Here is a 55,262-nt window from a genome sequence, read left to right on the forward strand (position 1 = left end):
AGAAACTTTCCTGGTTCTTCAGCGCGACATGGATGTAAGACAGTTTATCCCGATGTTAGTAATGCTTAGGTTGAGGAGCGGGGGGGCGCGGGGGCTCAAACTCACGACACCTGTAGGTACTGTCGATTTTGTGTTTTCGTTCCGCTTACCATGCATGTGTTTGTTCACATGTTTATTTTTTTTTTCAATGATTGACGAAAGATATTTTATAGTCCCATGCATCTGTTATTTTCCTGATTTGGAAGAACGCGTCACAGTTGACCTTTATTGCTTGAATAAATATATAAATTATTATAATAAATGAAGCATTCAACAATACATAATGAACATGTTTTACGATGTGTGAATAAACGTTTCGTGTTTTGTTCCGCAGTTTATTTCCATAATCCGTAATGATAACTATAATATTTTATTTAGTATTAATGCGATAACGAGCAGATTTAACAATGTAAGATGAACAAATATTTATACTAATTTTCATCAGGCTAGGCAGTATCTAACATTGATTGTATTTTATGCGGATTTTTCTTTGTAAAAGAGGATTTAAGCTTTAATACTTTCGGGACAAAAACAGCACTGTAATCAAAGCAAACTGTCCTCAAAATCTGTAAAACTAATTACACACTTCTCGCTCGTTATCAAAGATACAGGAATGTTCAAGCCGCTTTCTTGATCCATTAAACTTTAAAGACACGACTCTCCGCTTTAAATATAAACCTTTAACATATAGTTTACATGTACAATGATACTATTTTAATATATTGTTGCTTCATTTAAAGTTTGAAAAAAAAACGTTTATCTTTTGTTTTAATTTGAATGGTATTTACTGACTAGATACGTGTCTGTCTGTCCGTGTCCGTCTCATAGATCTATTTATTCAAGATTCTCAATATTCGTTACAGTTAATGTTTCAACATCTTTATTCTTTAATTATATTTTATGTTGTTGTTGATTAAGGTGTCGCTGATTTTTAAATTACTAGTCCAAAACCTACTGGACATGGTTCGCGTTCTACTTTGGTCCTCCGCTGAGTTGGCTTGCGGAATGTCGGTGGTTCTATCCGGACCCCGCCCGTGCCTGAAATAAAGATATGAGTGGCCCCTGCGGTCTTTCTTTACCATTAGATCGGGAAAGTCGCTGTGTCGGTGTGGCTTAAAACCCAACCAAGAAAAACATTTTAACTTATATGAGCCGCTCCATGAGAATACCAACATAGTGCGTTTGCAACCAGCATGGATTCAGACCAGCCTGGTCACGATCCATGCTGTTCGCTTTCAAAGCCTATTGGCCTATTGCAATTAGAGAAACAGTTAACGAACAGCATGGATCCTGGCCAGACTATGCGGATGCGCAGGCTGGTCTGGATCCATGCTGGTCGCAAACGCACTATGTTGGTTTTCTCATGGCGCGGCTCAATTATCTTTTGTTTTGTTTCATGTTCGGGTACCTACTTGCTCAAATATTTTCTACATTAATATTTCCGTCGACAAGTCAACAAAACAGCGTCGCTTTCCTCGAGTCGCTTAACAACTGCAAAATACACCGGTACGGGAATCTTACAGCGCGATAAACAGTGAAAACCTGAAACGAAATAGTAATAAAAACTGCCAATGTTATTTTTGACAACATGTCCATTAAGCAAAACTAGGAACAAAACCGAAAAAGATTATCAAAGTCAAAGCAAATAAACCAAATAAAACTAGATATATATTTTATACATCTTTTCCACGAGATACCACTCGCGGGATTTATAACGGTTGTGAAAATCACAGATTGTAGTATCGAACTTTTTTCCGTTTGAGAGACGTACGTGTTTGCGTTTTATAATAAAAAACAAGGATATTAAGTAAACATCTAAGCGGAAAAAAATACGTTAGTTGTGCAATACAGTGATAGTTAATTGTACAAAATTCTTTGCAGAGATTTGACGTATCGCAAAAATTTTGATTTATGGTTTACGATAATATAGAATGAAAGGACAGTAGAACTTGAAGACAGTAGGAGTGAGTGACATACAGGATTTGACGGCAGACTTGTGATACAGGAGATCAGCGGGGGATCAGTATGGCTCAGGTAGGTCAGATTGGTTTTACATTAAAGTAATCATTTTATCATTTATGATAACATATACATAATGTTTGAAATTGTTACACGCATTTGAAACGAGTTAACGTGTTTCTCTGAATACTAACTGTACTGGAAAAAATGAATACATGCAATTTTCTCAAAGCTTTTGTCAGTATAATTAAAGGATATTCGGGATATTCTATATAATTTCATACGAGTTTCTCGTACACATTTTCATATATACATAATAGATAAAAAACATGAGCATTTTTTCTTGAAATAACCCCACTGTTCTGTTCTGTTCTGTTATCATCTGAAGTAGCTCACCACTGCTACTTGTTGCAGGAGCCTTTCATCATCAACTACCGTGTTTAAATGACCTATACAACATGCAAAACATAAAACATGCAAATACTTAACACGATAAGGTTGTCAACATTTTTACAGGGCACGTTAACAATTGCATAACTTTTAATCATGGGTGAATTTGATTAAAATCAAATAAAAGCCCATAGTAAACATATTTATCATTTTGTTACTCACTTGCAATCTTCATTTTTCATGTATTCGATAAGATTGTCGTATTTATTTAGTATTTCACACATTATGTATACTTCTGAAATTATAATGCTAGATTCGAGTACATATTGAATTGTAACAGGGCAAATAATATTATATAAGGGAAGTGTTATAATTATAAGTGAAATATATCAGACAACTACTACTACCTAATGAATGCTATTTTCCTCTGTATAGTGACTGTAAAGTGCCTTTGTCTGTATCTGAACTTGTCCGACAAGTGGTGTTCTTTAATCAATTTTATACACGAGAAACCTGTGTAATGAATTAGCTATGAAGTATGTAGAGTATATTGCTTTTTTATATATATATAACCAGAAAAAGGGTTATTATTACACGAGTGCTTAAATGATTAAAGAGCAAAGTTCTGAATCGTTCCAAAAGATAAACGAACGTCCATATGGTACAGTTTGAACTTTTGAATAGTTTGTGTATGTCGTCATGAATGTTAAAATTTGCGAAACATTGTTATGAAAACAATGGTCAAAGACAAAATGGCAAGTTATAAAGTAATTTTTGGGATTTCATATGTCATTTTCTTCAAAAGAGAAACAAAACTCAAGTTACAAGAACATTAACATCTGCCAACACAAATAACAAACCTTTTTACACGTGACGAATGATCATTTGCAGTATAAATATTTTGAAATATTTAAGAAGGAGGTATAACTGAATTTAATTAAATGTTCTATTGTCGCAGACTTATAATAATGTTTGGTGTCCTGTCAGTCAAAACAACACATTATTTTTGATGATGATTGATGATGATGACGTAGTTTATTTCAACAAGGCTTAGCAATTATGGAAATACAGTGTACGAGATTGACGAGTCATTACTTATTTATGTTTAGTCTGAATAAATTATTTCATTTCCACATATTTGTGACCGTTTGTCAGTATTGTATGAGGTAAAAAGAAAAGCCTCCGTTGGTGATTCCGTTCAAATTCTGAGTCGTAGTCAAATTTGGCAAATACATATATTCATATCGTCATGTGGAGAAAGATTGAACCTTATTTAAAAATGACCAATCTCAAAACGATTCAAGTATATCTTCCCTTTAAAAAATGCTAAAATATATAAGGAGAAAATCTTCTTAAATTCACAACAATTCATTCTTCAATATCAGTAAGTACTCTAAGTACATTTAAAGAAACTTCTAACACCCCTCGATACCTCTGTCAATACCATTTATATTGAGAAAAATACATTCATGAAATTTCTCGCATGTTTGGAAAAATACACTTTGACAAAAATATATGAAAATTTCAACAAAATCGATTGATGCCATATAATTTTATCATTTCAACCAAATTTCAATAAAAAAAAAGTCACAATAATACACATAAATGCCTACAATATGAAAACGAGCAAATTTTGGTAAGATTTAACAGAAACAAAACGATTTATTTATCCTGTCAAATCTTGAGAATGTATTTAAGTTTGGTTTGATAATTGACCATTTACCACTGAAAAGTTAATATCCACATCTATGTGACCTTATAAGTTGTATCATGTACTTTTTTATAAAAACCCTACATTTATATGTATTTCTGTGACTTTAAAAAAAAACATGTACAGTAGAGGTCATAAAATGAATGAAATGATGCCTATGCATGGTCTGAACTATTGAAATTTTACTCTGTTATTGACAAATTATTTGTCTAAAGTATGTAGGAAATTTGATAAATGTACTATTAAAATTATGAAAGATTTCGCCAAAAATATCGAGGGTTGCTTTATAATAGATGATGGGTGAAAAGTCAATGCCGAGATGGATGTATTAAAAAAAGGGTCACATCATAAAAAGTACTACTCAACAGAGCAGCCTCTGTATACAGCAGATCTGTTCTGGTATATCTGGGGCGTACTGCCCCTCAGAGGTTACACTGTACAAAATACATTTGAGCCGCACCATGAGAAAACCAACATAGTGCATTATCGACCAGCATGGATACATGCTGTTCGCTTTCAAACCCTATTGCAATTAGAGAAACCGTTAGCGAACAGTATGGATCCTGACCAGACTGCGGGGATGCGCAGGCTGGTCTGGATCCATGCTGGTCGCAAATGCATTATGTTGGTTTTCTCAAGCTGCGGCTCAATTTTGTAGACAGACAATCAATTTAATTTTCGACAATGCCAGACTGAAAAATAAAAATGACAGTTATCATAAGGCTATCCATGTAATGCCTTTTATCTATAGAAAGCAAAGACGCCATTAAATCACTCCTTTGATTTGAATTTGATGTTTAAACCTATCTTAAGTCGTCCAGATTTCAAATGAAAATCCCTTTATTTTCCGTGTATATTTGACAATGTTGTAAAACTGCATTATAAGGATTTCTTGACTTTAAAAACTACTCGAAAAGTAAGAACAAAGTCATAAATTGTCCCAACCTAAACGTTTTCAAGGGTGCCCAGTCTTAAAAAAGGAGACCTCCCCTATACCTAATCCCTCAATACATAGAAAGCTACTTTTATCTTATGTTTTTAGAACTTATTTCTGACTCGTGCGTACTTGAACACCAAGTAAATTAAAATCCAGTTATTATAGTAAGTCACAAGTGAGTTAGCACTTTCTCTACCAGTCACGCCTCCGTATTGACAAATAATCCATTCTCAAGTTAAAACGAAGCTTGAAATGCATACATGTTAAAGTATTGTAACAATACAGGCAGACTGGAATCTTGTCTCTGATCAAAATTTAAGCAAATGTCTGGGTTTTAACAGCAACACGCGTAAGTTTAAAGTATATAAAAGTCAAATTGAAAAAGTCACGTTAGATGACACTGGATTCGGACAATGCCAAAATTTCTGTCTCTACTGCACCACAGAGAAAAAGTTTCACAACAGCAATCTTTAAGTGCCGTGTGGCGGCTGTAAAAAGTCTCCCTGTACTTGGATTCAGTGTTGTTATATTTTCTGGTCCTTTGGGATCATGAAGCCCATTCAACATGTGTGTAATAGAGTTCCACGTCTGTGCAAGAGGCGTGAGAGGTGTTGCACATTTCATTACCTCTCATTAACAGTCTCAATCAAACCGAGTCTGTTGTTGTTCTTCTTGGTTGCATTCTTTGCTTCCAAAGGATCTTTTTACAGCTTTTATTATTCTAGATGACGAATTCCATTACATTTTCAAATGTCTACAAAACGTTGTAAATTGAATTTTAAGAAATAGGCAAACAGATCATTTTAACATATCTTTAACTAAACATTTAAAATCAAGAACTCCTGTGTCACCGATTTTCCTCAAAGTTTGAATTTAAATACATATGAACATAAAAGAAAGTCTCAGTCCCTACGTTTATTTTGGATAACTATTTTACCTAATAGAATCATACTTGTACTTTGTAATTTTATTATTCAGACGGATTGGGTTGTCTATGGAAGCCCCTTGTGGCATAAAGATACAGTTCAGGAACAGATCAAAGACTTACCGGGGACAAAGGAACGTATAACTCTAGAAAACAAGTTTGTGAACGATGCTATACGGACCACAGTTTACTATTACCCCAGGAAGAAACCTATTATACCAGTATACAGTGCCAGACATGACAAATGTGCCCAGGCTTACTTCCAGTCACCAATGGTCAAACAATTACTCAAGAAAGAAAGAATGTCAGATGATGTAAGTACACATGCACTAAATATTGTTATTTGTAATTGTTAAAAACGGCTCATGGATGCTTTGCAAATAGAAGATATTTTTTTTTTTTTTTGGTTGGGTTTAACGTCGCACCGACACATTTTAGGTCATTTGGCGACTTTCCAGCTTTAATGGTGGAGGAAGACCCCAGGTGCCCCTCCGTGCATTATTTCATCACGAGCGGGCACCTGGGTAGAACCACCGACCTTCCGTAAGCCAGCTGGATGGCTTCCTCACAATAGAAGATATAGTTTAGCAGTCGTTGATTAACCAGCTGACGTATAAACTTATCCGAATTGTAAGTCCCATATGTTATTGCAGAATTACAATCATCTATAATACCAACATGTACAGTTATATCTATTCGCAAAAGATATTGAAAACTGTAGATTACCAGTTATGTACGAAATGTAATGCTATATATTAATTGTACCTGCAGACTTACGCTTACACATATAGTAAAATGCAGTATTTTTAGAATTGTCTTCGTCGTTTGATCTTTTTTCTTTACATCATAAGACCTGTAACTCTCAGAAATTATTCGTTTTGAGATGTACCATAAATTCAAATAATATTTGTAAAACATTGACAGATGACTTTAGAAACCGTTATCTATTTGCAATCAAAAGTCAAAATTGGACTATCAGAACTAATAAATCATCATTTGTTTGACCAAATAAAAATCCATTTATGATTTATGTTAAGTAGCTAGATTTATCTCTGAAGAGGTTCCGTGTAGTGAAATATAATAACACGAAATGGTAGAATAAATACTTGTAGGGTATGAAATTTGTGCATATCAGCTTGCAATTAAGATTTTATATACTGAATATTGAATGTTATAAACAACATAGCCGTGGAAATATCACCTTGCCGTCATAGTGTGTGAAGATTACTTCACTGAATTTTCATGCGGAAAAAAGTTGTTCTTAATTGACTTTATCAATTTATATCAATATTAAACACATGAAATCACATTTTGGTAAAAGGGTTGGATGTTTTAATTGTATATACAGATCAGTATTGTTATAGGTAGATCCCTCTTCCACTACCATGCGACGTTATTTGGAAAAGTAGATCTCAAAATAGTAACCATAGTAACTGTGTTTGAAATTTTATAAAAAAATTATCAAAGACCTACAACGAAATAGTAGATAAAAGTAAAATTAATAGAAATACTAGCGTGTATCTCATTACGTGTGAGTGTGCAGTGCATCCGCCTTAGAGTATCACAACAACACAGGCCTTGCAAAGGTTTTTTTTACATTTGAGATTATGAGTATGGAAATATTTTCTCTCCAGCTGTGTCAGGGTCAGAGATTAAGATGTATCTTGTTTTGTTTATTTATTTGGTAGCGTTTGTTTGGGCGATCATAGAAATATAGAAATATGTTTGATCAAAGTGACACGACCTTTAACGACATATCTATGTTTAAAACTGAGAAGTGTCTTGTATAAGTTACTTACAGACCCAAACTAGGGTTGGAGAGTAAGCTGAGAGTAAACTATCTGTCAAGTTGAACAGTAGTGATTTGCCTTTAATAAAACTATTCCAGTACATATTGGTGACGGAAATATTATTGAGGAATGTACGGAATAACGGTTGCACTTTTATAATATTTGTAAGACGGTCACCTTGTTTCAGACAATAAGCAATATAGGTGTCTTCGACCGAAACACTTTCACATTTTTTGTCGAAGGACATTGGATCTAAGTCTCAGCCAATGACTATATTGTTCCCTTACCATCTGGCCAAAAGGCACCCAACTCAATGTATTTGGGTAAGAACGCAGTGAGTACAGCATACTAGTAGTAACTGTTGTCTTCTTATAGATCATAACTCAAAACTCTTACTTCTCAAGATATTTGGCTTATTTACGTCCAAAGGTTTTTGTTAAGTGGTTCGAATGTCTCAGACATCAGAATGAACTACAAAAATGTAAATGTTACCACAAAGGTATGTTGGTGGATTCTGCCAAAGACATCTGTTTGTTCCTTAGTTTTTCGCCCGCGAAAACACGACGTTTTCGTCCGCCTGAAGATTTTGTGTATCGTAGTTTCGCACGCGAAAACACGAAAAGACAACGGTTTATATTGGCACAAGGCATAATGATGTCGTCATTTCGTTCGACCGCGCCTTAATTCGTCGTGTTTTTTTCATGCTTTAGCAGGCGTAATTACGAAAAAATAAATGTCGAATTGACGATGAATACGTCGACAAAAAGACGACAAAACAAATAAGACGACGTTTGCAGTTATCCATTAAACGAAAAGCAAAATTGCGTTGTAAATGCAACCGCGAAACACTCGCCCTTGGTGATACGTATATTTAAGAAATGCAAGAAATGCATATGTGCCATTGCAATCTCTGTCATTGCATTAACTTTTTCTCATCACATTCTCGTTAATTCCGGCATTCGCAACACAGCTGTATTTTTTTTAATCGTGACTCACATATGAATCTCAATAATCCAGTAATGTTTGCACGAGGCTTTGTTTACGAGATAAAGTGTTTATATTCCATACAGTTTCTTCACAAAGATGAGCGACTCTGATCACTTACGTGCTATATGTTTGTTCAAGGATTTGACTGACATCTTCTAATATACTAGAAACGTTTAATGATTACATGAACGCATAGTTCTAGATCGAAAGAGATTATTTACTGGATATGTAATGCTGACAGAAATTGATTTCGTTTGAAAATTAAGACTTTTGTAAACTATTTTGTAATTTTTGACAGTTGATATTATATCACTGACAAGTCAGTCAAGTTACAGATCACGAATTCCGATTCGAAAACGTATAGTCAACCTGATTTTCTTCTGGATGTACAATTCGTTAATCTATAGGGATTTCTGTCTTAAATGTAATATGATATTGTCTTTGCAACATATGCTTTACTTAGCTATAGGAACACTAAATATCTAAATACATTATTATCATTTTCGGTAAGTACACATGAACTTGAGCCACCAAGAATTGAGCTTTAGCGATCTTTTCGCAGTCCTTTCGTCATATCGAAGAAATTGCAAAACCGCCCTGTTCCATCTTTGCTATTAGTGTATGTGTATTTTTATGGCGATTACATGCAGGATATATTTCGCAAATACCGGCGGAGGTTTTGTTTTAGTTTTGGCTTTTTCTTTTACGGTTGCAACAGCGCGTTTTTTAAAAGATCCGCCATAAATGTTTTCCTCCATTATGCAGCAGAGGCATTTTTATTTTAAAATAATATGTTTTCATTTATAGAGATTATCTGTATAGGTATAAAAAGAAAACGACCTGACAATACTTTGTTGATTTCACTTAACAGATATTTCACGCCGAAAGAATTTATTGACTTTTGATTAAATATTGAAACACAGTTATCAATATTTGTGAAAACTGAGAGATTTCTATTCCCATAATTTACAATTTACAAAATCGCTGTGTTTCTCACTTCATGGAGTGCCCCCGTATCTTTGACGATAATTTACAATTTATGATCTGCAAACATATAAACTAGCTATCATATCGCGAAAACAAACAATAAATGACTTTTAACAGTTTTGGAACTTGAACAATTCAAAACTGTTTGAACCGTATCTGAGTGGCATAGCGCATCTGTCAAAAAGAAAGATCAGCGGGCAAAGGGAAATAACTGATTGCACTTATTACGGAGATAGTGTTTGGGATTAACACTCAGTTTATCCGCTTTAATTTAAGCCGATCACATCGATCACCGGATCATTTTTAAACAGTCTATCTTTTAATCTTTTCAACATTTGAATATGTTTGTAAGAGATACTTAAAAGTGATGTCTAAATGAACAGAAACAATTTGTAAGTGGTAAAAAAATGGCGGACTACATGATGGAGATTGAGATAAGTAAAGCTGGCAGCAACAAAGACAGACAGAGCGGGAATACTTTACGAACAAGTAGTTTCCAAGAGCGCATCGATCAAAATGGTTCCTCCACCCCCGCAGAAAGAGAAATTGAAAACATTCTTCGTACGCATACAAGGGGTAGCCCTAGACGAAGGCGCAATTATTCGCCAGTGAAATCTTATTCGCCGACACGTGAGCGATCAACGTCACAGTCTCCACGACGTGAACGTTCTTTTCTCCGTTCGACGTCACCGGACAAACTACCTTTTCGGAAACCAACGATATGGTCGCAATGGGAACAGTCGAAAAATGATGGACAAGACTACCTTCAGGAATATAATGTGAAACAAATGACTAGTTTATACGGGAAAGACTTACGTGGAAAGGTTGACGCCGCGTCTGATTGGTACAGAGTGAACGGCCTTGACCGTAGTAAAACTCAGACAGAAGCGTTAAACTGGCTGTCACAGGTTCGTTTAATATATACCCTGTCATTTAGATAATGCGCTAAATCAAACATAAGAACTATGGTGGCATATTTCTGCCACGAAATAGCTAGGTAGCAATCCAGATACTTCAAACAATTATCTTGATAAGGCGAAGATTTTCTTCAAAGTTTATCTCAATAGTCGAAAATTTCTGGAAATATTATTATGATAGTTTACTTTTATATCTCTGTTTCTGTTGTGTAAGTGCCCATAGCTGCCACTTATTAACTAGATAGCTATTTTGATACTTTCAGAAATTATCTTGATATTTCGTTCTTTTCTGAAAAGTTTATCTCAATAACCTTTAGTTTCCTGGAAACAAGATGCATATCTTGAAAAAAATAATTTATTGCGAAAATATTTTGAGAAAAAGGCACATTTTTTTTTTTTTTTTTTTTGAAAAGTTAAGATATTATTGCGATAGCTACAAAGCATCCGGCGGCAGTTCAAAGCATTCACGCGAAATTTAGGCTAAAACATTTTCAGGATATAAATGAAAATATCTGGAATGTTTACAATATTATTGTGCCCCCCCCCCCCCCCCCCCCGAAAATGCACACAATTCCTGAAATGTTTACAATATTATTGTGATAGCTACCTAGCTATCTCATGGCACCATAAATTTGTTATTTTCTTAGTCCGAACTAGTGTGAATATTTTTATAATCCAGAAACAAAAATGATTGGTTTATTATAACCCAACAATCGAAGTTTGGGGGTGGGGGTGGGGGTATATAAGAACAGAACAGAACAGAACATATTCTTTATTAACTTGTACAACATGTACATTGTTAGATATTATACATTACAAAACACAGATTTAATAAGTCACGATATTCAAAAGTTACAAAACAAATATAATAAAACACATGCTAGTATACACTAATTATTAGAGGATGAGCTGATTACGACAACAATTTCCGTTGAAAAAGTGAAATTCTTCGCTTTAAAGACAATTTGATAAATTTACATAATCTGAGGAGTTTATTTTTATTAGTGTACGTTAGTAATTCAATATGTTTATACATATTTGGTCTGTTATAAAAATAAGATTCAATATATTTTCCTCTTAAATAAGCTAAACATGAACATTTACAGAAAAAGTGAAATTCATCATCTATATCATTTAAATTACAAAAAAATACAAAACCGTTCATTTCGTCGTATTCTGTTAACTCCATATAAGAGTGAGCTTGTCGGTCTGTCGGTCCGTTAGTTTTCATGGTTTCCGGACAATAACTCATGAAAGGCTTGACTGGTTTAAATAAATTTTGGTACACAGATGTAACATCAAAAATAGAGGTCAAGTTCGACTTTGCCTACAAACCACCATTCTTGACGTTGTTATGGACCCTTTCCCGCTCAAAATTTGCCAAACTTACGGTTTCCGGCCCCAATTTCACGAAAAAACTTAAGTAAGTACTTAGTTAAGTCTGTTATTTTAAAATCTTGCTATTGCTTAAGCTATTGTTATTTAATGTTGATTTTTTCTTTACTAATGTATTTATAGCTAAATTAAACTTTGGTTAGTAGTATTTGTCTGCAGTACTTTTTTAAGTCACGCAAATACGAAATTTCTATTTAAGCACGAGATAACGAACTTAAGTATTTGCTTAAGTACATTTCTTCCATTTATACTTCATTTTCTATAAAATTCAGAATTCTTGTGTTTTGATCTATGAAATAGTCATGTACGGGTCTGATATAGATGAAAAAGTCAACATTGAAGACGCATAAAGGGCAAAAACAAGCAATTTAAATAACAGACTTAGCTAAGCAATTACTTAATTTTTTTCGTGAAATTGGGGCCAGGACTCATGAAAGGGTTGACAGATTTAAATAAGTTTTGATACACAGGTGTAACATCATCAAATATAGGACAAGTTCGACTTTAATATTGGCTACAAACCACAAATTTTTGACATAACTTAAATTGCACTTTTTGTGGCCATTCCATACTTCTGTTACAAGGCCGTATTGTGGGGGTATTATTCGTTACTCTTGTGACAGTTCTATTTAGGATTGAAAAATGTGTTATTTGTTTTTCCCAAGTTGGAACATTCTTTACACATACTGACGTAGAATCGACACACAAATATTGTTTCTATGACGAGATTATAAGAATCTTTCACTGGTTGAAGGTGCAGATGGAAATATTTAGCTCGAGGGTAACTGTTTAGGAGGTAACGCTGCTCTGCTGAGTTGCCTCAAAGCAGTTATCTGAGAGCCAGACATTTCCATCTGCACCTTCAACCAGTGAAAAACAAATTTTCTTGCAAGTCGTATTCTTCAATTAATAGAAGAAATAAAGTAAAATGAATGTTTTTCTTTTAAGCACTTTTATCAAAGTAGCACATGACTTTAGGCATTCATTCATAAATTACAATAATGACTTTTTCCAGCACTGACAGAAACATGTAAAACTCCTATCCGACAAGCAAGATAAAGAATCACGTGCATCGTTTCTAATAATCAGTCTTCGTAAACTTGCTTTCTTAACACAATGGAATTAATACAAACTTTTGATTCATCTGCCATTAAGAACGAATTTGAATAATTTTAGTAATGTATTATTCTCTTCAAGGGAGTGTAATACTTTGTCTCAGAATATTTCTACCATGTAATCATTTCAATACACGAAGACGTTTAAATCTTTACTTATTACATTTCGATCCGATTATTGCGTTTTGTTTGAAAGGAAAACTACTTAACAACGCGCTCAGATTTCTGTTATATATCAGAATACAGACTATTGTTAATGCGTATTTTACCATGGTTGTTTACTCACTTAAACATTGATCCTGTTGAATAAGGGACCCTGTAACCCCGTGAAATAGTCGGAATGTCCATACGTATGAAGTATTCGATACTGACTTGTTCTTAAACGTCACCGTCACGATTTGTGATTTACCTGAAGAAAAAATGCATTTGCTTAAATGTGTCATGTCTTAGGGAAAGTTTGTCCAACAGATTCAAAATCACGCCTGGATTCATTTAAATTTAATACTTTTGTCTATGAAAGTTGACCAAAAGTAACTTCTATAAATGAAGCTGACATACGTGTAATGATTAAGGACTTCTTTCTACTACATAATATTTCCAACTGCTAAATCTAATCGACCTATGCGTGTATGGGTGGATAGATGGGGTTATTTACCTCTCCTTCACAGACTCATGTTTTTCTGATCGCTTTCAGTGCTTTCAACGGATATTTTAACTATCACAACAACAGTATTTAAGTACCAGGTGGCGAACTCTTAATTGGACTGTTGGGATTATTGAGCCCATTCAATGATCCGCTTAAACCGGCGTTCCAGTGGGGGGGGGGGGGGGGGGGGGGGGCGACTGTGTTGGTTTTTCATTATACCAAATAAGCCGTGTCTGTTATTATTTTACAAGTACATGTGTAAGATCATACTATGAGATGTAGCGTGTCTCTATCGCAATTGATATGAACAACTTTATCATGACGTGACAGAATTTCTATATTTTATTTTTATAACTTCCGTTATCATTAAGCTATATTAAAATTTTAATTACAATTCTATATGTAAGACACCAGATACCCAGATGCCTACTAGAGGATTTTGCTTGTATTTGAACAATAAAAAAACATGAATATTCGTTCGATAATTTATATTTTATTATAACAAATCCGGAACAGTAATAAATCGGTCTGAAATGCTTAGTATAGGACGCCAATGTTGTATTTATAGATTCTTCTACTCGCCATGAAGATCAATTTGAAGCCATTGTAGGATATTCACATATAGTAAATATCTGTATTAGTCTCTCCCCATATATTCATACTATTGTAGTTCATTGAGACTTAAAACTTTGGACTTCGGTTGTTAGAGTTTTCAGATTTATGTTTAAGATGCGCAGTGTTGACGGAACACCACATTTTCAGCCAATGCTCTGGAAACAGCTTTTTTTTCATTTTGAATGTAGAATTTTCTTGCCTCGATATGAGACACCAGCCCTAGCCGAAAATCCAACTGCAAAGCGCTTCACGAGTTCCAATTTTGACGGTAGTTTATCTTTGGATCATACTAGCGATGGGGTTTGTATCCGCTGTATTTTATTTTAAGAACATCCAAAACTATTTTCATTTTACTGTAGCCCAGTTTTATGATATCTGTTTTGTATTCACGAGTCCAAATAAATGTTATATCCAAGGTCATATACCACCTTTTTATACTCGTATCTTCAACAGCTCTACCACAATACCGTCTAAATCATCACATATTTTCGCCATATTTTTGATTTTGTTTTTAAACCATAAGATGTTAAAACGAAGAAAACATTGCAATGTACCAATTGCGAAAATTTCGTGCACACCTCTCGGACATTTTTTCATACTTTTCGATTATAAGCTGAAAATCAAGTCTACGTCAATGTTTTGTTCGGATTGCATGTAACTAATTAATTTTTCTGTTAGATTTTTTTCAATCGCGTATGTTTCTTCGGAAGATACCAAAACCACATTATCGTACAAAATGTAAAGAGTTTTATTTCCTGAAAACGCTATTTTTCTCGTTTATATTGTATTGTCATTCTGTGGAACAATATGTTTTGTTGTTGTTGTTGTTTTTGTCTTGTCTTGCCCTATCATTTATGTTGTGTACATGTTAATATGTCACACATTAATCTCCGATGATCGTTTGGAATATGTTAATTGTGACTCTCATCTTAGAGGGGAAATCAAAACTGTATCAATTTAGAAGTAACCACCAGTAGGTTATGTTACTGGACAAAATGTCCGAACCTCAAACTAATTCCAGCATGAAGTTTTATTGCTGATTTATGATCTTTAGTTAAGTATACACTACAGGAAAAAAGTCCTCAAAAGAAATCTAAGCCAAACACTGAAAATTAGGTGACATTTAAGGGCAGCTTCCTTTAGATTTTAATTTAAAAAAGTATTGCAAATTTATCTACAATCAAATCAATTAAACAAATTATTAGTATCATTTCTTTATTCACATGCATGCATTACATAATAAAGCAGTTCAAGAAGCATAAATAATTGTCGTAACTGTTTATGAATTTCGAGCAAATTTTGATATTATCAAGTACCCCACCCATCTGCAGTAACATTGTGAATACATTTTTGTTTCAAGAATCCTCTATGAATGTTCTTTTTTTCTTGTGTCTGACTTTGAGATACACATGTTTAGTATTTAAACCTTTTAACTCCAATGCCGATGAGTATGTTTTAGAAATATGTATGTATAAATTTGGTTAGAAATTATGTACTGAATTTTGACACCTATGTTAAGAATTTTGACACCAAAGCTTTCAAGATGACAAAGATGGTTAAAATACTAAAGGTAGGCTACCAGTAAGTGCTAGAGATCTAAAAATGTCTTTTTACTGATATTCAAAGAACACGATTATGCTATAGTTTACCAGTAGAAGAACAATACAGCATATGGTTTTTTATCGGCCACAATAAGTATTAGATGTAGGCGTTACTTCAGAACTCCAGATGCAATATCTTTGATTTTTAGGACGTTTTTCTATGTTTCATTTCCTTACATACTACTTATTCCACACCAAAATGTTTATGTTGGAATTAGTTCAACACTAGAAGTTAAAATGACCAGCCTACAGTACAAATGCTTCGTATAAATGTTAAATTATAAATTGACTGTATGATTGTGTGTATGTGTGAATGTATATCAGTTGAAGGCCATACTGGAAATAAGTTGTAAAATATCTGTATTTGTACACTTAGTATGTCACCTTCAGAAAATAAAGTTATTATTATTATTATTATTATTATTATTATTATTGTATTTATAATGATAATGAGTTATTGCCCATATATCAATAAAAATTCACATCCCCAGACTTTGGTGATGTAACAATCAAAAAACGTGTTATTGTGCCAAATGTTTATCAACTTTATCGACTTATTAACATGACATTATGTGAATTTAGTCTGCATTAACCTTGGAATGTTTTGTCTCTATGTATGTCCAAAGACGTACCAGTATCATGTACACCCATTCTGCCTTGAGGGTCAGACACGTTAAACCTTTGATTGTTTCCTACAATGATATATATAAGTATACATGTATATGGCTTTTTTCGTGTGTTTTTTTTTTCCGTCTGTTTCAAATAATGAAATAAGAATATGAGACATTTGGAACATAAATAATACATTATGCAGAAACATTCTCAAAGATTTGGATTAGCTATTTAACCTTTGGTCAAAGAACAATTGCCCCAGCAATATACATGTTTTGCGTTAATACAGATTAAAAGAATAAATCTCGTTGGGGGATTACCTATATCTTAAAATTATTCGCATGTATTATTCTTTTCATTAAAGTGAAATTAATTGTTTGTTTCCAAAACTCTTGTGTATTAGACAAAGTGGAACTCTTAAAATTTTCAGCATATCCGGTTGCTAAACTCTGTTAGACGCGAGAAAGCTGATGTAAAAAGTATCTGTAATTCGGACATTGGTGTTATTGATGTCGATTAATAATTTTGTTTGAAATAATGTGCTTTGTTTTTGACTGATATTGGAGTTGTTGAAGGATATTTTGTTTCTACGTGACGTCATCACACATTGATCGGTTGTTGATCACATAAACAATGGAGGTAAGAATATTACTGTTTCTGTCCCCAATACTTCTTTCATTGTACTAAACCTAGGATGAATTATGTCGATTTTTCTCTATCAAATTTTATAGACATGTTTTGTTTTAATCAATATACAGAAATCTAGTGAAATATCTCTGTTTCCTCTGCTTAGCTTTTCCGAAAGAAAAATTTGTCAAGAGAACAACCAAATCTTATTTAGTCATGTTTTTAGTAGTCAATTGTAAAATTAATCTAAGACCGAAATTGTAGATTTTGACATATTTGTCCTATCTCTTACAGGAAGCCGTGCAGGAAGCCGTGCAGTCGGCGAGTATGCCTGTATCGTCTACTCCACGAGGGACGCAGACGGCCAGGTCCATGTCAAATACACCATCACAGTACGGCCATAACAAGTTCGTCGGTAGTCCGTACAAAAACACAGTAAGCCTTATCACGAGGTTTACCCACGACAAATTTTGAAACCATTTTATTACGACGAGTAATCACACTACGTCGTATTTTTAAACCTGATTTTCATTGCTTATAACTGGAACGAAAATAATATTAATTCATTAAAATTGTAGATCCCGTTGCATCTTTGTTTACATTTCATATCCCAAAATAAAATATTGACATTTTGTTCAAAGTTAGAGAAGTAATACATACCCACGTGACATAAGGGATGATTTAGTAAATGATGTAATATACCAAAGTTGTTTTACCGGCGAATTGAGAAAGAAGTATCAGAAGTTTGATCCAAAATCAGAAAAATAACATGAAAGGAAATAAGAGAGAAATTCTTGTTTAACAAAAAACATAGCTGACAAGAGATGTAAGCCAGTGATTTTAGTTTTTTGATAAGTTTAAGAAGACTTCAACCAGTATTTAGAATTGTGTGTGAAACATGACTCGAAATGCCTAGTAGTTTCATAGAAAGGAGGTGGTACCTACATAGTTACGTGTAAGATACAGAGTAGATGTCGAGAAGTGAATGCGAAAGAGGTCAAAGTGCTTCTTTATTTATGTGCATTTTGATCTCTTTCGCATTCACTCCTCGACATCTACCCTGTATCTTACACGTAACTATGTAGGTACCATCTCCTTTCCATGAAACTAATAAGTATTTCGAGTCGTGTTTCACACAAAAGACTGAACGGAAGGTTAATGATCAAAGAAGTTAAATAATATCTTATTAAGGGTCGAGTATTTATTATTTAAAACACTCTATTCAGATTATACGGAAAAGATGCTAAAAGGAAATCAAAATATTACAATTTTACAATATTTTGATTTGGTTCTTGTCCTTGCCTCCAAGTCCGCTAATATATGACACGACACACTCAGTTATGGAGAAACATGTATTACTTGTTTTTATTATTTTTGTTGTTGTTTTTTATTATTATTATTTACGGAGTATATATTGTAAATAGATACGATATTGTTTTCAATAATTAGTAAAACATTGATGATTGTAGTGATAGTGAGAAGGATGGCGATAATGTTTTTACTTTGAAATTAGCAAGGTTTGCTATGCAAATATGGAAAACTGACTACATTTTGTTTAGAGCCCTTGGTAAGGTTGGGACTATTTCATCCCGTAATGCTTTGACATTCTTAAAACAAATATGAAGGAGTTAAAACCATCTCCAGGTCATTTACGCCTGCTTTCTCCTCGAAAGTTTATTTTTCAACGTTTCTGTCTTTTATGTCACTACCAAACGCACCCTCTCATCCCATTATATCCAAAAAGTTACCGTCTTTTGTCGGCATGCCCTACAGATACTACGCTTTGTGGTAGGAAAGAAACATTCAAGATCTGCGCAAAGCTTGTTTTGAACTTCTAAAGAAACAAAAGACTCGAGAGACGTTCTAAAGTGAATGCTGAGACATTCCCATTAAGTCATATGAAGTACAAGACTACAAATGGTTGCACAGTTGGGGTAACTGGTTCACTGTATCTGGGGACAGCGTATCATTTAACACATTACATACATTCCTATTTCAGGAAATGAAGACAAGAGAGATGTTGAAGGAAGAGAAAAATATAAACAAATTATCACACCGACACAGGATTCAGCGAACTCCTAGTCTACAGGACATCAGATCCAGAGAGAGTAAATTCACAAACGACGCAATTGTTACCGGTGAGTATTTCATTATTTTGTAACTGTTGGTGGTAAATGATTCTGGAATTTGTCAAACCACTACAAAATAAAACTAACGTAAAGCTGGCGAAGTGAAACGAATATATTACCCACGGTATAATTAAGATTTTTGGCCCGTAATAACAATCGGCAAATTACGTTTTCTCCGGAAGCGATTTCGGAATTCTCCGGTTTTCACGAAAAGTAACGTACATTTCGCCGAAAGGATGCCAGATGACCTAACGAGAATACGTAATAACACGGAAATTGCCGAGTGTCATTACGGGTCCATAATGTTAAGACATAACAAAATTATGTATTACTATTACTGCATGTTCTTGTAATATAGATACAGTTGAAACTCGTTACTTCGACTTCCCAGGGATCGAGCGTTTTAGTTCGAGATAACCGAAAATCGGCTTGAAATAATATTGTGTTTACTTGTTTCCGTGATCGCCGGAATTTCGAAATAAGCGAGTTCGAGATATCGAGTTTTACTGTAATCTAGTCAAATTTGTAACTGAGGAGTATTTGCATTAAGGGTATATATGGTTGTAAATAATTAAACATCATTTACATGACAGGAAACAAAAATAATAATGAGATAAGTGAGCTGTGTATGTAATCCAAGTGAAAAAGTCGGATTAATTTAAGGACCAGCTTTTGTAACCGTCTTCGAGTGGGAAACTGCAATAGATTATGGTTTGCATATAGGCATTTGTTTGCTTTTCACATCACAGTTACTGTTAGGTGACGGGTTGCCTCGGCAATAAAATTTTTCCTACATCTTGACCAATACACCATATTCGTACAAATGCCCAATTCACATTTGACCCGGGCGCCGTGCGATAAATTAGTCTACGATTTTCCTTGCGGTTTTTGGGGCATCTTAGGTGGCTACGGGCTACAGCGAATGTGTTCACATTATATACGAGCATCGTGCCATTTTTGTACAGGCTCTCATGGGACGCTGCGCGGAGATTATATGGAAATCAAGCAGTTTCAGTGCAGCTGCCGTGCAGTCTCCGCAAACTTCTCACGGAAATCGTACGACGCCCGTACGGATCCGTGCAGAGTCAACGCGGAGAAGATACGGTGACATTTCTCTGAAGAGGCGAATAATAAAAACATGCTCGAGATGGCCAATTTATAAATGTTTTGTCCATATCAAGGCCGCCGCACGGCAATGGTGCGGCCGCTGTAGGGTTGGCCGCACGATGATTGCTCAATGTCCGTGCGATTTCACGGGTACTGCACGGGCAACGGAGCGGCAACTTTGCGGCAGCTGTGCGAGGGCCGTACGAAGGTCCCACGAGTGTACAATCTCCGTACGATTTCTTTTGGGCAAATCGTGCGTTGGCTGCACAATCAGCACGCGGCCACCTAACGATGCCCGTGCGGGGAGTGTGCAATGCTACCTGCGACATGTCTACGGACTACGGGCTTACGATTTTTTCAAATTTGTATAACCTTTCGCTAAACAAAATCGTAGAGGCTGCGGCGCCCGTGAATCCGTACGAAAGTCACACTGCCGCCTCCTGCCTCCGCACGGAGGCCGCACGGAAAGGAGGATACGGGCAGTCTACGGGCTCCGCAGGTGCATCGCAGGCCAAATGTAAACTAGGCATAAACGACCGTTTATATAAAACTTTATAATTAAGGCAGTTTCATTCGGGTAACCTTTACAAACGTTTTTCAGTTATAAATGGAAAAATTAGTGAAAACAACAAATTATCATGTGTTTCTATAACATAATCTGAAAGTATCTAAGTTTTAAAGCCTTCTTAAGAAATGCGGCAATATTTTCCAGATATCTTTTTTTTCTCTTTTTTCTTTGTTGTCTTAGGATCAGGAGGTCAGTCCGTTTAAGCTAACCTGTTGGAAACGGTTACGTAGAATGTCAAATTTTATTTATTTCACATAAGGTTAGATAACTTTGAGCCATGTATGAGTTATATCTGGAATTTTCAAATTATGCAGAAAGAAGACGTACGAGGTTCAAGGATATCATCCCACAGTACGACGCCTCCTCAGATCGCCATTGTAAAGCCTACTTCAAGAGAAAAGATGTTCAACAATTACTTAATGTAACACGTTCCAGAGAGTAAGTATCAAATTTGCAATGGTGTCGCATTAAAATCCCCCTTGCTGGACACATAACAGAGAGTAAAGTATCAAATTGGCAATAATGTCGCATTAAATCCATCTTTGTTGAGCACGTAACAGAGAGTATAGTATCAAATTGGCAATGATATTGCATTAAATTTTATCCTTGTTGGGTACGTAACAGAGAGTAAAGTGTCAAATTGGCAATGGTGTCGCATTAAAATCTATGTTTGCTGGGTACGTAACAGAGAGTAAAGTATCAAATTGGCAATGGTATCGTATTAAAATTATCCTTGCTGGGCACGAAACAGAGAGTAAAGTGTAAATTGGCAATGGTATCGCATTAAAATCATCCTGGGCACATAGAAGTTTCTTGTACTTTGAGCACGCATTTGTTTATCGGCCCACGTGTCTCTTCCATCTGTGATAGCTTTATGACCTTATTTAAACTTTCATTCGTTTGTAACCTTTCAAGTACAGGGTGGCTAACCCACCTGACTTTTCGCTATCGTACAAATAGGGAGAATTGCTCGATTCATGTAACATTTCTGTTTGTAATTTCCATGTTACCTGGTGGATATTAATTAATTAAAAGGCGTCGAAGACAGAAAAACGAGTACTTTCCTCTGCACAAAATGTCTACCACACTTAATCAGTCTTTTCTCCAAACACTCCGACCTTATTCTAGTGTCTACGTTACCTACACATTTGGGCGAAGCGTTTTAGAAAAGTATCAAGAATTTCAAGCAGACGCTTCGTGGTGGTGAAACCACCCATTTTTCTGTCTTCGACACTTTGTAATTTATTAAAATCTGTCAAGCAATAAGGAAATTATAAGCAAAAAAGTTATTTAAATCGAGAGGTTTTACCCGTGTGTACGATACCGAAAAATCACGTGGGTTGGCCACCCTGAAGTAGATACAAGCTAAACTAAGAAACGAAACTAGGCTAGTATCACCATTTTTGATATTGAATACGCAATGTCATTTTAAAGATAGGGTCCTACGTATGTATATCATCTGGAGACATCACTAAATATCTGTATAATATATTACATTAAAACAATATAGAGCACACTTTTAAACTTGCAAAATAGTAATATAGTAATGAGAACGTCCTTGAGAAAGTCTCACAAAGGTTTGACTACTTGCATTTGTTTCATCTGCTTCATCATTATATATTTGATTTGGGGTTTGTGCGTAAGCTAGTATCACATATGATTTCCTTTTTTAAAGAGAGATCTTGAAATAGCTGTCACACCTTGAAAGATTTTAGTTGTATATAGATACAATAGTTTCACTTTGAGGCGTCGGTATTCAATAAGCTTTAATGATGCATATAGAAACAATAATCTAGCATAATGGCTAAATTGCGAAGACCTTTAGTGTTATTTCTAGCGAAGGAAAATAACTCATGCCAGTTCATTTTTGCCAGGGTATTTGTATTAGCTCCCTTTATCATCATATGCGTTCCGACTTTTTTCAGAGAAAATAAAATGGAAAACTATTGGAATAGAAAAATGACAATAGCCAAACGCTACAGCCTTTTTGGCTGGAAAGAAAATGGTAACATGTCGTCAGTTTTCATTGTGATTGTGGTGCATGTTTAGATAGATGTTTTAGTTACTGTTAGAAGCTAGTCACTCTGTCGTTTATATCAAGACATATTAATATCTTAAAAAAACTGATGAGCTGTTTGATTCACTAACTCCATAAAAAGTTCTCAACAAAGTATTCCTTATTATGGAAGAACGAAAAATATGTGTTCCTTGAAAATAAGGTCGAATTATTTTTTGTGAGGAAGCTGTCAAGTTTGTTTGTGTGTTTGTGGAAATCGACTGATCTACCAAGGTTCCATCCCAGTTTGAAATTAAGGGTCACATTAGCGCCCGGGGTCTTCCTCCACACATAGATACGTGAAGTTTATTGGCTGATCCCTAGAAAAAACCTTCCACATTTATTTTAGCATACAATGAGCACATGTAGCAACTATCACTATACGCTATCATTGTTAATTGCTGTGATGATATATTGTGGTTGTCAGATACAGATTTTGCCAGCTATTCCCATGGTTTGATTATAATCTTAATATATGGAAAAGTTTTTTGAGGGATCAGACAACAACTGTGTCGATTTGTTTTCAAAAAAAATGTGTGTCCTGAAATGTGCAATTAAAACCATGCCGTTGGTGCTACATTCACAACCTGTGAAAATATAGAAAACAAAGTAAAATCCCTATCACTACCCTAGTAGCTCTTTAGAATATCAATTTTAACATCGAATAGTTTTTAAAAGAAATTTATGAGAAACCCTGTTTATAGCGTTACACTTTCTAGTTTTATGTACAGAATATAGATACATATTACACGGATTTCAAGGTTTTCATTAACAGTAGTTACAAGATATAGATGGGCTGCATGCTTATAGATAGATGACTGCTTACATAGTTTGATTGCTGTCATGTCATTTTTTAGTGATAATAATTATGAGCCAGATGCATACAATGAGAAAATAAACATACTGGTGTCGTACCAGCATGATTCCAGTATTGTATCATTGTGCATTTCGCGAATTTGTGCAGCGTCCTTGCTGTTTTCGCTTTTAAAGCTATTGGATATTGAGATATCGTGTGTTAGTTCATACATGAGCCATGATATTAGTGGACGGATAGCCAGTGGTCTGGATGCCTCAATGCTGAGTCGCACCCCCACTATCGGATTTTCATGCACGCTTTATGTTCCCCCCAGACTAAGTTATGGTTCATGCCAGGCTCTTTTATACAAACTGGCATCGTATAAAAACTTTATCACTACTGGGCAATTACCGTACAATTCTGTATTCTGTATTTTGATTCTTTGTGGGAATTTGTTATATTGTTTGGCAATCGTCGTTCTTCCTTGCAGATGAATATGCGTATTCTGTTAATTGTAAAAGCCATTGAGTGTTATCATGAATGTCGTATATGTTGTTAATATAATATAATAATAATTATCGTTGCATGTTTGGGCTATGACTAGAGTTGTGAACGTTAGGGCAAGAGTGTCCCTAAAATGCCAACTTCGAAATATAACAACAACAACGAGTTTTATAATAAGCCTTGAATAACAGAACAAGGAAACAAGTTACAAATATACAATAACAAAAACAGTATATAAAATTCAAATAACAATTTTTACAATATGAACAAGAAAATCTTGAATTACAATAAGAAACAAAATTACAAAGAAACAGATATATGTTTCGTAACGGCAGACACACATTGTACACTTCTTGGTTTCCAGTTTGACTACGTATCTTGGTGCCAGAAACTTTCAGCCCTAGCTTATCTTTTTTATCATTTGATTGTAAGGACAATAGTGTCGATCATTTTACTTTTTTACTCTATAAGCATATCTTCATTTACACTGAATTATGAATAGCCAACTTTTAGTAAATGTAAACATTGGATATAACTGCTGTTAGAATGTACTGATGTTTCAATAAACTTATTTCCCTTGCTTCACATGTAAAACGTTGAAATACGACATTTAAAATCGGAGGTAACTGCAATTAGAATGTACTGATGTTTCAATAAACTTATTTCCCTTGCTTCACATGTAAAACGTTGAAATACGACATTTAAAATCGGAGATAACTGCTTTTAGAATGTACTGATGTTTCAATAAACTTATTTCCCTTGCTTCACATGTAAAACGTTGAAATACGACATTTAAAATCGGAGATAACTGCTTTTAGAATGTACTGATGTTTGAATGAACTTATTTCCCTTGCTTCACATGTAAAGCGTTGAAATACGACATTTAAAATCGGAGATAACTGCTTTTAGAATGTACTGATGTTTGAATGAACTTATTTCCCTTGCTTCACATGTAAAGCATTGAAATACTACATTTAAAATCGGAGGTAACTGCTTTTAGAATGTACTGATGTTTCAATGAAATTATTTCCCTTGCTACACAAAAGTAAAATCTGATCAAAACACTTTATTACTGTAATGTTTTAAATGTATTGCTTACTGTAGTGGTACCCATATTACGAATTGTTTTATAATGAACTAGTGAATCAAAATGATTACTTTAGAATTAGATGCTGTTTTCATCATTCATACAAAAGCAATTCTAAGTTAATGTTAACTATCTAAGTAATAAGAAGCTATTCTTTTTAGATATAACCATATTCTAGAATAAACAGATAATGTTAAAGTTCAGTTCAGATGCGACATTGAAAGGCTGCGAATGACGTATACAATGGAAAGCTTTGCGTTGAAGCTGATAACGGGTGATCACGTTAAAAAATGTAATATTAAGAAAGATACATGCTTTTGGTTGTTAAACCTAAACATTGTTGTTGTTATACTTAGACATATAATACAACTGTCCAAATGTAGAATATGCATAATTACACTGTAAGAAATAGAACTACTTCCTGTGTTGCAAAATAAAGGGAGGCGATAAAAAAATCCAGTACATTGTCTATTACTGAAAAGAAGAAATAACCAGAAGAATATATATATTCTTTGTTTATAAAAGCATGTGACAGCCGCATTACAAAGACACGCTTACTGTAAGCTCCTCATTCACTCTCGATATGTTCTGCTGTCCTGGGCTCTGGTCTTCACGAAATATTCAGGTGGTCATGACAAAGAAAATCGCATTGATAGATTGATAAACGTACATCTTCCATAATCTTTAAATTACTGTAAATTTTCTCCCCGTGAAATATACAACTATATCCATAATTTTCTACTTAAGTGTGACAGAAAATCAATTGTGAAACGGTGGAGGACTTAATCAATGGAAGTTTTATGTTGGAAAAAACTTCCATTAAAAGCTTATGTCAACAGACACTTGGTATTTTTGGTGTTCTTATCTAATTGTCAATACCTCCTACCGAGGGATCTCCATTCTTCAAACTGTCATTAGTTGTGTAAGAGCCTTAACACAGTGACATATTCACAGTTCTCAATTTATTATTTAGGCAGGTCTATATGGCTAACTTTGGCAGTCCTATTTAAACCTTTTTCTGACAAAGAAAATATTTCAGCGTTAATGTATTTACTTACATCCAGATGAATCTTAAACCGAATCTATGGGAAGACCCTACCATGACTCGGTTTGTTCGAGTCTGTATACGAGATACAACACCCCTCATACCGCCCCCTAGCACTGGCTTCTCAGAATGAAACAGCACTGTCTTTATGGTTGCCACGCGACACTTTAAGCTTTGACCGAAAGAAATGAAATTTTAACGTGTCTTCAGTTATCGCAGATTTTCATGTTTGTTCAAAAACAGATCTGTATAGCAAATCTTAGGTAAAAAACACACAACTTGTTAAGCTTTTCGCTATAATAAAGAAATCATCCAGTCATATAAATACATGGATTATGTTAAGTCCATTAATCTACAAGTAAACATATTGTTTGAAATTGCAATTACCGCCAAGTACATTCTATTGACAGACATATAAACGGTAGTCTTCCATTAAAGTTCTGTGCAAATATTGATGACCTGATAACACCAGATAAATTCATTGTATACATACTCAAATCGAAATGTCACAATACATTAAAAAGGGCATACATACGAAAACTATTACGTACAGGATATAATTACATTTCATGTTGAAAAACAGTTATATAACATTTATAGCATTTTGTGTATAAGTTTAGAACCAGCTCCTATACTATGATTTTTTTAAAGCCAGTCTATATCTTACGTCCAATATCATAAATCTCTAAAATAGACTTGCATTTATCACTATTAAAATTTTTAAAAAATATGATTTTTTTGACAAATTCTTTAATATCAGTCTAGTGGCTAAGCCTAGTATAAGATGCCCATGGATTATTTTTAAATGAATAACAGGACATACAAAAATATGTTAAATACAGGTTATTGAAATAAAATACAGAGAAAAAAGTCAGCATGACTGATGCATTAGTTTCACATTATTGGTACATATTCAGTAATTGCAAGTCGGGTTCAGAAATAGTTCAAATCATTAAAAATTATTTTTCGAACTAGGTCAAAAGATAGTACATTCTTTTTGGAGTTTACAGTAACATAAGAGAGCACTTAGATAGTCAATGTATTGATGTTGTTTGCATGTATAACCTTGTTGCTCTTTCAGTGCATAGTTTCCTCTCCATCTAGCTGACACTGTAGATCAATCTGATATCGATTAAGTAATTCAGTTGCTCGAAACTTGACCATTTATACACTTATTTATGCTCGCTGAGACCTTTATACTTGCTACATTTTCACATGGGGTGTTTTTAAATGTTGATATTTTTATCATGACTGCCCTGCCAAGAGATCGTTTGCTAGCGTAATTATAAGGTTGATAAACGTACTTTGCCTAGAGGATAATATGAATTTAAGAACATTTTTATTACAGTTGTCAAAAACTTGCAATGGTAATTACATGTTCAGTCGAAAGTGATTAGAAATGCTAATTTGTGAAATTATTATTACATCCCTTTTGCCTATCCTGGTTAAAGTGGAATTCTGCGCGTTTTTCAAGTAAAAATCCAGATGAAATAGATGTGTGTGTAAAAAGGGTGGAGGAAATAATAGCTTTTAACCCAATAACCCAAACTCTTCCTCTTACCAGTACGAAATAATAACTTTCCAAATATGACTTTTCTTATTTTGACTGGGGCAGTCTTTTTAAGAAAAGTCAAACTGCGTGCAGGAGTTGCTTCCCTTCAACTTCAGAAATCTCTACATATTGGTAAGGGAGATCACTGAGTAGAAGATTGAAGAAAAGCACTATTATTTTATTAATCCGATTTCTTTATTTCTAAAGCATCAACTTCAAATACTTATGCGGCATTATCGTTAATTTAACACATTTAAATGCACAGAAACCGAAACTTGCTTTTATAAAACTTTCACCAAAACATACTATGTGCAGTAAGATGCGCATAATGCCACTTTAAGCAACTGAGACAAATTTGAAGTTTTAGATTTTGCATCTTGATTCAGACGGATGAAATATCCTGGTATCTATCAAATGGTAACGTAGAACTAGAAATTATATGGAATTAAAAGGAAATAGTCCAGTTTATATATAAATAATTTCATGGGGAAATTTAGATTTAGCGCGTAACTGTACATTTGTTGTATGGCCGTGGTCTGTATGCCACATGCATATAAACGTTTATGTCAGTGCGTACTAACTTCATTTGTTTTGTTTGTTTGTTTTTTTTTCATTAAATACGTACCAAGATTCTAGTGTTTATTTTCTAAATTCGATAAACTTTCAAAAATGTGTAAGTTGGGAATTTAAACTGCTTGGACTTTTTAACGCGACCAGTTGCATACTTTCGAGCGTTTTGTAATGGTCTGTTCTTTAAAATAAATAACAACACTTAAGCTGTTAATTAGATTCGATATGTTTTCAATCTGTTTAACCCACGTGATTTAGTTGGCGAATTAAGGCATTTAAGACTTAAGATAAAGTTGCCAAATGACCCTGAGCTCTTTTAATTATCAACAATCGTACATGTAAGGTTTAAACATATAACTTATCCGCTTTTAAAGTTTTAAATCATAAATTCCATACATTGGTTTTGTAATTCAATGTGTAAATCCGACTTATTATTAATACCGAAAGGCATTAATCTCCCAGTGCCATTTATGAACTACCATTTATCGGGTAGTTGGTGCTATGTTTTGTATTTAGCCACGACTGGGTTTTTTGTTCTACATAGCAACAGGCCAGGGCATTCGTTTTGTCGATTGTTAGCTAATGATTGCCTGTTATAATCAAACCGAATCAATCGAAGTGTTACAAATTTTGATAACTGGAACAAACATTGACTTTTAATGCTGTGAAAAGGAATAACTATTAAGTGTTTATTGTGGGAATGGCCCTAGACTGTTAGTGACAATCGTTTAAGAACTCTAGTGATTATTGAATAAGTGACAGGATAGTTAATAAGACAATTCTGACTTTTGTAGAACTACCCCGGCCGGAAGTGTGACCCCAGGAGTGACCCCATCTATAAGAACACCGAGACAGACACCAGGAGCAACCCCATTTTGAAGAAGATGACAGACGACAGATCAAAATCCGCTAAACGTCACAATAAACTATACCGTACCCCACCCACTCCTCCGCCAGGCGAGCTTATGAAGGAGGAACGCGGGTTTGTTTTAGACTGCCAAGCAGTCAGCAGTATATCTTCTGACTTTTCTAAGGCTAATCCTAAACTAGGGCCAGTTATTCCTCCTTATAACGCGCAAAAGGATGACCACGTGTCAAATTATTTTAAATTCCAAGGGGTTAATAAAACGCTCGGGAAGACGGGACAGGTTTGTTTATTTTATATATTTCTACTAGAATAATATTCACTTATTTTCTTTATCATTTCGAAACCACGTCAGTAATTCAATATTTGGTGTGATGCTGGCCAGATCTTTTGTACTTCAAGTGAAGAATACGCGATTATGACGATGTTTGTTCTTATCAAATGACAATTAATATGTATCTTTTACCGTATTTATACTAGTAAAATTTACTGCAGAATACGTGAATTATTTGGATCAGGGACATTCGTCTTATAGGATACTGTTTTTGATGTGTTGCTGTATTGGGGTTTGTTATCTGTGTCTCGGGTTTAGTATCAAACATTTCAGTATACCTTTTTTATATAGGACCAATTATCAAACAATTATTTAAATATACAAGGGAAACTGTTGTATTTATTTTGTAATATGTATAAATATGATTGTGTTTCTGTCGTCCTTGTATTGTTTTAGATACATGAAAATATTTACTTTTAAATGTGTGTGCGAAATGGACATTTTCATTATTTTTTACATGTGTTTTATGATATTTTCACCTCTTGTTACGTTTGTCAGGAGAAATTGCTTCTTCAAGACTGTCTTTTGTTGATTCCAGTGCAACGATTTTAGATTTTAATTGATATATTGTACATAGTGATTTATCATTTTTCTTTAAAAATAGTGAACATGCATACGTTTACTGGGAAAATGCGAAATGGCACAAATCGCCATCATATATTAACGATACAAGACTTTAACAATGAAGTGACGATCAATTATTTCTCTTGTACTGAGTATTAGGTAATACATGTCTAGTGTATGTAAGATTCTTATTTGATATTTAATATATGTATAACATTTATCATACATGGTACATTCTTGCATTTTGTTACATACCATCAAGTTAGTTGTTTTTAATCATTTGATGTTGTGGGATAGTGGTTTTATGTCATTTGAGTGTTTTTCATGAATAAATGTGTGTGTTTCATATATATCCAGTTATAGATTGGAGATTATTACATATCCCAGATAAACATGTTACACAAAATCAAGGTTTTAAGTGTTTGCGGCGGTCCACTTTTAAACAGAGCTTTCAGAACGTGCTAAAATTCAACAGAAAGGCAATAAGGAATTTGGACCACACCCAGGCACCATGATGCTATTACTAACATTACCGAACGAATTACCGCCATATTCCTTTGAAGACGCATAAAATGAACAGGAGAAAACTAGGTTACATATTTCAAAGAGTTGCTGTATTGAATATAAGTTGTATTGATCATATATTGATCATACACTTTACTTCTAGCACAAAAAGTCAAGGATTACATTCGAAATAATATCATGAAAAAAAAAACGTTTCTTCTATCCAATCTATATCGCTTATTTCCTTTAACTAACATAAGTGAATAGTTGTTCATATTTTCATGATACGCAAGTATATGCATTATTCTTTAAGTTTTAGAATATCTTTTGACAGTATACGACCACTGCGTACAGTATTGATATCTTGAGTAAACAGACATGTCAAATGATTTTTGAAAATCAATTAAACTTTGGAATCAAAAACCAGAAATTTGACACGTAGGTATTATGTTAAATATAAAAGGTTTTATGTTCCCTATTTATACTGTGTAAAGAAGGTCTTTATAGAGCCAATTTAAAACTACATGAATATCCTTTATTGAAGGCCAGTTTACGACGATAATAGGTTCATTTCGGTGTTTAAATGCCCTTCTTACAATGATATTGAATTTAATAAAAAAAAAAAAGGACGTCAGAACTGATCTAAATTTTCAGTACAACATATTTAACACAAAAGGTCCCCACCTTGTAAATATTATATCGTGTTTTGTCTTAAATAATTTCCAGTATCCCCTGAGCGCTAGGGAAACAATTACATAGGATATTGCATCAAGACAATACGTGGAGAATGTTAGATACCTCAACACAATCAGCACAACCGGCGTGACTTGATTGTTAAAGAACAGTACTGGTAAAATTTAGATACCTCAACAATCAGCACAGCCGTTGTGACTTAATTTTAGGACAATACGTGGATATGTTAGATACTCCACAATCAGCAAAACCGGATACGTGGAGAATGATAGATGGCTCCACAGTTAGCTGAGCTGGTGTTACTTAATACGTGGAGACTCATGTTAGATACCTCCACAATCAGCTATTACAAAATATAAACCCAAAGAAAATCTTTCTAAATGGAATCGTTTCCTTGTTTTCGTAACTGACCGATGGTATATCAGTAAATGAGCCGCACCATGAGAAAACCAACATAGTGCGTTTGCGATCAGCATGGATCCAGACCAGCCTGCGCATCGGCGCAGTCTGGTCAGGATCCATGCTGTTCGCTTTCAAAGCCGATTGCATTTAGAGAAACTGTTAGCGAACAGCATGGATCCTGACCAGACTGCGCGGATGCGCAGGCTGGTCTGGATCCATGCTGGCCGCAAAACCACTATGTTGGTTTTCTCATGGCTTGGCTCAAATGTACTTCACAGATCTTTCAGTCTCAGTTATGCTGAAAAATTAGCATAATATACTTCCCGCTGAATAGCTTTTACAAGAAGCTAAAATTGTACTTAAAAACACATTACGTGGAGATTGTTGGTCATATTGAAAACACGAGAGTCACTGTAAATATGTTTTAGTAGTGATGAGATTTAGAATGTCCATGGCGTACGTTTTCTGCTAAACTCGAACCAGGTCAACTTAAATTTTAGATATGATTGCAAAGTCATCATAATTTGTTGAAAAGATAAAGCAGCGGCAACGACAACAACGGTAAAAAATGTTAGAAAGATTTGTAGGGGAGGGGGTTCTTTGATAAGTTATGCCAACCACGAACTATTTCTTCAAAATCCGATTTACTTCAAAACAACATTTTTATGGGTTTTCCTTCTTATGTATCTTAAGTTATTCTACACACACATTACATTCAATTTTCATTCATGAACAGATTTCTAGTATAAAACCAACAATCTGGAACGCAAAAATAGATGGTGTTTTGGGAATAGCTTCAAAAACTAATAGAAATGTCGCAAAACTAAAAAAAAAACAAGATAATTTCGAGGTTGTTAAAGACCTCGTGAATAAACAAAACCAATATACATAGAATGATGAAACTGGTTGAATAAGGTGAAATGTTTGTCAAGCAATTCAACTTAGAACATTTGAATTAGACGTGTTCTGCTGATAAGGGAATAATGCTAATAATGACTGCTGCACATTCAGTGTGTAATTTATAACATTGTTATCGTGACTGCATAGGGTTAAATCGAATATAGTTCATTCTTTTTTTATATATATAAATACAGTATGCCCACTTTATGTGCTGTGGAAATTTCATCAGCTTGATCATGAATTCCTCCAAGTAAAATTAATCCACTTTGGCGACAAATGTTTGTAAAACTTGCATCTAAATGATTTCGTAACTTTAACTGTATGTACTTGGTTGACGAATCTGATCTTCGCAATTCCGTATCAGTCTGAAAATATCAGACTACCATACGCGTTTACCAGTATACTTTTGCAACTACATATAACTTATGCATGTTGATAACATATGTAACTAAAAGCCAGTGCCTCTACGTTACGTTTTATTGCCCCAGCCCCCCACCGCCACATTTATGTTGGGGCATATAGCGTTGCTGCTGTCCGTACGTCCCGAAATCTTGTGTGTCCAAATCCTCCCACACTATTAGTCTGATTTGCTTCAAACTTTCACAGATGAACAAGCTTGATGTGCAGATGACCATAAAGGATGGAACTTTTGCTGTGACTATTTTTACTGCAGTTATGGCCCTTTAATGATTTTGCTATAAAGAATATGGAAAAAAATCTTGTGTACCCAATTCCTCAAACACTATTGAATGGATATGCCTGAAAGTTTCACAGATGAAGGACGTTGATATGAAAATGACCATAAATAATTGGATTTTTTTCTGTGGTTAATTTTCTAGAATCTTGGCCCTTTCTTAATTTCACAAAATAAGCCATAGTGAAGAACTTTGATGTGTTCAAATCCTCATACACTTCACGTGAAGATGGTCTGTACTAAATACTTTGCTATTTAGAGGATGGTGCAGTATGTGGGAACATCTGTGTCCTATGGACACAATTCTAGTGTTGCTTTTCTTGCCAAGACTTAATTTTGAGAGTTGGAGAGGAAGTCACGAGGTATCTGAAACACACAGGTCGTTGTGCGGACCAGTCGAGTTTTACAACAGTATACGTATTCCAAGACTACAAGAGTACATGGCCAGTCTACTTGCAAAAATGAGACCATTGATGGCTGACTGTAAAGTGCTGAAAGTCTCGACAGGAGAAAGACAAAGCAGCATTGCTGGCTGTTTTATTTGAGCCGTGCCATGAGAAAACCAACATAGTGGGTATGCGACCAGCATGGATCTAGACCAGCCTGCGCATCCGCGCAGCCTGGTCAGGATCCATGCTGTTCGCTTTCAAAGCCTATTGCATTTAGAGAAACTATTAGAGAACAGCATCGATCCTGACCAGACTGCGCGGATGCGCAGGCTGGTCTTGATCCATGCTGGTCGCATACCCACTATGTTGGTTTTCTCGTGGCACGGCTCATTTGTCTTTTTCTAGTATATGATTCTATGAAAAAGCCATTTGTATTTGTTTTATACAATGCAGTGAAGAGAAGAGTTCTGTAAAAGTTTGACCACATTTTTGTGTATCGACTGAATTTGAAAGTCTGCACTTTAATTTATTTTTGTTTCAGAAAATAGCATACCATTATTTGAATATTACATGAAGCATAATTTCAAGAAATAAGACCAAAGATATTACAAGTATAGTGATAAAATAAAATTGTTTATTCTTTTAAGATAAATATTTATCGATCATTTTTCTTCCTGTAAAAAGACTGAAATTACCGTCTAATCTATCATTACTTTAAAATCTTAATGGACAATTATCAGACTGTTATAGATCATTTTTCTACTTGCAGGCGTATCCGGGCACATCAATAGATGGTCATGTGATGGACTATTTTGAAGAAAAGGGACCAGGCTTTCAGTATACGAACCTCAGGAACGAAGCTGGTGCTGGTGAGTATGTAATTCTAGTTCCACCGTGACGTTCGGTGTGTAAAAAAGATGAATTTAAACGGTAGTTCATGCACACATCAGGTTATATGCTACGCTATTAACAGCATTCCAGTTTATGTAAAAGAAAAAAAAAACAGGCATGGAAAAAAGTTTAAACAATAACCTATCATGACATGTCTTTGTCGTCGTTATAAACATGAAACATGTGTTATATAATCTTGGCATATGTTGTGATTCCGTTCAAGGTTTCGTCTGTTCTTTGTGTTTAAAGTTTATAGATATCAAATCGGAAAAACTATGTTGCTATGATCTTTGAAAAATTACAAATGACGGAACTATATACATACATATACATATGAGCCGCGCCATGAGAAAACCAACATAGTGGGTTTGCGACCAGCATGGATCCAGACCAGACTGCGCGGATGCGCAGTCTGGTCAGGATCCATGCTGTTCGCTAACATTTCTCCAATTTCAATAGGCTTTAAAAGCGAACAGCATGGATCCTGACCATACTGCGCGGATGCACAGGCTGGTCAGGATCCATGCTGGTCGCAAAGCCACTATGTTGGTTTTCCCATGGCACGGCTCATATATACATACATAAAACAGAATACATTCTCTTTGGCCCAAAGCGCAAGCTAAGTAAGCTTGGATCAGGTCTGAATAAACGTTTAAAACACAAATTACAGGTAATGCAAAACAAAATTATTAGATTCATAAAGGGTTACTCTCCTAGGGATTCTATTACTTGGCAAGATTATGTGCATCTAAATATGTTAAATGTAGAAAATAGAGTGAAGCAACTACGACTCAATCATACGCATAGAGTGTTTTATGGCACTTGTCCATCATACTTGAGTGATAATTTTGTTAAAAGTTCAAGATCCACTCAGAAGAATTTTATGTTACCGAGTATGCATAATAACACTAGTAAACAGACATTTTGTTATACCGAATGTAAGGAATGGAATTTTCTTCCTGAAAACATAAAAAATGTTAAGAATATTAAAACTTTCAAATGGTTAGTTAAGAAATTTCTTTTGGATAAGCAAACTTCAGAAAGTAAAAGTGATTTTTGGTTGCGGGTTTATCCCGCTACCGCAGTTAAAGTGTATTTCTGACAATCATAGCATCTTTATTTTATTCCGAATCACATCCAAAGGATGTTCATGTGCTACACAAAATAGTCCCATTCATGAACTTATCAATGAACAAGTAGTTCCTATTCAACCTGTATCCACTCACACTGACCAATTAGATTATATAAGATCAATCAATGATAAGGTATTCCAGCCCATGGTTACATCACAAGCTGGGTCAGGCAGAGTTCATCTTAGATATGAGGCACAGTAAATTTGTATTTGTTTCTTATTCATGTATATTCATAGACTGGCATTTAAACAGAAAATAAGTCTACCAAAAACCCGCAACCATCAGACATTTCAAGGCTTTGATGTACTGATCTGTATGTGATAAGTGTATCTGTGACAAATAAGTTTAACACAAACGTGATAAGTTGATAACAAAAAAAAAATGTATTAATTGTGATAAATTTTATGTAATATGTTATGCATACTATTAGTAATCCCGTGTTGTACAAAAAATCTGGGTATTTCTTATATTATTTTTCCTTTGTTGCACTGTATCTTTTATGAGATTAGTATGGACCCCATTGGAAATAAGCTTTTAGCTTAATGGGTTATCCATAGGTCTTTAGCTTTCTCTAAAGTATAACACCTGGCTTAGAATTTTCAGTTTTATTAAAAGTATACATCTTACCCTAGTCTTAAATATAGATTTGTTTTTATAACTACATGTATGTAAAGAAATTTTTATATGCTGTGATATTATAGTTATTGCCTTGTGTTCTGTTTTATGCTATTGATCTTAAATGTCAATAAATAAAAAAATAAATACACTAAATACCTGAAATTATGTGTAAGATGAAACATTTTTGTCGAATTAGTTAGCTACAGAAGTAAATGTATTTGGTCGTTTCTAAGGGTAACGCTTCTAAGATACTTCTATTTAGGACCTGCATGAGAGCAACAACAATATATTTATTTAGTAATTGACAAACGTTCTCCTTTATTCAAAGAATGTCAAACTAATGTAATATATTTAAACAAACGAATGTCTCAGCAGCAGATTCAGCAGAATGTTCCGATTCACTCGATCTTTGAGAACATAAAATTCCCTACTGGCACTGTCATTTATAATCAAGCGTGTTAAGGATGTTAATCGTCGTGCTTATAGACATACAGTGTTTAGAGTACCTGAATACTTCTGTAATATAGTTTATGTTATCTTGTAAGCGCATTTTATCCAAAAATAAAATCACTATTACGTTTGTAAAGCTGCATCTTGCACTGCAGATTTGATGTCGTACCTGCTTAAAAGTGTTAAAACAACATGCTACATATTCATGGAACATTTTATTTTTTTTGTCAACAGGTCATTCGAGTGAATTACGCGACGGACATGCGCAATTTATGCAAGGAATCAAACCTGCAATTGGCTACAACGGACAATATGGCTTCAGAAGAAATACACCATGGCTTCGGCAAAGTCCGTCACCTTTTGGCACGGCGAGCAGATCTCCAGCACATGAAATTACTGTAGTGCCACGTACTTCCGGGAAAACAGTGCAAGCCAAATAAACAATTCCAGCGTTGTTTTTTTTTTATGTTTCTGTTTTTCGGACAGTTTTCTTTCTATTCATTCAACCATTGAAGATACATTTTTCGTACATAACCACTTTTCGTTCGGTGAGAATAAAAGTTTGTTATACGGTGAATTGTCACACAGGAGTCTGAAATTCTATCAATAATACTCCAGAAGTCTATCTTTAAAAAATACCCCCTCCCCTATATATAAAATAAAGTGTGAATTTTATATATAGGGGGTGTTGTTTTTAAAAAATATATACTTTTGGGGTGTTATTGATAGAATTTCAGACTCCTGTGATTGTCACGACGGAAAAGTAAGTTAGATAAAATAAAAGTTTCTATTCAAATTAGAAATATCACATCAATGTGTCTTATTTACTTCTGTCTACTTATTTAAATGCAATGTTTATTTGCATGTTTCTTATGAGGCCTTGTGCGTTACGTTTTTGATGAAACGGAGCTGTCTTGTTGCATTTGTTTTGTGTAAATTACTTCAGCGTGGTGTATGATGGTTGCTCTCAACGAACAAAATCCTAACGAAAGATGAATTGCAGAGGCTCGTTTCACAATAATGTCTACTCTCTCTCTCTCTCTCTCTCTCTCTCTCTCTGTCTCTCTCTCTCTGTCTCTCTCTCTCTGAAAACAACGTTTTGTAACACCTTTTACGACAGGTTGAATCTTGCAATAATCTGCATCTGACCTAGCTTAGGGCAAAACTTCCACATTTTTGTATCGAACAGTTCCTAGGACTTATGTAGGACTTATTACAAAGTTAAAACAAAAGTCTTTGAACCACTTTTACCTAACTTTGTCTCAAGTAGATCTCGAGAAACATGACAATGGAAGTTATTAGGCCATATAGGGCCTTCTTTAAAGCGATATTGATTATATGTATTATGTTTGTTCGATTCATGTCTCAGAGGAACATATAAGTAAATCCAGGCCTACATGTTATGCAAACAGCATTTAGAAAAGCCAAAGTATTTTGAGCATTTACAAGTGTCTGCCTAACTGAAGACTGTGTGATTTCTGTGTTTAAATCTTCTTTACCTTACAATGATAAAATATCCGTTTGAATGTATTATCCGAATATGATAACTGTGTCTTTTATTTGTTAGCACAAGTCATTGCTCAGTGTAATATTTTGCTTGATGGCGTTAATTTACAAATACATGTAACACCAAAGGACAACTTTTCTGACGGCAAATATTACAAAGCACGTGCATTTTGTTATAAATCTTCAAGTGATGTTTTTCTTCAGCCTGTGTAGATGTGAACATATGGTACTGGAGAATTCATATCCGTCTATAAACGCTTGTAAGGTAGCTTTGTCAGGGTTCGGAGTATACTTTTTATTAATATTAAAGATTTTATATACATTGTTTAATGAATTATGCAGTTTTTTCCCTTTATAAATAATGAAGAAATTAAATAGGTTTATTACTGTTGTTGAATAGGTAGTGTTAGCCAGTATGGACAAAAATAAATTGTATTTTAAGTGTTACCTGTTCTCTAATTTTCTAGAACAAAACGTTCCTCACATCAGGACTGGAATACATGTACAGTTTTAAAAACATATCGACCTTTTTCGGTGATTTTATTTCATAAGAAAAAAAGCTAGTAACATAATCTATCTCTTGGTGATATAAAAAAAAAATCCAAAAACATTTCTAGTATACGTTACTCAACTGACGTTCTCAGTTCTCTGTCACTAAATGCAGATAGGACCTTAAAGATTTATGTTCTTAAGATTTCAATGTATTCCTTGTATCGAAATGTCGCTATATCCGGTGTACGTTCTCTTAGTGTGGCAAATGACTTTACTGAGCTCTAAGAAAACGGTTTTGAACTTTTGAAAAGTAAATTTTACGAAATGTTTTATAAATAGGTACATGTACATCTGAATTTAATTAAATTTCTGTGCACTGTATTCTGAAATGAAATATGTAATTAAATCTTGCACACTGAGTATGAAATCACAACCTCTATTAGAAGTTGCAAACACCTGTAAGTACCACTAGCGGCACCAGCTGTAAGTACCACTAGCGGTACCAGCTGTAAGTACCACTAGCGGTAACTTTCAACATAAAAAAACACTTTATACATGATAAAAATAAAGTGTTGATGGCCATTCTAATTGCACAAACGGTGTGAGACATAAAAGCCAAGCATTATGTACAGTTTCTGCTGTCACCGTTGCTCCTGCATAAAAAATGTGGGAATTCCATGCTGACTCCTACATACCTTGGTATGTAATGAGTCCTCGAATATTCCTAGAAGACGTCAAGCATGAACGTTCACAGTTCATTAGAATCAATATTTGCCATCAGGTTAAAAAACAAGTTCATATTTAATCAATCCGTATGAAATATTCATCATGAATTATGTATACTTTCTTAAATAACAGGTCATGTTTACATCGTGTACATGTAATAAAGATTATATACGCTTAATGAATATGTTGCCTAACAGCAACAACAAAACTGGCAAGTCTAATGCCAAACCCGTTGTGCAAAGTCATCTTTTGAATAAGATACTGTTATAAATTAACCAGTCAAGGCTGTGCAATGAAAAAGAACGACTTCACTAAATGGAAATACGGGTGTGAACATTTTCTGTTGTTTTACATGATATCAGTCAAAGGCATCTTTTCCATTTTTTCATTTTCAAACACTTTCTTTGTACATGTAATTATTAAATTGCTGAAAAAGACAATTTTCCGCTCGCGTCTTTGGTATATATAGTTCTATCATTTCCCATCTATTGCGTTTTCTAGACACAGTATTCTAGTTTCGTTAGCCAGCCTGCAACCATTTCCATCCCACATTCTGTCTGTCGTGCATGTCATAGATATCAGAGTTCCCTTACGTGAACACACAATGAATTTGTTGCAGTTTGCGCAGTCATAAAATATACCTCGTTTATTTGAACATCCTTCTGCATCATTTTCGTACAAACACACTGAAAAAAAGCAGATAAAAATAAGATTTTGTTGTTAAACTAAAACGAAACTGATAGAAGTAGACACCATTCTCTGTATTTCATTGAATGGCTAGTTTGAAATTTTAGTACATAGTACAAAAGTACCTTGTCATTTGGATAAAACTTTTAATTATTATAATATAATAGCATCTGCCCCTTGTGACTTGTAGGGTCTGGTAGGATTTAAACAGTCAACGGCATTACCTTGAGATCATGGGTTCGAACTCCACGGAAGTAACGACCGCACCGTCTAGAATGACGCCAGTAGCGGTATTTCCATAAAGCGGGCTTGATATGTTTCAAGCTTTTTTCATTTGAAATCGACTGCGGATGAAATATTGATAAACACTATACAGGCCTATATCGTTACTCTACAGACATTAGTAACTGATTGCTATTATCAATGCACCAACGGCAGCAAGGAAATGGGATTTGCTCAAAAACATCATTGTCAGTCGGATGCCAGTTTTTATCAGATGACGCTTGTCTTTGCCTTGGTCAGCAGAAGTATCAATAGTCTCCGAGACATAGACATAAACTAGTTACTCTAAACTTACGGTCGTTACAATTTCGTCCTCTCCAGTTTCCGCGACAAATACAGGTCACGTGATCCCCGTTTGTTGCGCAGATTCCGTTGTTTTTACATGGATTGTTGTTATAGCAACTCTTCGTCTCATCCATGTCAGTAATTACTAAATGGACCAAACAAAAAAAAGAAATGAAAAAAAAAAGCAAAAGTCTTTAAAAAAAGTTCGAATAAGAGTACTTGTACAAGGCTTAAAGCAAGTTTTCAGCTACTAGTAAATGCACTTTATTTTGGGCACGTAAAAACATAAAAGAAAACATTATTCACACTGTATAGTCATGTTGTGTAAACAAGCATTATTTACAAAGTACCTTTATATTGTGGAAACTGGCATTATCCTCACAGAAAAGTCCTGCTGTGGAAACAGACAGTATTCGCACAGTACAATCATGTTGTTGACAGAGTATATTCGCACCTTGGAGTCTTGTCGTGGAAAAAGACAAGGAAAACTAGTTTCTGTCATAATTCAATAAAGTAAATAAGAAGACTATCATAATGTAATGTTCTTACATTCTTCCGTCGGCGGGCATTGAATATAGCAAGTTCTTGACTGCTCTCCGCCGCCAATACACACTGAGCCGGCCGGTTCACACACCCTGAGTCGGGACTGAACACCTTCGCCACATGGCACGGAACATGAATCCCACGGCCGCCAATCTGACCAAGTTCCTGAAAACAGTAAAATTCAAAATGTGTGGTAGCATAAGGTATGACGAGAATTGCAAACAACAGACAGCATGTGTTACATCCGATGTTATTATTCAGCTGAATGGATACCATACATAACTGTAACTGATCGGGGTTGAAAGGCTTCCGTGGTAAAGTGGTTAAGGTTGCACCTCAACGTAAACGAGTTCGAGCCTGACAAACGGTCGTCTTTCTTTTAGGTCAGAAAGCCATCTAGCTCGCTTGTGTAAATAAGGTGTATGTTCCATCGGTGTCTGAGACAGTGTCGGTGGCACATGGATCTTAATCTATAGCCGTGGCTTTCGGTTTGACTGTAAAATTCAAAGAGAAAACGATATCTTACTTGGTAAGACAGGTAACGGAAAATATGTTACTAAGGTAACCGAACATGATAACACCACAGAGAACAGCGGCTCCAAGAATATCTTTTCAGCCAAAAGTATTGAAAAGACCGGAATGTTTGAAGGATAAATGCACGATATAATAGGTATACCTCTCTCTGCTGTTTACTTACCAAGACAGTCGTCATTTATACATTCTCTTGTCTGTGTATGTTCCAGTTTGCACGACTCCGTGTCACTGTACTCGCAACAATCTGTAGTATTACCTGTGCTGCACGTGCGAGTACGGGTACGCATTCCACCACCACATGTACGTGTACACTCTGACCATTTTCCCCAGACAGACCATACTTTGGTAACAACTAAAATAAAATAGTTCACTCAGAATTGCAAACATTTTCGCTACCGACCCTTGTCTGCTCTTGATTACATAGTCATTTATATTCTAAGATTATTTATTTAATTAATGAACAGTATATTTATTTTAGACTTTATTTGTAATTTTTATCCCTTTTTCGGATGATCAACTTATTAAATGGCTTTTCGGTCAATAGTCAAAACTATTACCCGATGTTCGAATAAGTGCTTTATTACATGAAACCAAAAATAAATTTTAGTAATTTTTTAAGTTTTCGACTTTAGCCCAACAAAATATGTTGTTGAACTTTTAGACCGATGGGATAGCACAAACTATAAATCGGTAATTTATAAAGGGAGTCATGTAATAATAGTGGGTGTTGTTTTGTTTTGTTTTCTGTTGTTGTTTTTGTTGTTGTTGTTCTTTTAACATTATTTTTCATTTTCATGTCGATGGGAACATGATGCAATAGTTTCATCCCTTCGTACGTAAATATCAAATAGAACAAAAATACCATAAAATGAAATATGTCTAAAATGCTAACTACACGGTATATATATATATATAACTTGATATTAATTTAAAGTTTCATGAGGCTTTAAATTTTATGTTAAAAACTGATAGAACAGCCATCCAAATAGATGTTATGCAAAATTATATAGTTAGAAAAGTGTTACTTTTATTTATTCTGCACATGAGACGGTGCAGGTAGAGCTACAGAGGGAGGTAATCAGATTTAATAAACCTTCTGTCATATTCATCATTATTCAAACCGTTGTCAAACATTATAGAAAAAAATATCATAACATAGGATTCAACAAGAAATTAACATATTTTATGTTAATAACGAAAATGTGGCAGCCACATTTTAAAGAAAGGCATAATAAGGCTCGCAATGTGTCGTATTTATATGTTATATAATATGTGCTGACCAAAGTGCGATGAAACTTGGATGCCACTTGAAGCAGTTTGCTGGTATGTCTGAATAAAATCTTGGTGAACATGTCTCTAATAAAATGAGAGTTAACACAATTCCTGACTAATTAATTACTTAAAACTTAATTAAGCGATGAAAATGTCGACAGGAAACCTAAATGTCAAGTTATTAGTTTTGACATTTCCGCATTTGAAAAAGAAATAAACTAAATATTTGCCTAATTCAAGGTTATTCCAGTTAAGGAAAATTTTAAAATTTGAAATACAATGGGCTGAATCATAATACCGCAGAGACATGTTCTGACAATATTATTCATTGAATATAAATATTGAAAATATGTTAATTTTGCGCGTATAATACATGTTTTGAAAACACGATATGAGTTTTGTCAAGCATTTTATTCGAAATTTGATCTGATGTTAAATGTACATACAGTTTAAACTAGCTTATCTCTAAATTCCGGCTATCTCGAAGACGTTTGTAAACAAGTCCCGTCCCGAAGACATGTCATGTGCACAAAATATCATTTTTAAGTTGCATTTTGGTTATTTCGAAATGAAATGCTCGATCCCTTAAAATTTGAGATACCGAGTTTTAGCAAAGAAATGCAATCGGTATTAACCCTTATCATGCTGGACACGATTGATTCTGCCTTTGCGACCAGTGTAGATCAGGATCATCCTGCACATCTGTACAGCCTGGTCATCATATGCACTGAAGTATCTTTTTCGGTAAGCACCCCTTTTAACAGTTAATGGTACTGTCCAAATTAGAAAATGGACAAGTTAATTATAGAAATTTAGCTGTGTATGGTATTAAGGTTGTGGACCCGTAATGATAATCGCTAGTACTCGTGAGAATCATATTTTGTCATCCTTTGGCCATAACAGAAAATTTGTTTTTCATAACAACCGAAAATGCCGAAAAACGCATACGGACAATATGTGATAGAACGGACAATTCCGGTTGTCAACATACAAGGGTCTGCTGCCTTAAATATTACGTAAATACATGAAGCACAATACTTTAAAGTATTAATATGCACTATAATGGCATAGGCCTACTTGTGATTAAAAAATAAAATATGTTAATGATTTATACTTAAAGATACATGTTTAAGAATTGTTAGTATAATAAATACTTATTGAATAGCTTCACTGGCAAGTCATTCAGTAAGTGTTTTTATTACATGACATCAGAAAGAAAATTCATCAAGTATTGACTTTATTCAAGCGAACCCATGTTGAATTATAGACCCGTTAATAGTACAATCCATCGACCGAAAATTTGTATAAAGATCCATGTAATATTTAAGAATTTTTTTTTCTCATTTTGTGATTTGTTGTTGAATAAAATCATTGTTTGGAGTTAAGATGCGAAGGTATGCGCCCTCGTGGTATAATAATACGCATCTGAACGACAAATGAGCCGCGCCATGGGAAAACCAACATAGTGGGTATGCGACCAGCATGGATCCAGACCAGCCTGCGCATCCGCGCAGTCTGGTCAGGATCCATGCTGTTCGCTAATGTTCTCCAATTCTCATAGGCTTAAAGGAACGCATGAGCTGACCACTGCGGATCGAGGTGTGGCTGTGTGCAAAGCACTATGTTTCTCATGCACGCTCAATGATGATCTTATTCAAAGAGCAAATCACGTTACCAAGGAGTTTTAAATACATCCTTGACGACATCTATCAAATATTTGCCTGTTTTCTGTCGGTTTATTTACCAGCGCGCCGCTATGCCGTTTGACATTACGACGTAAGAATTGTGACGTCAGAAATATGAATTGTATAATAACACACAATTTTCAACCTTGAATCAGGTCGTGTTAGAATTGTCATTTTACCACACCGTGAACTTGTTTCTTCAGAATAGCAGCAACACGGACTATATCTACATGTATAAGTATTTTATTTACCTTCCTCGTTGCAATCAGATATGAGACAAGTCGCGTGCATTTCCTTTGCTCCAACGCATTCCCCGTACATGCAAGTACGTTCACGTGTACGGACACCATATCCACATGAGGCCGTGCACGGGGACCACGTGCTCCATGTACTCCATACAGCTCCTGAAAAACATTGTCAACGTCAAACTTGACCAAAATTTTGTTTCCTGTTTTGAAATTAATTATTCAAAATCTGGAATTTTAATATTAACCACAGTAAAACAATGTTTTCTTAAATGAATCGTGGGTTAATTAATTTAAAATCACTTAAAACATCGAAACTACCAACCTACAAACGTCCACAAACTGGAAGCGCATATAATTGCAACACAAAATTTCCATGTGTAAGATTTCATTATTTAATTAGATATTAAATTCACACATAATACTAAATTTATACATTCAAAAGTGTGTCCGTTTGAAATATAACGAAAACTCTAAAAACATCGTCTGATAAAGATAAAATCAAAGGTACATATGACGGCGGTTATGATAAAAGTTTTTATTGTTTGGAGAATAAAGTCAGATGCCTTTAGGTGACCGAATCATTTGACCGCTAAAATTGTTTGTTTATAAATCATGATAAATCAAATAAGTATGCATAAACAGTTTTCTCGGCGGGGCCACATAATAATTTACTTACAGCTGTATATTTGTATGCTTAAATACGTACATACGCAAAACATATGAATAATTCTTATTACTGTATTATACGACTCTTTATAAGAAACGCCGATCCCTAGTTAAAATTGTGCTGCACTCAAAATTAGTTTTGAAATTATAGTCAAAAACTATTTTGATAGGATATTTTCCACTATTTTGGACACAACACATTTTTAAGTTTTGATTCTGGTTAACTTAGTTGGTATAAAGGCAAAACTTCCACGTAAAAATGTAAAATGAAGTTTTTTTTTCAAATTTTGTCATGGGCCAGAATATTTCACATTGAAAATTCTTCTTTTGGGCCATCAACTTGACATCTCTAACGATATCTTGAAACTACAAAATATCCTACTATCTCCACTGGAGACCTATTAGATGGTGTAAAGTTCATAATCTGATTTACTAATCTTATAAATAAACTCGCAAATCACAAGTATTACGAATTTGGTGGATCAAACAATAGACTTAACATTTAAATAAATAACAATGGGTCATATACGTTCGCCCGTGACCGCAAATCGCCCGGTGGTTCCGTCTTTGATTGTTTGCTTCCACCTATACATCTACGTGAGACTACATCAAAACGTTTTAAAGATGCGGGCAGCAGTCGAATAAATAGTACAAGTCAATAACCTATCATTCAAATGGAAATGATTTATGACGTAAATACATATGAGCCGTGCCATGGGAAAACCAACATAGTGGCTTTGCAACCAGCATGAATCCAGACCAGCCTGCGCATCCGCGCAGTCTGGTCAGGATCCATGCTGTTCGCTATCATAGCCTATTGCAATTAGAGAAATCGTTAGTGAACAGCATGGATCCTGACCAGACTGCGCGGATGCCCAGGCTGGTCTGGTTCCATGCTGGTCACAAAGCCACTATGTTGGTTTTCTCATGGCACGGCTCATATATAACCAAACGAATAGAAAAAATGCATATTTTAGTTGAGAAAAAACAACAACATGAATTTCATAGTAGGATCGGCAAGATAATCAGATAACTTGCCCATTTAGTAATCAGATAAATGTTTGACTTGTTTAACAAGAAACAGATACAACGCCCCCGGAGGAACTGATCATTTGTACGATAATACACAGTAAATAGGTCCGTTAATAGTATCCTTCGTTTATGTATTTATTGAGAATATTTTAAAACTTAAATGCAGTAGAACCTATTTTTTTACATAAATACAAAGGAGAAATTAAATGATTGTATCTTGCATTGAGCCGTTACACATCTGTAGACGCTTGTTTCAGGTTGCTAAAGCAACATCCGCCATATGTCAAACAGTTTTCACAAAATATGAACATGTAAGTTAAAAGGGGCCACAATTCAGACAAACTTCTTGATGGAGATATGTACTCTTGCCTAAAACTGGATATGGTGATGTTACACAAAAGTTGAAAGTTTCAAAGCTATATGTCAAAAGGTTTTGTCAAAATGTTTACTGGTACGAAAAACTTAACCAAGCTGTGACGCCGATGCCAATGCAGATAAGGGTAAAGTTAAACGTAAATGTAAGCTTTATTTAACGTGATATATAATCCAACATACAACAAGAGCTTCACGAGCTACAAAGCTCTTGTGCGACAAACTATGTATCCAGTAACAGATACTTACCTGTGTTTATTTTACCTCCTGGTACAACCCTCCAAGCAAGGGAGCTACCAGTCTTTGGTATGACGCGGCCTGTGACCGAACCCCAGACATCCCGCACTCAAAGCGGACACTCTACCACTGTGCTACTGAGGCGAGATGCCGCGGTGAGTAAGATAGCTCTCCTTATTCTTCGAATAGTCCAGTTAACAAGAGGGCCAAGATGGCCCTAGGTCGCTCACCTGAGAAACAAAACATAACAGTGTAAACATGTTTGACCTTGTGATTTCATGGAAACAAATATTCTGGCCAATTTTCATTAGGATTGGACCAAAAATGTGATCTCGAGTTTAAACAAGTATTCTCTTTTATATGACCTAGTGACCTAGTTTTTTAACCCAGATGATCCATATTCAAACTTGACCTAGATTTCATCAAGGCAATCATTCTGACCAAACTTCATGAAGATCAATTGAAAAATACAGCCTCTATCGCATACACAAGGTTTTTCTTTGATTTGACCTAATGACCTACTTTTTAAACCCAGATGACCCATATTCGAACTCGACCTAGATTTCACCAAGGCAATCATTCTAACCAAATTTCATGAAGATAAATTGAAAAATACAGCTTCTATCGAATACACAAGGTTTTTCTTTGATATAACCTAGTGACCTACTTTTTGACCCCCAGATGACCCATATTCGAACTCGGCCTAGATTTTATCAAGGCAATCATTCTGACTAAATTTCATGAAGGTCAACTGAAAAATACAGCCTATATCGCATACACAAGGTTTTTCTTTGATTTGACCTAGTGACCTACTTTTTCACCCAAGATAAGCCATATTCAAAACTGACCTAGATTTCACCAAGGCAATCATTCTGACTTAATTTCATGAAGATCAATTGAAAAATACAGCCTCTATCGCATACACAAGGTTTTTCTTTAATTTGATCTAGTGACCTAGTTTTTGATCTTAGATGACCCATATTCCAATTTATCCTAGATTTTATCAAGGCAATTTTTCTGACCAAACTTCATGAAGATCAATTGAAAAATACAGCCTCTATCGCATACAAAAGAATTTTCTTTGATTTGACCTAGTGACCTAGTTTTTGATCTCAGATGACCCATATTCGAACTTGCCCTAGATTTCATCAAGGCAATTATTCTGACCAAATTTTATGAAGATCAGTTGTAAAATACAGCCTCTATTGCATACACAAGGTTTTTCTTTGATTTGACCTAGTGACCTAGTTTTTGACCCCAGATGACCCATTTTCGAACTTGGCCTAGATTTTATCAAGGTAATCATTCTGACCAAATTTCATGAAGATCAATTGAAAAATACAGCCTCTATCGCATACACAAGATTTTTCTTTGATTTGACCTAGTGACCTAGTTTTTGATCCCAGATGACCCATATTTGAACTCGCCCTTGAATTTATCAAGGCCATTATTCTGACTAAATTTCATGAAGATCAGTTGAAAAATACAGTCTCTATTGCATACACAGGTTTTTCTTTGATTTGACCTAGTGACCTAGTTTTTCACCCCAGATGACACATATTTGAACTCGCCCTAGAATTCATCAAGGCAATTATTCTGACTAAATTTCATGAAGATCAGTTGAAAAATACAGTCTCTATTGCATACACAAGGTTTTTCTTTGATTTGACCTAGTGACCTAGTTTTTGACCCCAGTTGACCCATTTTCGAACTCGGCCTAGATTTTATCAAGGTTATCATTCTGACCAAATTTCATGAAGATCAGTTGAAAAATACAGCCTCTTTCGCATACACAAGCTAAATGTTGACAGACGACAGACCACGGACGTGGACATCGAGTGATCACAAAAACTCACCAGGTGAGCTAAAAATGAAAGATAGCAGCTATACAAACACTTTCGACTCAATGTGACTTAGTTTCCAAGAGAAAGTGCTGAAATGCCAGAGGAAAAACAAGTAACAAGGGACTGACAGATTGACTATATTCCTCCATTGATAACATCTCTGTCAATCCTGCCCGGGTTCAAACTCACTGGCAAGTTATAAAAGGTATGTGTACGGAAGAAAACACCTGTTTCATGATTTCAAGTATTTTATTTTCCATAATCAATAATAAAGCATTATTGTGGAGAAATCCAGTAACAAAGAAATAAGGTGAAAGTACAAAGTAGGTGTATGGAAATATAATAAACTAGAAATGTGTGCATATGACACACATACCCCCACTAACTAATGTAAGAACACAAAAGTGTGAATCCTGTAATGACACTTTGACAGCAAAATGTCTATACTGAACTTACTGAAAAAGAAATGGTATCATATTCATTCCATTATTAAATGTTACATTCTGGGTGTAAATTTGTAACAATCTACTTGAATATCCTTTTATAGACTGGACAAGAAAAATAGTTTTAAAAATCTCAGACTTCAACGGGTGACCTTGACCTTTAAGGAAAGGTTATGGGTCTTGAACATGGCACATTCTTTTGTAATGGTAAATGTTTGTGCCAAGTTTTTTGAATATCCATACATTCATACAAAAGTTGTAAGACTGGACAAAAAAGATCTTACATCTTTGACCTCTAAGTTTGACCTCGGCTTTTAAGGTAGGAGTGCAAGTCTTGAACGCCACATGTTGTCAAATTATAGTGAATGTTTGTGCCAAACTGAATACGCATATATGCATAAAAAAGTCATATAGCGGAAAGAAAAATGACCTTAAATCTTTTACCACTAAAAACGATTGACCTTTAGGAAGGGTATTAGGCCTTTAACACAATCTGTTATCCTGTCATGGTGGATTTTAGTGCTAAGTTATTAGAAAGTCCATGCATGCATAAAAGTGTTATAGAGTGCACAAGAAAAATACCTAAAATCTTTGAATTCTGTGTTGTTGGTTTGTTTTGAGTTTACATCATTTTTCAAAGTATTTTAGTAACATAACGGCAGACAGTTTACCTAATCAATGTTCCTGGATTCTGTACCAGTACTAACCTGTTCTCTGCAAGTAACTACCAACTTCCAAACATGAATCAGAGGTGGGTGACAATGGATTTTATCAATCATCACAGATAACGTATTCCTAATCCGGTGATTGAACTCATGACTCTGCCATCAATAGATCTGTACTCTCCTTACTGAGCTAAGCAGAACTACTTTTATGTCGGGGTCTAGAATATGACATGTTGTTTTGTTATGGTGGTCATTTATGCCAAGTTATTTCAAAATACGACCCAACACAATAAAGTTAAAAGCCAGACATGTTACGGTGCACGGACAGACGGAGGCATATCCACATGGACATGGGTAACAAACACTACATGCGTCCCCATCTTTATTGGTAGAGGGCATAAAAAGAAGCTGGAAACGAAAGCATTTCTTCTACATATAAACCAAAGTTGCTTGTTTCCAAGAATCCTTTTGATACATAGGTTTTTATACTTAACTATATTATCCAAACATAAGAAAAACTATTACTGTATTACATCCTACAGCATTAATTTCTCGTGCAAATTCAAGTTTGAAAATCTATAAAATTAAATGCTCTGTTTTTCCTTGCCATGTGTCTGAGGTAATAAACTTAATACAAAAATAACACAACCAAGCTTAATGCATACATTAGACAAGGATATCAAGTATGATAGATTAAATATGCGTGGTTACCTTAGTAATATAGTGCTGCGTTACAACATACTATCTATGTGGAAAAAACACAGCTGAAATCCAATATTGCTGTGTTGTTAAAATATGCTTAACCAAAGGACATTGAATGGAAAGTAAAAAAACCCTAACAACTAGACAAATAAATGTCAAAGATGTAATAGCATTCAAAACCAGAAATGATTTTCCTAATGAAATGAGTTAAAACCAATATTTTGCTCCATCATTTTATAAAGATATTCAAGAAAGTTCTCTTACATCTAAATAAAATTCATTCACATAGGCTACAATGTTTTCTTGGTAACTCCTATCAATTTCTCTATAACTTCTTAATCTCAATTGTACAAGGATACAAAGTAAAAAAAGTCTGCATCTGTGTACAGAGACAAGCATCACACATGATCATTGTTTAAAAAACTGTTGTAAGTCTCAGTCACTACAAACATAAAATAGGGAACTAAATGGGTTTATATATGTCATTACATAAAACAATTTGGCAAAAGTATTGACAGAAAAATTCTGAGAAAACTGGAACAGTTTGCAATGATTAATATTTATAACCCAAAATGGCCACAGCACAGGAAAAAAGTGTAAAACAGCACTAAATAAAAATTCAAAACAAGCTATATGTAAGTAATCTTCATTTTTTCAATATGTTAACATTAAATCAATCTAGAGCTATCACTCATGGTGATTGCTACTGGGATAAATGTCATTTTGATAAGAAGTATTGCAGAAGTTAATTTTATCAAAATTCTTCAAGAATTCTTTTGGCAGCAGACCTGAAATAAACTATCTCACACCTGCCAAATGTGACCTTGACCTTGACCTTGTGACCTTGGGTCATCTGCTCTGCACTTTGTCTTGTTAAATTCATCGACTAATGCTAGTTTTATGAAATTCCTTAGCAGTTTCGATATGAAGCTCACACCTACAAATACTATTTGGCATCTGACAATGGACCAATTGACTTCAAGTCTTTGACCTCAAAATGTGATCTGACCTTGAACTTAGGTCACAGGCTCTGCAACTTTTCTTCATGTGAAAAACAACTGATGCTAGCTTCCAGAGCTTAATCCTTACCCTGCTAAATATCTAAAATGGACCGGTCCATCATTCAATTTGGGCCATACTACTTATTATTCAAAGGGGTGTTCACTGAAAAATTACTGACTGAATAGCGAACAGTGCAGACCATGATCAGACTGCACAGATGTGAAGGCTGATCTTGGTCTGCACTGTTCGCAAAGGCAGAATCACTTGCCGCCAGCAGGTTAAGGGTTAACCTTTAGCCTGCTAGCGGCAAGTGATTCTGCCTTTGCGACCAGTGCAGACCAAGATCAGCCTGCACTTTCATGCAGGCTGATCATGGTCTGCATTGTTCACCATTCATTTAGTAAATTTTCAGTGAACACCCCTTCAAATAATAAATGGTACTGTTCAAACTGAATGATGGACCAGTCCATTTTAGAAATTTAGCAGGGTAAGGGTTAAGAAGAAAATGAGCTGACACCAAATACATCTGCTTGACATTTGATATTCGAGTGTGGATGACCTGTGTCTTGCATGTATCTTGTTGTAACATGATGGTGATCATTCATGTGCAGTTATTTTGAAGTCCATAAAACCATAAAATTTTGGTGATTAGTCTCAGGAAAAGGAATAGAGCCTAACCAATGGACCAACTGAAGCATATTACTCAAATAAAGCCACAAAATACTCTGTATCTAAGGGTTAAAGTATTAATATCCAAAGCTAAGAAAATGTAATCATCATAAAATAACTATTATATATATTAAAATTCTTTCTCTATACAAAGATTCCAGCGGCAATATAGATTTTGCAGTTTAAGCAACAACATTGAAACACATTAACTAACAAAATAATAGAAATAAAAATATTTGTGGCAGCCATTACAAATCCTACTTTCCAGCAATCTTTTATTCTAGATTTGTTTGCCATTTTTCAGTTGCATATAAATAAAGTAATATTCTATAAGTACATGTACATGAAATGCTGGTCAGAAATTGATGTGTAGGTATGATGCAACAATTTTGTCTGTAAATAGGCAGTAACTATTATATTAGTAACCTTCTGTGCTTCCTTTGTTACCTGGCAACAAGTTCAAGCAAATTAGAAGATAGACACCCCAAAAATAAGCAATATTTGCTATAGAGACCACAAAGGTTTTGATGATGAATGTAAACTTCTTCGGATATATTCCAAAGTCAAGCAGCTCTCTTAACTTCCATTGATGTTAATATAAAAACAAGGCAGTCTGAAAGACAGCTAAATCCCCCGCCACTGCTATGGATAGTGAAAGGGTAAACCTTTGACCTTTAGCTGTGACCTTGACCTTGAACTGACATGGCTGACTCATGAATTCTGCAGAACGTCTTGATGAGGTGCTCATTTCACCCAAGTTTCATGAAAATCCTTCAAGGGGTTTAGGAGATACAGAGCTGAAACCTTTGACCTTGAATTGTGACCTTGACCTTGAGTTGACATGACTGACTCATGAGTTCTTGAAGAGGTGATCATTTGACCCAAGTTTGATGAAAATCCTTCAAAGAGTTTAGGAGATACAGAGTGGGCACAAAATGGAAGGCACAAACCTTTGACCATAAGTTGTGATCTCGACCTTGAGCCGGCATGGCTGACTCATAAGTTCTGCATATTGTTTTGATGAGGTGATCATCTGACCCAAGTTTTATAAAATTCCTTCAAGGTGTTTAGAAGATATAGAGAGGACACGAAATGGAAGGCTCAAACCTTTGACCTTGAGTTGTAACCTTGACCTTGAGCCGGCATGGCTGACTCATGAGTTCTGCACATCGCCTTGATGAGGTGATCATTTGACCGAAGTTTCATATGAATCCTTAAAGGGAATTAGGAGATACAGAGCAGACACAAAATGGAAGGCTCAAACCTTTGATTTTCAGTTGTGACCTTGACCTTGAGCTAGCATGGCTGACTCATAAGTTCTGCACATTGCCTTGATGAGGTTATCATTTGACCCAAGTTTGATGAAAATCCTTCAAGGGGTTTAGAAGATATAGAGCGGACAAAAATGGAAGGCTCAAACCTTTCGACCCTAAGTTGTGACCTTGACCTTGAGCCGCACAAGGCTGCACGATGTGATCGGTTCTGCACATCGTCTTGATGAGGTGATCATTTGACCAAGTTTGATAAATTTCCTTCAAGGTGTTTAGGAGAATAGAGCGGACACAAAATGGAGGGCTCAAACATTTACCTAAGTTGTGACCTTGACCTTGAGCCGGCATGGCTGACTCATGGGTTCTGCACATCGTCTTGATGAGGTGATCATTTGACCCAAGTTTTATAAAATTCCTTCAAGGGGTTTAGGAGATATAGAGCGGACACAAAATGGAAGGCTCAAACCTTGAGTTCTGACCTTGACCTTGCACTGACAAGGCTGTCTCATGGGTTCTGCACATTGTCTTGATGAGGTGATCATTTGACCCAAATTTCATGAACATCCTTCAAGGGGTTTAGGAGATATGGAGCAGACATAAAAATTGTTACGGACAGACGGACGGAGACCATTCCTATAACCCCCACCACTTGTGGCGGGGGATTAATAAAGTTTTGAAACATATTTTTGGTGGTTGTTTTGTTTTGCACTTCCAAACTGTAACATAAGAATTTGATGTTAATGCTTGTCCACGAAATATTTTTATACTACATTTATTAGGCCAGATCATTGTTCCACATATTTTACTTTAAGTTCCATTGTATAATGAAATTAAGAGTGTCAGTGGAAGTAATTAGGACCAAACATACTTGTCTATTTCAACTAAATCTTATAAGAGACCAAGAATTGTTTTCAAATTAAAACTTTAAAAACAAAATAACTAAATCAGCTTTTAAAAGAGATGCAGAGTATGAGGTGTTTGCTAATGTTCAACAA

At 34.9% G+C, this 55,262-nt stretch overlaps 3 protein-coding genes across 5 annotated transcripts; 2 read left to right on the top strand and 1 right to left on the bottom strand.

Moving 5' to 3' along the window:
• The first annotated feature begins 1,630 nt into the window (after positions 1 to 1,630).
• LOC123561682 (uncharacterized) lies at positions 1,631 to 29,601 on the top strand. 3 transcript variants are annotated; one of them, XM_053553008.1, is made up of 6 exons: positions 1,631 to 2,073; positions 6,015 to 6,275; positions 19,253 to 19,391; positions 21,372 to 21,495; positions 22,983 to 23,062; positions 29,462 to 29,598. In XM_053553008.1, the coding sequence occupies exons 1-6, from the start codon at positions 2,065 to 2,067 to the stop codon at positions 29,482 to 29,484; spliced, it is 636 nt and encodes a 211-aa protein (XP_053408983.1). In that variant the 5' UTR covers positions 1,631 to 2,064; the 3' UTR covers positions 29,485 to 29,598. The 3 variants fall into 3 exon arrangements, with proteins under 3 accessions (XP_053408983.1, XP_045210141.1, XP_045210142.1); XM_045354206.2 differs by lacking the exons at positions 1,631 to 2,073; positions 6,015 to 6,275 and adding an exon at positions 8,832 to 10,633; XM_045354207.2 differs by lacking the exons at positions 1,631 to 2,073; positions 6,015 to 6,275; positions 22,983 to 23,062 and adding an exon at positions 9,597 to 10,633 and having other exon boundaries at positions 29,462 to 29,601.
• LOC123561684 (uncharacterized protein C17orf98-like) lies at positions 29,130 to 39,057 on the top strand. The gene is made up of 3 exons (XM_045354211.2): positions 29,130 to 29,815; positions 34,782 to 34,881; positions 37,339 to 39,057. Exons 1-3 carry the CDS (start codon positions 29,552 to 29,554, stop codon positions 37,542 to 37,544), a joined length of 570 nt encoding a protein of 189 aa, XP_045210146.1. The 5' UTR covers positions 29,130 to 29,551; the 3' UTR covers positions 37,545 to 39,057.
• Positions 39,058 to 40,221: 1,164 nt separating this feature from the next.
• Positions 40,222 to 45,898, bottom strand: LOC123561683 (A disintegrin and metalloproteinase with thrombospondin motifs adt-2-like). Its single transcript, XM_045354210.2, has 6 exons — positions 45,687 to 45,898; positions 45,368 to 45,520; positions 42,323 to 42,511; positions 41,632 to 41,790; positions 41,093 to 41,227; positions 40,222 to 40,514 (listed from the first exon to the last, which is right to left on the bottom strand). Exons 1-6 carry the CDS (start codon positions 45,751 to 45,753, stop codon positions 40,303 to 40,305), a joined length of 915 nt encoding a protein of 304 aa, XP_045210145.2. The 5' UTR covers positions 45,754 to 45,898; the 3' UTR covers positions 40,222 to 40,302.
• Positions 45,899 to 55,262: the final 9,364 nt, after the last annotated feature.

The sequence above is a fragment of the Mercenaria mercenaria genome, chromosome 10 (genome assembly GCF_021730395.1).
Source record: "Mercenaria mercenaria strain notata chromosome 10, MADL_Memer_1, whole genome shotgun sequence".
In the NCBI taxonomy this organism is placed as follows: Eukaryota; Metazoa; Mollusca; class Bivalvia; order Venerida; family Veneridae; genus Mercenaria; species Mercenaria mercenaria.

Excerpts from the sequence above, each read along its gene's own strand:
- LOC123561683 (XM_045354210.2), bottom strand. The coding sequence starts at position 45,753 with ATGAAATCTTACACATGGAAATTTTGTGTTGCAATTATATGCGCTTCC. Across the intron at positions 45,521-45,686 it reads CAGTTTGTGGACGTTTGTAG|GAGCTGTATGGAGTACATGG; the intron begins GTTGGTAGTTTC and ends AATGTTTTTCAG. Across the intron at positions 42,512-45,367 it reads ATCTGATTGCAACGAGGAAG|TTGTTACCAAAGTATGGTCT; the intron begins GTAAATAAAATA and ends ATTTTATTTTAG.
- LOC123561684 (XM_045354211.2), top strand. The coding sequence starts at position 29,552 with ATGACAGACGACAGATCAAAATCCGCTAAACGTCACAATAAACTATAC. Across the intron at positions 29,816-34,781 it reads CGCTCGGGAAGACGGGACAG|GCGTATCCGGGCACATCAAT; the intron begins GTTTGTTTATTT and ends TTCTACTTGCAG. Across the intron at positions 34,882-37,338 it reads CAGGAACGAAGCTGGTGCTG|GTCATTCGAGTGAATTACGC; the intron begins GTGAGTATGTAA and ends TTTTGTCAACAG.
- LOC123561682 (XM_045354206.2), top strand. The coding sequence starts at position 10,133 with ATGGCGGACTACATGATGGAGATTGAGATAAGTAAAGCTGGCAGCAAC. Across the intron at positions 21,496-22,982 it reads AATGTAACACGTTCCAGAGA|AGAAAATAAAATGGAAAACT; the intron begins GTAAGTATCAAA and ends GACTTTTTTCAG. Across the intron at positions 23,063-29,461 it reads TTTTGGCTGGAAAGAAAATG|AACTACCCCGGCCGGAAGTG; the intron begins GTAACATGTCGT and ends TGACTTTTGTAG.